The 51,795-nt window shown below is 47.3% G+C and overlaps 2 protein-coding genes across 2 annotated transcripts; both read left to right on the plus strand.

Moving 5' to 3' along the window:
- Positions 1-3,428: 3,428 nt before the first annotated feature.
- Positions 3,429-5,054, plus strand: LOC110549040 (sentrin-specific protease 2-like). Its single transcript, XM_060378627.1, has one exon. It carries the CDS (start codon positions 3,429-3,431, stop codon positions 5,052-5,054), a length of 1,626 nt encoding a protein of 541 aa, XP_060234610.1.
- A 10,353-nt stretch (positions 5,055-15,407) lies between these two features.
- Positions 15,408-51,454, plus strand: Gns (glucosamine (N-acetyl)-6-sulfatase). Its single transcript, XM_021637864.2, has 14 exons — positions 15,408-15,675; positions 21,570-21,629; positions 25,423-25,629; positions 27,250-27,315; positions 27,718-27,816; positions 28,928-29,095; positions 31,346-31,428; positions 32,263-32,381; positions 34,444-34,547; positions 42,241-42,342; positions 44,353-44,460; positions 45,068-45,178; positions 46,678-46,838; positions 49,251-51,454. Exons 1-14 carry the CDS (start codon positions 15,508-15,510, stop codon positions 49,327-49,329), a joined length of 1,635 nt encoding a protein of 544 aa, XP_021493539.1. The 5' UTR covers positions 15,408-15,507; the 3' UTR covers positions 49,330-51,454.
- Positions 51,455-51,795: the final 341 nt, after the last annotated feature.

Genomic DNA, 51,795 nt, shown 5'->3' on the forward strand with positions numbered 1-51,795 from the left:
TGAGAAGCGATGATCCCTAATTACCCCCGGCTGGCTGATTAAAAGGCCTAAACCCCGACAGGGCAGAATTGAGTAGGTGAGGCCAAAGTTCAAGGGCTGAGAGGACAGGATGACCTTGGGAAGAAGAGAGAGGAAGGGGAAAAGAAAGGAGGCAGAGAGCCACCATGGGTCGGGCATGGGTCTCTCTCTTCCCCTCATGATCAATTAAGATAGAGCAAAGCAGCAATACTCTGTTTGCTCAGTTGTTTTATCCATTATGCCTTTCCTACTAGACTGGCTGGCCGTCTAGTAGTAGTAGTAGAGCGATTATCTGAATGGAAGCATCTGGTCCCGGAGGGAGAAGGAAGGATCATGAGATTCAGGAAATGAACCACTCACAGGTCCCTGGAACTTCTTTTAACTAAAAAGATTCATAAAGTGCTCCCCATTAGATTATGGGAACAGTAAATGATTGCTGGAGGAGGAGACACTCTGATCAGCCAGGCTGTCTTGAAGCAACTACCCAACCTGTGGGCTGCTTGACTAGGCTTGCAACTTGCCTGGATCTTGTCCTTCACAGTGTGCTTCTCAGGGATCCTCACCTGTGCTGGAAGCTCTCTCAGCATTTCCAGATGGACTTTGCTAGAATAATTACTTCAGTCTGTTGCTGCTGATTCACATGGCAGGCGTAGATGGAGGAGGCGGCCCAAAGAAGAATAAACAAGTATTTATGGAACTACGAATGGGGGGTCTCCTGGGGTGGGGGCTGGGAGGTAAAAGTAGTTTAGAGGGTTAATATCTGCCTTGTCCCAGGTGATATAAGGCCATTCTAAAATACAACAGCTGTCTGTGCCCTTATTGACTATGATAGCGGGTTAGGTAATACCACTGTGATAACTATAGGGCAGATAATAAACAGTGTTAGACCATACCTTTAAACTAACAGCAACAATACAATATATATTTTTTGTTTTGTTTTTGTAGTTTTCAGACAGGGTTTTTTCTATGTAGCACAGCTGTCCTGGACCTCTCTATGTAGACCAGGCTAGCCTTGAACTCCTAGAGATCTATCTCTCTCTGCCTCCCCCATGCTAGGATCAAAGACATGCCCACTGTGACCAACCTTACTTCTTAAATTTTTATTGACTCTGCATCTCTCTGTCTCTGGTGTATGTGTGTGCGTTTACATGAATGTCTGTGTATGTGTATACCATGGGCCCTTGGAGATGTCAGAAAACAACTTTTGGGAATTAGTTTCCTTCTTCTTCCATTGGATTCCAGTTTAAACTCGGGAATTACCCATCATGCTCTGTAGCAAACTCCTTTATCTGCTGAGCAATCTAGTCAGGCAATACGTCTCACTCTGTGTTTTAGCTAGTGGTGACACTTGACAGATTGTCATTAATGTAGCTGAGGCTGGTCTCATGCCTCTGCCTGTGAGTGCTGTGCTACAGGCCTGCACCACCACACTAGCTTTATATTTTTGATAACGTCCTTCAGTTTAATTATTTCTCTGGCTGTCTAAGGATTAGCTACAGGGCTTCTGTTGTTACCAGGGTAGTCACAGAAATGATGTGTCTTTTTCAAGGGCACCCAATCCATGGTGATATTTATTTATTCTCTTACTGACTGATCTTTGGTAAACTGTTACCAACCAGGTTTTGCAACTGTCAACTTCTATTTTTAGTTCATAATTAGTAAGGATGGAGTGAGGAGCTACTGTGAAATCATACAAATCTCCTCCTTCTTATCAGTTCCATCTATCAATTTCAGAAGTAGTGGGTTCCCCTCCAGGAAAGGATGATCGTAGTTTGTTTCCTTTAATTGACCATGTCCAACAATAAGACACACCCCAAAAGCAAATGTCATAGTCAAGGTGGGCTAGGTGAGTATACAGAGACAACAAACAACCCTCAGACCTCAGGAGCTCAGCACAGCAGAAGCCCATCTCATTAGTGGTCATTGACAGTTGTCAGGGGCTGTTGCTCACACAGGGAATGCACTGTCTGAGGCTCATACCTGAGGGATTGAGGCACTGAGATTCTGCCTGCGTTAGGGTCTGAGAATCACTGAAGAAAGACCTCAGACTCAAGCAGTATGCTAATGCAAGGAGTGTTTATTCTGCTGGGGCCACCATTCCTTAGAATGAAACCATGAAGTGAGCATTTGGGCTCAATTTAAAGGCAATTAGGGTGATTTCCAGAAGAAGTGAAGTAACCTTTCATTTGATTGGTTAGTGGGGACTCAGGAGGTAGGGGATAATTTAGGATCGACTAAACATTTAGGAACAGGGCCCAGAGAAATGGCTCAGTGGTTAAGAGCACCGAGTCTTCCTTAAAGGAACCCAGGTTCGATTCCCAGCACCAACATGGCAGCTCACAACTATCTATAACTTCAGTTCCAGGAATTCTAATACCTTTGTACCAATGCACAGAAAATAAAATTAAATAAATTGTTCTTTAAAAAAAATTAGGAACTTTCCAGAGTTGCTAAGGTCTTTTCCTCAGGTTTGCTGAATCATTATCTCAGCTCAAGCCCCCATGTGTTAACCTTTAAGCTGATTGGCTGCCTTCGAGTTGCAGTTTTATGTTCGGAAAAACAGAAACTCAGGCCTAGTTAGGCAAAGTTGAAAATTAAGTCTGTCATGCAGTCACATTAGACAGACAGACTGGGGCCTTCTAGGGGTCTTTCAAGGGCTTTGGAGTTATTAGACGGCTCACTCGGAAGAAGACCTGGAGTCGAGGAAGATATCACAGCCTGCACTCAACAGAGAGGAACAGGAATAGGTATAAATAGTCCAAGACTCCAACTGTCTCAGACTTCAGATCTCACCCAAACGAAATGTACTAGAGTGGACTGTTCTTCCCTGTATTTTTTTCTCTCTTGTGAAGGCAGAGGTAACTATCTCTGCACCTCTGAGTTCCAATTTGGTCTTGAGATTGCTTTGGCCATCGGAACCTGGGCAGACCACGAGAAGGATGCCACTTTGTAGAAAATGCTTTAAGACCCTGACCATGGACAGTGGTGGGCGGAGCCTCTGCCTACAACCAAAGGAACGTTGAAATCTTGATCTGTCAAATCGCATCACACCAGAAAAAGAACCTCAAAGACCGTAACTAGGGCAACTCTCCAGAAAGGCATCCGTTCTGGGGCTTGCCTCCCAAGGCCTGGTGTCCTTAAAGGACTGGCTAGCTGATTGAGTGCAACTTCTGAAGTTTCCGGGTTGTGCCCCCGAGGGACCCTCTCCAGGAGACAGCCTGAACCATGGTACTGGTTGGTACCATTAAAGACAACATTACATTGATTCATTCACCACGTGAAAAATACTCTTTGATACTGTCACGTCCATCTGACCTCATATTCCATCTAAGTCCAATGTCAAAGGCGACCTCCTCTGATAAAGAGGAAATCTGCGCTCTTTGTCCTGTGGTTTCTGACCTTGAACCAACATGTCCGGTGTGGATAAGCCACCTCCGAGGAAGCTAAGTAACCCTCCAGCAATCAAGAGGACAACAACCCAAGAGCTCCCACCGAGCGTCCGGCCCACCCGCACTTTGATGTGGAGATCGGAAAGCTGTGGCACAGCGGACAGCCGACACCGGAGCAAAGGCAGTCCTACACGGCCACCTCGCCGGCAGCGTGGAACGATAGGCCATGAGCATCCAGGGAAAGGCCGGAACAGGAAATGCCAGGAAGAGCGAGGGAATGATGTACGCTCTGAGGAGCCAGCCCAGCCTCGGAAGAGGCTCACACAGGAACAGCGTGAAATAGCGCTTGGGTGTGAAGAGCCGGGTGAGGGTCAGATATGGAAACCCCAGGAAGAGGCTCAGTTACAGCTAAAGGCCGCAGAGTGTGCCGAAGGCCCTGAGCAAGAGCCCGTGACCGAGGGGACGTCTGTGGATGGAGGCCAGCGCCGCCAGCGGGCTGACTGCAGCGTAGACGAAGGTGTCCAGAAACAACACAACGAAAAGCACCCAGGGTTGTTGGGACGCCTTCAGCCTGCCGTCTATGTGAGCCCTGGCCCTCACAGCGCCCACGCGAGCACCATGGACACCTTGAAGAATGTCAAAGGCTGTGTGGAACCGCAGAGTTACAGAGCTGAACCAGCTCAGTTTGAGCCAGAACAACCTGCCGGTGCTGTCACAAGAGATAAGTCACCAGGCAAAAGTGAGAGGAGGAGTCCAGAGGAGAAAATGTGTGACACAGAGAAGGTGGTCGGAATAAACCTCGACGCTGACAGAAGGGGGCAGCACCTCCAGCCCGACTCTCTGCGAGGGGCCCAGACCCAGAGCTGCACAGACAGTGTCAGCAATGGCATTCTCAACAACAAAATGTCAACGCCTGAGGCCGCGGAAAAGGCTCTTGAAGACCAAGAGAAGGGCAGAGGGCTGGACCATGGCCCTGATGTCACAGAGGACATGGAAAAGGAAATCAGGAGCGCGCTAGGCCCTGGGCCACAGGATGAGATCTTGAGCTGTGCCTTCAAACTGCAAATTACTCGAGAAGACTTGTGGACCCTAAAGAACACCCAGTGGCTCAACGACAAAATCATCAATTTTTACATGAATCTTCTCATGGAAAGAAATCAAAATCAAGGATACCCTGCACTTCACGCATTTAATACCTTCTTTTACACCAAGTTAAAGTTTGGGGGCTATAGGTCAGTCAAAAGATGGACCCGGGCAGTAAACCTCTTTGCAAAGGAACTTATTCTGGTCCCAGTTCACCTGGATGTGCACTGGAGCCTGGTGGTCACGGACCTAAGAAAGAAGAGTATTGTCTACCTGGACTCCATGGGACAGAAAAGGCCTGACATCCTTGAACTGATTTTCTGCTATCTGCAGGATGAGAGCAAAGCGAGAAGGAATAGGGATCTGAGCCCTTCGGAGTGGAAGCAATACAGCATGCCGGCAGAGGAGATTCCTCAGCAGCTGAACGGGGGTGACTGTGGAGTGTTCACCTGTAAATATGCAGATTACATTTCCAGGGGCCAGCCCATCACCTTCTCCCAGCAGCACATGCCTCTGTTCAGGAAGAAGATGGTGTGGGAGATCCTGCACAAGCGCTTACTGTAGCAGCGCCCCCTGGCTGCGAGGCTGTTCCACGGTCTTTCATGATCCGTGGTGTTAATTATAGTACCATGCATGTTATTACACAGTTATGGGACTCTGGTAGCACACAAGTGCTGGAGAAAGGTGTTGAGGTCGTTCATTTAAAGCCACTTTTCTTTTGTGGAGTGAATGAGATGTGTCTTCTTCATGAAGTTGGCTGCAAAAACTATAAGGTTAAATGTCCATTTTTGACCTCAGGCCTCCTTGAGTATAAGCTTCATCCTTGTAAGGGCTGGACTGACCTGATTATTTGAAAATCCTGTTTGATTTAAAGCTATTTTCTTAACTGTTTTGTGTATATTCAGTTGAAATAATATTTTACTCATTAAGATTAGTATTTCTCTCTTCCCATTGTGAAAGCAAGCATTTTGCATTTAATATTGACATTAATAATTATTTTACACACAGTTTTATATTTAACTTTTCTGTTTATTTTAAATCTTATAGTTGTGTTTTTATAATTTTTATTTAAGATTTTGTGCCTAGAGTTGCAGTGAGGGTTTGCTTTTGTCTTTTATTCTTCATTTTTATTGTTTTTTGGTATCTCTATGCAGCCCTGGCTATCCTGGAACTCTCTGTGTAGACCCAACTGGCCTTGAACTCACAGAGAACCCCCTGTCTCTGCCTCTAGAGTGCTGCAATTAAAATTGTGTGTCAGCATGCTCAGATCCTTGTCTTGCTTTCGTGGAGTAATAAGAGATGAGAGAACCTGGGAACAGATACCCAGCGTGAGCTCACCAGTGTGAGTCACTCACGTACCTACATGTCAGTGACTGTTCTGTCCTGAGCCCCACAGGGAAGATAGAACACCTCAGCGAGGACCTGCTCCTCTGTCCTGCACTGTAGAAGGACAAGGTACTTCGAGTTTAGTTGAGCAGGGCCCAGCTGAGCCCTGCACAGTCTCAGCAATGTGCACAGCTTTAATGTGATGTGAATAGGAACATTTGTCACTGAAAGCCACTACCCATGATTATAAACAGGGTCTCAGGTAGCTCACTGCTCTACAAAAAAAACAAAAAGCAGGAGATTGAAACTGATAAAAGGAAATGTGGGGGTTTTGTTGTTGTTTTTTTTTATATATTCTCCCCCAGGACTAGAGAGAGAAAATGTCTCTATTTCCTGCTTATAGCAGTTTTACCATGTATAGGAAAAAATGAGAAAGTTGAGTAATAGCCCAGTTGCCGAAGTACTTGCTGTACAAGTCTGAGGCATCCAGGACCCCATTAGGATAAGCAATGGTAGAGTAGTCTGCGTTTGTAAGCTCATGGAGAGATGGAGACAGGCAGATCCCTCATCAACTCAATCCAATCTCCCAAGTTCAAAGCCAGCGTGAAACTCCCATCTCAAAAATAAATAAATAAAGGTCTATTGTGCCTGAGGATGGACATTTTAGGCTGGTCTCTGGACTTCAACATGAATTGGCAAGCCTACTATACACACATGCACCACCAGACACAGATATACACACACTGACCAAAACAAAGAAAGCTCGAACTATGTAAATGAGAAACAAACCCCATGTTCATGCTGGGAGACATAAAAGACCTGGTCCTTTTGGGCAGAATGGTCAGTTGACCTACTAAATGCTGTCTTCTAACCTGCTTCCTCTCTTCAAAGTATATCTTTTCCTAATAAAAATATATAATATATTATATAATAATATTATATAGAATATAATGTTATATATTATAATATTCTATATCATATATAAATAATATATTCATATATATATATATGTATATATTCCTGTCCTGGTCTCTTCTGGGGCTGTCTCTCATCAGTTCCCCGTTTCAGAAGAGAGGAACTTGGAACCCCTTCAGAGTGTCCTCTGTACCCTAGTGTTATCCAATATCAGCAGTGTCTGAGTATCAAGTGCTAACTGTGTGCTTCTCTAGAAAGCACTACAGACTCCGAAATTCCAAGTGAGGTTAGCTAGTAGGTGAAATCAGCTGCCTAAAGCAACATGATAAGTCCTTCATAGGAATGTGTTGAATGAGTGTTTTAGTGAAACTTCAGAAGTTGTCACATGAGGTTGTGGGAAATAGCCTGTATTTGTTTACACCGTTTGCCTAAGAAATTCTTTTTTTTTTTTTTTGGAGGGGGGGTGTCAGGAGGAGGTTTCAAGACATGGTTTCTCTGTGTAGCCCTGGCTGTCCTGGACTCACTTTGCAGACCAGGCTGGCCTTGAACTCACAGAGATCCAACTGCCTCTGCCTCCCTGAGTGCTGGGATCACAGGCATGCACCACCATACCTGGGTGCCTAAGAAATTCTTTTAGCAATAATTTGAGACACAACAGGAGCCTGGCAGGTCTTCTAATGGTTCCTTCTGTTGAAAACCTATGGGATAGAAGTTGGTGGAGGTGGCAGGTTGTTTAAGTTTAGACTTACAGAGAATGGACAACCACTTTTGAGGGAGCCCAGATTCTGAGGACTTTCTAATGGGGGAATCGGGAAATATGTGCTCATTTCTGCACTGAGTGGAATTCTTATACTTGAGCTTCACTGACATCTTTTCTTTACAGTTTTCAGGGGTGAACCTCTCTCTTTCTAAGGACTACTTTTGGGAGTCAGTTCAGGTTTGTTGAAATGAAGGAAGAAAGAACGTCACAAATGTCTCTCCTTAAAATTTGGAGGGGCGGGAGAGATGGTTCAGCAGTTAAGCGCACCAGTTGCTCTTCCAGAGGACCCGGGTTCAATTCCCAGCACCCACAAAGCAGCCCACAACTGTCTGTGACTCCAGTTTCAGGGGACCCGGCACTGTCACACAGGCACACATGCACATAAAACAACAGGGTACATAAAATAAATAAAATAAAATAATTTAAAAAATTAATTTAGAACACTGCCCCTGTGGTTTGAATGTGTAATGCCTCCAGCAGGGTTGTGATTGAATGCTTAGTACCCAAAGGTTGCCCTGGACACTGTGTCTGGAAACTTTGGGAACAGAGGCTAGCTGGGTATGAGTTCTTGGGAGTCTAATGGGTCACATCCTTTCTGGGTCTCTGCTTCCTAATCTGCCTTGCTTTGAACAGCCTGTGTCACATGCTTCTACAGTCACAAATTGAACTTCATTCTCTCCCAGTGGATATTCAGAAATTCCAAAACCTTTGAAGTTGTGGAGAAAAATGAATACATAAGCAGACAAGTTGGCTCAGCAGCCAAAGCTGTTGCACAAGCTTGATAACTTGGGCCCAATTCTCAGAAGCCACATAAAGGTAAAAGGAGAGAAACAGCTCTAAAAAGTTCTCCTCTATCATACCACACACACACCCACCATGGTACCTGTGTGTGCACACACACAAACAACAACAACAGCAATAATAATAAAAACACAAGTAACTCAATTTTTTTAACTATAAGCATTAGTACTTCAGCTTTGTTATATATTAAGATTGTTTTGACTACTTTCAAATTAGCATATAAATTTTAGGATTGCCTTCTTTGTTTCTGATAAAAAGCCATTTTAGAAAAAAAAAAGCCATTTTAGATTTTTATAAAGAATGCTTCAAATCCTTAAATCAATCCAAAGTAATGAAGTCAGATGATCATGGACTAAAGATGTTGAAGTTGTGAGCTAAAATAAATACTTGCTTTCCTTAAATTGTTCTCCAAACTATACAGGCCATAGCTACAAAAAGCTAATATACAAAATTCCTTAGGCTTTTATGTGAGTGTTGGTTTTGTTTGTTTATTGTTGTTGAGACAGGATTTCTCAGTGTAGCACTGGCTGCTTTGGACTTGCTTTGTAGACCAGGCTGGCCTCGAACAAGAGATCCATTTGCTTCTGCCTTGCCTGGTACCTGCACTTTTCTTCTCTTGCTTTCGGAGCTGACAGCCTTTGTGGCACTCAACACAATGCTGCAGTGTATTCTTAGGTGAAGAATGTTTTGAGGCTATCATTTGTTTGTATTTCCTTTTTTTTTTTTTTTTTTTTGAGACAGGGTTTCTCTGTAGCCCTGCCTGTCCTAGAACTTGCTCTGTAGATCTGCCTGCCTCTGCCTCTGGAGTGCAGGGATTAAAGGCTCAAGGCTATGATTTAATGAGTTCTATCAGGAGCATGAGTTTCTACTATAAGAAATACAAGATGCAGCCATTTGTGGTTGTTGTTTAAGGACTTATTTATTTATTATTTAAACATGCATGCCAGAAGAGAACAACAGAAATTTTTATAGATGGTTGTGAGCCACCACACGGTTGCTGGGAATTGAACTCAGGACCTCTGGAAGAGCAGCTAGTGCTCTTAACCTCTTGAGCCATCTCTCCAGCCCCCAGCCATTTGTTTTTAATCTAAAGTTATATCCTGGAAGATTTTGGGGCCTCTAGCAACTTCAGTGATCTGTTGATCCCTGTATTTCATAGAGTCCATTTCCTGCCCCCTGGAGCATATAATATTACCAAGGTTTTCAGCATGCCAGTCATTTCTTGTTTAGTACAAAGTCATCAAGGTAATCCATAGAGAAATGTTCTGTACAAAAGTCTACATCTGTTTAGACTGTATTGTGACACATTGTGGCCTGCTGTTACATATAGGATCATTTACATCTTGAAACCAAAATGTAAATAACTTTTGCTGTGAATTCCTCACAAACAGGAACTGTTTTAGAATCCTTTTCCTAATTGAGTTAGAGAAGAATTTACTTGCCATTACCTGAGGCCATCTTTAGTTTCCCCTAGCAGAGATACTACATGCAACAATTGTCTAGTTGTTGGCTAAGATCATGAGACCATAATCACCTCCCATGATCCTTTCCACTGGGGCCAGCCTGCCTCCTTGAGTAGATGTGCTGGGAGATACAATGGCTGTCTGTTTTGTTAATCTTCTCACACACCTTTTGAGCCTTTTTTTTTCTGCTTTTTTTTCCTATTCCTTTTTTTTTTTTTTTTAAGTGTGCATTGGTGTTTTGCCTGAATGTTCATCTGTGTGAGGGTGTCAGATCCCATGGAACTGGAGTTACAGTTTTGGACTGCCATGTGAGTGTTGGGAATTGAACCTGGGTCCTCTGGAAGAGCAGACAGTGCTCTTAAATGCTGAGCCATCTCTCCACTCCCCCTGCCCCCCAGACAGGGTTTCTTTGTGCAGCCTTGGCTGTCCTGGAACTCGCTCTGTAGACCAGGCTGGTATGGTTTTCCTCCTGCCTGGGAGGGCTGTTTCCCATCAGCCCAGAGGGCAAGAGGGGCAGAAGACGAGGTGCCGCGCTTAGAAGGCCTTCGAACAAGACAGAGATCACACACTCTGGGAACCACTTCAGGGAGCTGGTTCAAGTTTAATTCCAGAGAACAAAGGCAGTATGCCCATTGGGGAGTGGGTGGGAGGCTCCAAGGATAGGTATACATAACTGGTTAAAACTAGACACTTCAGGGATGCTTGATTTGTATTAAACGGCATGTTCCTATCCTGTGAACCGGAATATAGTACCTAATTATCCTATAGGTGCAGGGAGGGGAGAGCTAGCAGGGAGCTGTGTCAAAGGCCGTATATCAAATGTGGTTAGGGGCCTTTACATCTAGAGACACTCTAGGTGGAGTCAGGCAGAGAGCAGGAGGCCCTGCTGGGGAGGAGTCGTGCACCTTAAGCTGAGCTCAGAATGGCTATCAGACAGGGGAGGACTGCAACCTCAAACAGCAGGGCCCTTCCAACAGGCTGGCCTCGAGTTCACAGAGATCCACCTGTCTCTGTCTCCTGAGCACTGGGATTAAAGGCACATCACCACCACCCGGCCCAATTCCTTATTCTCTTAGATTCTGTGAGTATTAACCTTTTAATATTATTTAATTATTTGTTTCATGTGTATACATCTATGTGGGGGTACCTGAAGAAGCCAGGAAGTGATGTCAGAATCCCTGGAGCTGGAGTTATAGGCAGTTTGTGAGCCCAACTTGGGTGCTAGGAACCGAGCCCAGACCCTCTGCAAGAGCAGTAAGTGTTCTTAACCACTGAGCCATCATCTCTCCAGCCCAACATCTAGCTTTTGAGCAAACTGTGTCAAAAAAAAGATTTTTGAATCTGCATCACTGAAAATATACCTGGATAGCCTGAGTGAACCTCACAGGGAGACCGTGTGGTGTGGAGGTTGCTGAAAAAGAATAAAACTTCCCCAGGGATCAGATCGGAGCAGCGCTGGAACCAGAGAGCAGTCTCAGCGTGGCTGAGCCCATTAATGCTGAAAACTCGGACATGAGTTACCATCAGATCTGCATGCTCAAAGCCATATTGCCAAGGCAGGGGACTACACATTGCAGGGACCAAGGGGAGCTCGCACTGGTGGCATCTGCTGGTGTTCTTGGAGTCCTTGGCGATCGCAAAGTGTGCGTCTCTTGCTGTGTTTTCAAGATTTTTTTTTTACTATATTTTTTAAACTTCGGGTTTTTTTTTTGGGGGGGGGTTATGGGTCCTTAAATAATTTATAAATTAGTTAACTAACCTAACTAACCAACCAGTCTGGCTTCAAACTACCTTAGTATCTGAAAATGACCTTAAACTTCAGGCCCTCTTTCCTCTACCTCTTAAGTGCTGGGATTACAGTTGGATTGAGTGCGTGCATGCGTGCATGCGTGCGTGCGTCACCAGACCCAGTTTAACAGACCTTGGAACTGAACGTAGAGCAGGCCAGGTAAGCACCCTGCCCACTGGACGACATCCCCACCCCCATCTGAGGAGCTGCTGGAACGTTTCGTTTTTCTTCTGTCCGCTGCAGACAGCACCATAATGCTGATTTCATGTTGAGAGTGAGCATTCTTGTAACCATCCTAGAAAGTCAACATTTAGCCTTTCACAGCGAAGTAGGTGGTTAGCTATAAGTTTGTTTGTCTTTTCTGAGACTCTTTTTCTTTAGACAGGCTCTTACTCCTTAGCCCAGGTTAGCCTCAAATGTATGACCCTCTTTCCCCAGCTTCCCAAAAGCTGAAATTACAGGTATTTGGCCTCACAACTGGGAAAAGCTGTCTCCTGATTTTTCTGCATGGAGTTGAGTTTCTTGGATCTCGTTTTCTCCAAATTTAGACATTTTGAAACTATTAGTTCTTTTCTTTTAAAAAACAAATTCTTTCTCCTTTCCCTAACTCCAGTCATATGAATGATGTACTATACTGTTATGTCTCACAGGCCACAGAGATCCTATACATTTTTATCTCTGATTTATTTTAGATATTTTCCCCTCTAAAGATTTATTCATTTAGTATGTATACAGTGTTCTGCCTGCATGCCAGAAGAAGGCACCAGATCTCATTATAGATGGTTGTGAGCCACCATGTGGTTGCTGGGAGTTGAACTCAGGACCTTTGTAAGAGCAGCCAGTGCTCCTACCCAGCCCTATTTTGGATATTTTCCATTGTTTTGTTTTCAAGTCAGCTTATTTTTGATCATCTCCCATTGTCTAATCTGTTAATTCAGTCAATGAATTATTTTGGATTTTGTGCTAGTAAGTTACTTTTTTGTTTTTCTAAAAGTCTCCCTGTTTTCATTAGAGGTTCATATTTTCCTGTTTAAAAAGAAACCTTGAACGATTAGGTGCTTCAGGATCCTGGTCTGTTATCTTTTTCATCCCTGTCACTTGCTTCTAAGACAACAGTTTCCTCCTGGTTGTGAATCAGTCCTCTGCTTTGGGACCTCTGTATTAAGTTTTACTGAATGCTAAGCACCACAAATTCACATTACTGTCTAGTTTTAGTAGTCTTAAGAGTGTTGGGCTTTGTTCTGGAAGGCAGGTGAGGTCTCCCGCAGCTAGCTTGGTGGACTGAAAGGTGCACTTAGGCTTTGTCATTTGAGTGTGGCATCCCTTCTGGTCTGCTACCTGACCTGCGATGACCCTCTGCCTGCTCCTGGAGGTCTCAGCCTTTCACCTCTGGGAGAACAGCTCCAACCCTCCTTACGCTGGTCCCTATTCTATCTTTTCCATGGCGTCCTTTGCCTTGCCTTCCAATGCATCATCCTGATCAGTATCTTACACAGAAGTAAAAAAAAAAATCTCAAAATTCAAGAGAAGGCCGGCAAGATGGCTCCTCAGGTAAGGCGACTTCCACCAACTGCACACCCTGAGTTCAATCCCTGGCACTTCCAAGTTGTCCTCTGATTGCCACATGTACATGCATGTGGGAACAATCTCTCTCTAACGTTTAAATTTTTAAATTCAAGCTGGGTGGTGGTGGTACAAACCTTTAATCCCTGCACTAGGGAAGCAGAGGCAGCCGAATCTGTGATTTCAAGGCCTACATAATGAGTCTCTGTGATTTCAAGGCCAGTTTGGTCTACATAGTGAATTCCAGGACAGTCAAGGCTACACAGAGAGACCGTGTTTGGAAAAACAAACAAACAAACAAACAAAACATTTAAAAAAATTATTTCAAGAGAAAAACAACTTCAGAGTTTCGTCATGACTGTGGGCTCTTACCCAGACCCAACAACAGGAAGGCAGCCCCTTTCCCTGACTGGAGATGATGTCTCTATTAGTGCCCCTTGCATGCTTTTCTTGAGAAAAGCCTCACTAAGCCTTTGTCCATATTCTTCATCCCCACCCTTCACTAACACGGGTCAGAGGATCCCACATCACTTAACACTCCTTCCTGCTCTCAGGGTTCCCTGACCAGAAGCCTGAAGAACTGTTTTCTTTCACTCAGGCCTGCACTGTCTGTGTGAGAGTATGCATTTCTTCCTCAGTGCCTAGTTGTTCCCAGCAGGAAGTTTAGCCTGCCACAGCCATTCCATCATGGTTGGGGGTTTGCCTAGAGGTTATTAACTGCTCAAGTGAAGGCTGGGTGTGGTGGTTCACCCCGAAAGTCCCAGCACCCCAGGAGGCTGAGGCAGGACATGTTGAGACCGAAGCCAGCCTAAGTTACAGCTCCAGATCAACCTAGTGAACCTGGGCGACAGAACAAGACCCTGTCCCTCGGGAGTGGTGGGAGTAGGGTATAAATGAAAGAGATTTGCCTTCCAGAAGTTATAGGAAAAGTCGTGTCTATCTTATAATGAAAATTTCATGGGAATTTTTCATCTAAAAGTTGGACTTTATTCACTTTTTCCTAAAGTCTTATATAAAAGAAAAAAAGTCAGGAGCTAAACACCTTGAACAATCAAAATAAGAAAAATTCATTTAAAAGGTATTGTGTCCAGCCGCCTGGACAGATGCCCCCAGGGGTTAAGAGCACATGTTACTCTTGCAGAGGGCCCATGTCAACTCCCAGCAATCCACATGGTCCCTCCAACCATCTGTAACTCCAGCCCCAGGGATCAGATGCCCTCTTCGACTTCCCCAGGAACTGGGCAGGCATAGTACACATACGTGCATGCAAACACTCATACACATAAAACTTTAAAAAGTCATAAAGGTATTAAGTCCAATACATAACCAAGTGGAAAATGACAGGCCTTCTGCCATGCATAGAACGGCCCTCACTTGCAATATTGTGGCTGATCTCACAGGGATCCCTAATAGAGATTTAACTTTTTAGCCAACTTAAAATCGTTATTTGAGGCTTTTTTTCAACAAAACATATGTTACTATTGCTCTTGCATGTTCTAACAGCTTCCAAGAAGGCTTGCAAAAACTCACTGAAAGGGACTGGCCAGGTTGGGAGCAGTGGTGCCTTTAATCCCAGCACTCAGGTAGGCAGAGGCAGGCGGATCTCTGGGTTTGAGGTCAGCCTGGTGTACAAAGTGAGTTCAGGGAAGCCAAGGCTACACAGAGAAACCCTGTCGAGGGAGAGAGAGAACAGGCCAGGATGGCTCAGTATGCCAAGGCACCAGCAGTCACGCCTAAGGATCTGAGTTCAAGGCCCTGGCCTCACAGTAGAAGGAAAGTACTGATTCCAGCAAGTTGTTCTCTGACCTCCACATACAGGCCGCACAGAACACACAAAATAAATGTATATCAAAATGTAATCAATTTTTGTAACATTCACCAAGAATTACTAGAGGAGTTAAGATATTCCTAACTTGTTTGAAATCGCTTGCCAGCCGAGGAAAGTAGAACAACAGCTGAGCCAAGTGAGAGCTCTCCTCTCAACAGGTGAAAGGTCAAAGGACGCGCGGGCAGAGCTGTCTGTCCATTAACCCCAGCGTTAGCCCGGACTTTAGCCTATCTTCTGCACACAGCGGATGCCTCGCTTCTCTCTGGAGAGGCCAGGGTGAGCCGCCTGCCTCCTGGTTTCGTCCCCAAGTCGCTGTGGTCCTTCCTGCAGCACCAGCAGCAGGCCTGATGACAGGCGCGGCCAGGCTCCGCGCGGTCCTAGCTCTGTCCAGCTGCCCAGGGCCCGCGGCTGCTGCCCAGACCCCGCCCCCTGGCCGCCCGTCACGTGACGGCGCGTCCCGCCCCCTGCCCCGGCTCACGTGATCCCGCTTAGGGAGAGAAAGCCTGACCCGGCCGGCCTGCGCACCCCGGATATCTGTCCTCGGCTGTCGGTCCCCGCGGAGCGCGGCGGCCATGCGGCTCTTGTCCGCAGCCGGTCCCCGGCCGGGCCGTCCCCGCCGCCTGCCCTCGCTGCTGCCGCTGCTGCTGCTGGGCGGCTGCGTGGGGCTCGTGGGGGCGGCTCGCAGGCCCAACGTGCTGCTGCTGCTCACCGACGACCAGGACGCGGAGCTCGGCGGCATGGTAACTCCTCTCCGCGCCCTCCCCGCTGCCCCTCGGCTGGCCGCCTTGGCGATGGGTGGGCGTGCGCGGCCACCCCGGGTCCCCCTGTGAGCTTGGACGGGCCGTAGGACTCGTGTTCCTCTCCTGAGCTCACCCACAGGCTCGCACCTGCACCTCACCGCTGCAGTGTGCGGTCAGCCGCTCAGGGCAAACCTGTGGAGGCCAGTGATCGGCCAGGGAGACCCGAGGCCGCGGAGGACCTGGGACGTGGGGCTTTGTGGTTCTGTGATGGCTTAAAGTGGTTTGTAGGCTGTCGAGCTGTTACCGAGAGAGTGTGTTTTGCTTGAGCATCAAGGAAAACGAGTGAATTAGCCTAGCTGATGCTTTATATCTAATGGGTGTTGTCATGAAGACTACATTTCCTTACCAGAGTCACTTCTGCTCTTTCGAGGTTCCGGAATTTGACCTCTGGGAGCATGCATCCCAGCCCCCTTCCAGTGGTGCTTAAGGGACTTGCCCAAAATACTGAAACTGGATTAGGACGAACTCTCCTCTGGTCTTAGGTCCTGGGTCAGCATTGTACTCACTTTTTTTTAAGTCTCTACTCTTTCGGTTCTCCTTTTGCTTTCAGCTGATTGCTGTAGCTGTGAAACCTCTCTTAAGCAGGAGGGTCCGACCTTTTCCTGTGTGGTAATTAAATTAACCCTAGCTAAAGGTCCTTCAAGTTGCTGGTCCCAGCCGGCTAGTGAGTTGTGAAATCGGCTTGGTGAGTGGCTGCCAACATTTTGGCTTTCCGTGTGTCACTGGTGATAATGATAATTTCTGCGCTGTGAAGTCACGTGTGCCTTGTTTTCAGTGGACTCTCTGTTCTTCATGGTGTTTAAAGTGTTTGCATTACCAATCCCACGGCCCCTCTTTTTCCACATAGACCCCATTGCCTTATAGTTTCTACTGAGCCATAATGATGCTGAACCTCTTTTCCTGCCGTGCTGGCGACCATACCCCCAAAGCCTCACGCTCTCCCTCCGAGCTAGCCCCCACCCCCTGTGTCAAAAGTCTTGACGTAATTTCCCTCTAACTTCTTACTATCACTCCAACTGTTCCATGTCCTGCTTCCAGAGCTTTCTTCCCTTTTTTCTTTCTTTTTGTTTTTTTTTTTTTCAGTTTGTTTTTTAATTTTTTGAGACAAGGTCTCACTATGTAGCCCTGGCTAGCTTTGAACCCACAGAAATCCATCTTCTGTCTCGCCCTCACCAGTGCCAGAGTGTCCTTAAAGAGTGTTTTGTCCAGAAAAGAAAACCCGTTGCTTCTACCAGGAGCTAAAGTGCTCAACAGGTCAAGCCTGAAAACCGCTGTTGAAAACAGAATCCACTGCTCTCCAGGTGTTCCCGGTTCAGTGACGCTATCCTCACGCACATTCGGTGTTAATGTTCTTTGCCTCTAGAACTTTTTCTGTTTGTTTCTTCATACCAGAAAGTTCAGTGTGTAGGGGGAAGTGGATGCACCACAGTGGCCTGAATATGAGGTTAGAGGAAAACTTGCAGGGGTCACTTCTCTCATTCTCAATGTGGGTCCTGGGAATTGAACTCAAGTCCTCCGGCTTGCCAGACATTTTATTTCCTTGTACTCCATGAGTCATCTCCATGGCCCTAGGTTCTTCCTCAAAAGAAGTGTTTGTACTGGGCAGAGAAACTGGAACAAATGGAGGGAACGAGTCACCGTTAAAGCTTCTCGTACTTGTTCTGTCAACAACTTGAGTTCAGTTCCCTGGATCCCACAAGCGACATGCACCTGGCACACTAAATAAATAAGTGGTGTTTGCCTGCTTCAAAGCTGCAGGCCCCGGCGCTTCAGGGAATTCTGACGTTTCTTGTAGCCCTGTTCAGAGTCGGGACACTAACCGTCAAATAGGACAGCAGAGTGAAGAGCTGAGGCAGTGATGGCGGCTGAGACCCTCCTCGGCACCAGGCAGAGTGTGAGGTGTGCTATGTTGGTGTTTCTGACATCACAGGCGCCTGCTGCTGCAGCAGATAGTGTCGTTATCTTAGGAGAGAGAGAAAGGAGGCTCGGAGGGAGTTCCATGGTTCATGTAGCTCTGAGGAGCAACAGGCGTAGTTGCTTTTCGAGAACTGGAACACTCATGGCCGCATAGGCACCTTGTACTGAGTCTCAGTGGCATTCTGGAATGCCGCCAGTGGCGGTCACCCACGTTCTTTGATGTATAAAAACCTTACAGTTTTTTTGTTTTGTTTTGCTTTTTTAACCATAGAGAGGAATTGTGTTTCAGATGGCCGCAGTAGTTGGCAAAGTAAGCCATGGGGGACACTTCCCCCCACCCCCAACAGACACAGACACATACCTACACTGGCTCAGATCAAAGGTTGATAGCACGTGGATTTTACTTCCTGTGCTTTTTCTCTTTTCAAGACAGTCCATGTCCTGCTTAAGGATACTATTGCTGTGACGAAACACGGCCACCAAAAGCAACTTGAGGAGGGAAGGGCTTACATGTCCATCGTCACAATCCCTCAAGAGGAGCTGAGGCAGGAACCTGCAGGCAGGAGCTGACACGAAAGCCACGGAAGGATGCTGCCTACTGGCTTGCTTTCCATGGCTTGCTCCGCCTGCTTTCTTATAGAACCCTGGCCACCAGCCCGGGAATGGCCCCACCCACAATGGGCTGGGCCTTCTCCCATCAGTCACTAATTAAGAAAATGTTCTACGGACAGGCTTGCTTATAGCTCAATCTTCTGGAGGCTTTTTGGTTTTTCAAGACAGGGTTTCTCTGTGTAGCCTTGGGTGTGCTGGACTGGATTTGTAGACCAGGCTGCTCTCTAACTCGTAGCCTCCCGCCTGCCTCTGCCTCTCAGAGTGCTGGGATTACAGGCATGCACCACCACCCCCAGCTCTGGATGCATTTCTCAGTTGAAGTTCCCTCCTGCCAGATGACTTTAGCTGTGTCATGTTGACAAAAACCTATCCAGCACAGTCCAGGGTGATTCAGGGTAGGCATGTAGCTGAGGATGCTCTTGAACTCCTGATCTTCCTGCTTCTACTTCCTAAGAGCTGAGATTACAGGCATATGCACCACATTAAAAAAAAAAAATTATGTGGGTGCTTTGCCTACATTTGTGTACGTATGGCCATGTGTGAGTGCCTCCTTCCTGCAGGGTCCAGAAGAGGGCACCAGATGCACTGGAACAGGAGTTAGAAATGGTCGTGAGCTGCCACATGGGTGCTGGGAATCAAACCTGGGTCCTCTGGAAAAGCAGCCAGCACTCTTTTCTGCTGAGCCATCTCTCCAGCCCCTGTCAGGCATCATTAATTCCATCCTATTTGTAATCACATTGTCTTTCACATTTACTATTTCACTGTTTTTGTCCCCTGTATCATTTGAGAGACTCTACTTTTATTAATTTTTGCAGGGGTATGGCTCTTTTTTTTTTCCCTTTAATTATGGTGTGATTGGCACACAAAAGTATAGGTTGTTTTGTTGTTGTTTGTTTATTTTAAATCAGTTACTTTAGGAAAATGGGGCATTTGGTCAGGAGCCATGCAGGAATGTACACAATATGACATTGCTTTGACCAAAGGAAGACGACTTCCATTGTTTAGGGGAAGGTCAACCATCAAATTATGAGAATCATCTAAACCTTTGGAGTGCTAACACTTGGGATCAGGAAAGCCTTGACTCCTTTGGTTTTTCTAAGAGAGAATTTGCTTAGGATAAGTAAAATTACACATTTGCTCGTGAGAGTAAAAGCAGCCGTTTCTTAATACCGTCACATGGTTTCCACCTGACCAGCCACTGTCACTTCAGATTAGCACATATATTTTCAGTATAGTGCGGCCTCTTGCTTGGGACTTGTTCAGCCATGCATAGAATATTAATGTAAACGTCTACATTCCCACTCTTCCCCATCTGCGTCTTGAGCCGTTTCTTCCACACTGGCTCCTTCCTCTTTTCTGTTTTGGGCTATTTGCCTGACTCATCCAGTAAACTCTCCTGGGTCCTCATGTGACCTTAACCCTTGCTCTGGGGGCTCTCAGCAAGGTTCCCTGCTTTACGGGCCTTCCTGGCTGCTCATCTGAAGTAGGCGCCTGCCTTCTTCCCGCCAGGTGCATCACATTTCTCCGCTTTAGCCTCTCTGTACACCTGCCACTACCTGAGGTCATCAATTACGGTTTGTGGTTCGGGTCCCCAATCGGTATGGTGAGGGCAAGACCTTGTTTTCTACCTCCCCGCCTTTGCTATGTCAGCACATAATGACGCTAACGAATGTGTTATCACACAGTGTAGACTTCCTGTAAACCTGACACTGTCTGGTGGTCTTGCATGTTTATCAGACAATCTGATGACTAAATCCCTCTCGGTTCGCATTCTTCCTCCAGGTCAGTGGTTCTCAACCTTTCTAATGCTGTTCCTCGTGTTGTCCTCCTGTTGTGGTGACCCCCTGACCATAGTTATTTTTGTTGCTACTTCATTACTGTGATTTTGCTACTGTTATGAATTGTAATGTAAATATCTGATAGGCAAGATGTCTGCTATGAGAACCCCCAGAGGGTGTCTCGAGCCACAGGTTGAGAACCACCGCCCTGGGTACATTTCACATTCTTGTTCTCTCTTCTGTTGCCTTCATAGTAACTTGGAGTTTTAGTTAAGCCAGGGCTACTTTCCATCCACTGTTATTTCCTGAGGTTGCCCCCAGTAATAGTTTGCGGACAGCTGGTGCCATTGTTTCAGAAGCTCAGCACTGTCTGTCTGTGGCATCTCTTGAGGGTCTACTACTGGCTTCCTCAAAGCTTGGTTTGTCCTTTGTAATCTACAAGCAGCTTGCGCTTATAAATCAATGGGAAAAGTTGCGTACATATTGTTGAAAGTGAGTCTTTTGTTAACCTCTGCATATTTGGAGGCTCCGTTTTTAAGGAATTACTGTGCTGGATGGACTTCTGGTCTGTTCTTGGGTGTCAGAGGTATTTCAGAATCATCACGGACCCCCTCACGAGCCTCAGCTGTGGTTGGTTTTACTGTCTAGGAAGTGAACAAAGATCAGTGTACCTCTTATTAATAGTTAAGGAAATGCCTGCACACTTCTGCCTTCTATGGGTAGAGATAACTTTTCCCTGTACTTGCTAAAATCTTAGGTTTTGCACAGAAGATGAAGAGCAAGGCCATAGACAGAGTGATAGGAGCTGAAGCTCAGTGGAAAAGTGCCTGCCTGTGGAACAAAGGCCGGTTCAGTCCCCAGCCCTGCCATAATAATGTTTGTTTGGCAGGGTCTGTGTGTTGGGGTTCCGTCATTGAATGTGTGATATTGGAAGTGGTCTTTGAGCCTTGGGATCTTGTCTGGCTTTGTCTTACTTGCCCATTAATGATTGGAAGGTTCCTTTCAGATCATTTCACACTTTGGAGTTATTGGCAGGTAGTTAGAGAGCTCTGTGATTTCATTACCTGCAGTCAGCATGGATGGGACTGTGAACTTTTCGCTTCCTGCTCGCACGGGGTTGACCTGACTCTAACCAAACTTGTTTGCTTCATTGCCAGAGTTATTCATCTTGACAATTGCTCTGTGTTGGAGCTGACCATTTGGAAATAAATGATTGAGATAAAGCCGAAGGGGCTGGAGAGATTTGTGAAAGGTTAAGAGCACTCATTCTTGCAGAGAATACAGATTCGGTTCCCAGCACCCACACAGCCGCTAACAGCTGTGTATGTCTCTGTCCATTTCCAGAGGATCCAGTGCCCTCTCCTGGCCTCTGCAAGCACTTCCTGCACACACACGGGTACACAGTCATCTGCGTGCAGGCAAGACGTCCATACACATAAAATAAGTTTCAGGTGTAACAGAACACAAACTCTGGCTTGTGTGTTAAGTTACTAGACATTGTTTAACAAGGACTTGTTTACCTTGTAGACACCGCTGAAGAAAACCAAGGCCCTCATTGGAGAGAAGGGGATGACTTTCTCAAGCGCTGTAAGTTTCAAGTCGTTAGACAATATATCACGTTCTGGGAAGAAATGGTCATGCCGGGGCTCTTAGTGTGTATATGTACATGGATTGTTGCTTCTGGTTTTGTTTTTGTTTTTGTTTTTTTTTAATGTGTGGTCTGAAGAATTTTATTTATTCTTTTAGTTAAAATGATAAAATAATTGCTGGCCTGTTTTTTTTTTTGGGGGGGGTTGTTTATTGGCTTGTTTGTTTTGAGACAGGGTCTCACTATGTAGCTCTGGCTGTACTCACTATGTTCACAGGCTGGTCTTGAACTCACAGAGACTTGCCTGCCTCTGCCTCTGCCCTCCCAAGGGCTAGGATTAAAAGTGTGTGCCAGTACACCTGACTAATTACTGGTATTTTCTAAGCTAGACTACTACATAACTAGAGAATTTCATTGAAATATTTACTGTTTGAGGGTTGAAACTAGTTTGTACAAACCAAGAATATATGTTATGTAAACTGTTACAGAGTAAAAGTTCCATGAGTTCTCCTAGCTGACCCTGACAAATGTAATGATACTGAGAACACACGTACAGCGTTTATGGAACCAGAGACCACAATAAACCTAACTAGTCATACTTAAGAACCTTACACAAGACTGTAAGTGTCGGTGTGGTAGCTTCATACCAAGAAATCCAGTGAACAGAAGCACAGCATTGTACTTGGTTTTAGCATAGACCCTGCAAGCAGACTTCCTAATTTTGAGTACATTTCTATTTATATTTATTTGCCTGTTTCCTAGCTCTGCTTTGGTTTTTGGTTTCCCCACTTTGAAGGAAGTCAGTAATGTCCACCTCGGGGTTGTTATGGTCACATGAATCAGCACATGTGATTCATGTGTGTGAGCTCACAGTAAATTCTACATAGATCGGGTGTTGTCCCTAGAGGGAATAATTGAAGGGAGGAAAAGTAGATGTTTATATCAGGTGCGTGACAGCGATCTTATTAAAAATGGGTGTTTTGACATATATTATGCTTAGATGAAGGCCTCAGCATAATTATGGATGCCACAAGGGCTTTGATATTGGTCACTTAGGGTTCTGAAGTATCATAAGTTTTTGGAACCAGGCAAATCTATGGGGAAAATGACAAAATTTTTTCCCTTCTTTTTTTTTAACCTGGAAAACTTAGTCCATGTAACAACAAAGACACACAAAGCAGTGTGGTGGTGCACACCTTTGATGCTAGCACTCTGGGAGCAGAGACTAGCAGATCTCTGTGGGTTCGAGTTCCAGGCGAGCCCCAGTTACACAGAGACTTAAAAATTAATAAGTGAATGAATGAAGCAACCAATCAATCAATAAAAGAACACTAAAAAATTCCACCCCTAGTAATATCAGTAGAAAATTCACTCTGGGAATAGGTAGTGACCAGAAATGATTAATATTTCTTTAAGTAAACCAGACAGATTGATACTTTCCCTTACTCCTAGCACTCAAAAAGCAGGTGCAAGTCGATCTTTCTGAGTTTGAGGCCTGGTCTACATAGTTCCAGGACAGCCAGAGCTACCTAGTGAAACCCTATGTCTGTACAAATAAAGTTTCAGAATTTTTTGAAAAAAAAAAAAAAAAAAAAAAAATTTTTTTTTGATATATTGCTAGACACATCGTTTTCTATGTAAAGACATTGTTATAAAATATGTTTTCAATTAAAATATTAAGGCTTTTTTTCAAGAGCCAACGAAATGATTTTAAATACTATCTAGACCGATGATTGGGTCAGAACAGTCAGGACAGTATTTTTGTTTGGTGTTGAGGATTAGTGCCAGGGCTTCAGACACACTCACTGTCTGTATGTTCAGTCACTGAATTAGACACCCAGGCCCCAGTTTGGTTAGTTTTCATCAGTACCAGAGTTCAAACCCATAAGGCAATGTTTCTAAAGGAGGAAATTGTCTAACCAGTTACTAAAATGAAAATTCAGTAATAATATGATGCTGACCATAAAAGGGTAAAAAACAAAAAGGGAAATATTCTACTTTTTTTTCTGGGGTAAATGCTCTGACCAGAAGCAGCTTGGAGGCAGAAAGGTTTTATTTGGCATACATTTCTGGTCGTAGTTCATAATTGAGGGACGTAAAGGCAAGAATTCAAGCTTAAGGAAGCCTGCTTGCTGGTCTTGCTGGCTCATAAGCCTGTGCTAACTACTGTTCCTTTGTTTTGTTTTGTTTTGTTTTTTGTTTTTCATTTTATTTATTTATTTACTTATTTACTTATTTTTATTATTAGTTACATTTTATTAACTCTGTATCCCAGCTGTATCTGGCTCCCTCCTTCCCTCATCTCCACCGTGCCCCTTTCCAAGTCCACTGATGGGGGGGGCCTCCTCCCCTTTCATCTGACTCTGGTTTATCAGGTATCTTCAGGACTGGCTGCAAAGTCCTCCTCTGTGGCCTAGCAGGGCTGCTCCTCCCTTGGGTGGGGAGGTCAAAGAGCCTGCCATTGGGTTCCTGTCAAAGATAGTCCCTGTTCCCCTTGCTAGGGCAACCCGCTTGGATACTGAGCTACCACAGGCTACATCCCAGCAGAGGCTCTAGGTTATATCCATACATGGTCCTTGGTTGGAGAAACAGGTTCCTTTGGGTTTTTTTGTTTGTTTGTTTGTTTGTCTGTTTTGATTTTTTTTTTTCTTTTGAGACTGGGTTTCTCTGTGTAGCCCTGGCTGTCCTAGAACTTTCTCTATAGACCAGGCTGGCCTCATCCACCTGCCTCTGCCTCCCAAGTGCTGGGATTAAAGGTGTGTGTCACCAGAACAGCTTATCTAGCTTTCTTACACAGCCCAGCATCAACTGCTCGGGGAATGTGTTACCCACAGTGGATTGGGCCTTCTTATATCAATTAACAGTCAAGACAGCCCCGCAAACATGTCCACAGTTCAGTCTGATCTGGACAGTCCCTCAGTTGAAACACCTTTTTGGGTGATTCTAGGCTGCATCGAGTCGACAGTTACAATGTGACTAGGTCAGGAAAGAAGAATGGTTGGTGTAAAAGTCACAGAAGGCAGTGCTGGAGAGGGGGTCTGTTCACTGCATAGTCCTGAGGACTATGTAGGTCCATCACCTATGTAGCAGGTCGGAGGCCCCACTGTGAGGGTGCCACCCTCTCCTGGCTTCCGAAGTGAACCCACACACAAATGACAGACGCTCACGAAGACACATACACACACATACACATAAATAGCTAAAATCTCTTTAAAACAAAAACTTAGAAATAATCACAGGTGACAGCACATCTGATTAAGAAGGAGGGGGCGGGTGAGTACTGTTCGTGTGCAGACAGCCACCCTCGTGAGCATTTTCCAATGCCAGTTGGAACGGGAGCCTCAGCTCCGTGCTGCGGCCTGAGTTTAAAGTCCTAGCACCAAAAGGGAAACCAGTTAACTCCAACATGAAGGGCCAGAAGAGCAACAGCCAAAACAAACGAAGTGCTGAAAGGAGACATTAATGCCAGCATGAATTTCAGTTTTTATGCTAGCAGACAAAAGTAATAGGTTTAATTCTGGCATTTTCACCAGCCTCCATCTTGTCTCTTCCACTATCTCATGGTCCCTTTTTATCAAGGAGCAATTTGTTCACTGATTTTTTTTTTCTTTAATCTTCTCTGTTGAATTCATTCTGATGAATGAAGCAGCTTAAGAGCTGCTCTGGAGTATACCACGTGTAAGGAAAGACCTCTGCGCCATGAGAAATGAAGGCATCAGGCGCCTTCCCTCTCCCTTTTGCTGACCCTCCCTCTAGGATAACCTCAGCTTTCTGCTTCTATCCCCTTTGTAGTATGTGCCAAGTGCTCTTTGCTGCCCCAGCAGAGCCAGCATCCTGACTGGAAAGTACCCACACAACCATCACGTGGTGAACAACACCCTCGAGGGGAACTGCAGTAGCAAGTCCTGGCAGAAGATCCAAGAGCCGAGCACCTTCCCAGCGATCCTCAGATCAGTGTGCGGCTATCAGACCTTTTTTGCTGGGAAGTATTTAAATGAGGTATGCTGAATGATCTCTCCCTTTGTTACCACCACATTTAAAATATGAATTCATAGATTACCTGGTAATTTTCTTTCTCGTTGGAATCAACTGAAGTCATGCTATTAAAGGTTATATCAGTTTTTTTGCTACTCTGGCTGTTGGTTAGACAGACACATTACGTGCCTGGGCTCTGTAGTTACTTTGGCCCTGCACAGCCCCACAGCATTTATTTACATTTATTTAAGCTCTCCCATCTGCCCTCGTCCCCATTTTCACCAGAGCCAACACTCCTCTCTTCTAGTCCCATGGCTGCCATAGTCTCTTTGTTTCCATTTCCTCTTCTTTGGTATCAAGTGGGGAGTTTTTGCTTCTAGACCCCTTGCTCAGGATTCTTAGAATCCCTTCTGAATTAGAACAGTTCAACATACAACTCACTTTTTGACCTGCACCATGAGAACAGACTAAAAGTGAGACTAAACTGTGGAGAAACTGTGGTAAAAGGACCACGCCCATGGGCAGCGAGGCTGTGGAAACCTGCAGCTGGGTGGCTGGGCCTGGGCATGGGCCTGGGCCTGGGCCTGGGCCTGGAGAGGGCGTGCTGCCGCGCTGTGGCCTGTCACTCAAGGTCTCAGAGACCCAGGTTCACCGCCTTGGTCTAGATTTTCTTAGCATCCCTGCTTAAAGGAAATGATGTGTTGAGGGTGTGAGGGATCCTTTCTCAGTGACGGCTCAGCTGCCGTGTGAAGAGGTGTGCCTCTGCTTACATCCTTTTCCCCTGGCAGCTAGAGGTCTTCATGGCTGGTCTTCCTCCCAGTCACTGAGGGGATCTGCAGCCTGTGGGACCTAGGAAGATGCTCCGTTGTGGGTTGGGGCAATTCAGTGGTCTCGAGGAAACTTGGGCTGCTTTGCACATTGAAGGTCATGTGATCTGTACATAGTGAGGGGAACCAGAGAGTCCATTCTGCTTTAAATGGGCAGTACTAAATTACAGTTAGATAGGGGAGAGTGGACTGTGGTCCCTTCTGGTCATTTTACCAGATACATTGAGCCTCAAAAGTAGATTTCACCAGGACAACTGAAGTAATAGGCAGCTAGGCCACCGTCAGATTCTCTTGGCTGTTACCACGTGTCGTTTAGACTGTTCAGTCGCAGCTTGGCGCTCGCCCTTTGAATAAGTCTCATGTAGTAGCCAGATGGTGAGTGTTGGGCTTTAAAGGCCACACATGTCCTAGAGCTACTGCACAATGCCATCATAGCAGAGACACAGCTGTGCACACTCCATGAATGAACACACCCGGCTGTGCCCAAGTAAAACCATCTGCATCGGAGTCTGAAGTTTGTGTCACTCACAATTCACAAGATCGTTTTCTTTTGACTGGCTTTGTACAGTGAAATGATTGAATGGCACCCTGGACATTCAAAACATCTGGCAGGCCAGATTTAGCCCAGGGACCGTAGTTACTGACCCCTGCAGCAGAAATGGCTTGGGTTACAGAGCTCTTTATTCCTTAACTAGTTTACGTGTTTGGGGAAATTGTGGACCTGTTGTTTCAGATGCTGGTCGAGAGGCATTCTGCATTTCTTTCTGGTCTGGTCATGTCCGCGTAGCTCTTACACCCTGCTCTGCTGTCTTTTCAGTACGGAGCCGCAGATGCAGGAGGGCTGGAGCATGTTCCTCTGGGCTGGAGTTACTGGTATGCCTTGGTAAGTGGTGTTGGAGCCGGTGACAACTGGACACAGCCCCGAGATACAAAATGTGTGTACTCCAACTTAGCCCTGATACTGACACAAGTTTGCTCTACGGCAAATATTTTGTCTCCGCAATAAGAGTCTGTTGACTGGTGACTCACTCCGTTCCAGGTGTGTTTCCTGCCATTAGTGGCCTGTAATTTATTGGTCTTCCTGAGCCAAGTCTGGCTCTTCAGACAGCACAGATTAATGAAACCCTGCTAGTCTGTGATGCTCAAACCTGCTTCCGTGTCGACGTGGGCAGTTGTCCCTCTTCTGTGCTATCACCCTTAAATCAGCGGTGTTTAGCCCAGCGGGAGGTCCCACACGGGCTTTGTGTGGTGACCTCATCACAAGTTTTACTTCCTCCTTATATAGGAAAAGAATTCTAAATACTATAACTACACCCTCTCTATCAACGGGAAGGCACGAAAGCATGGTGAGAACTACAGTGTCGACTACCTGACAGATGTTCTGGTAAGCCCGAGGCGTGGCATCTCATCCCTCACACTTGACTAGTTTGTCTAGACAGCCTTTGAGTCTAATGTGTAATGACTTGGTCTGTCTGCCAAAGAACATTTCCAGCTGGTTAAAAGCCTACAGAGGTTAGTTTTCTTCATCTAGACTTGAGAGTCATGTTCTCATAATCTAGAGGGAAATGCCTCTATCGGCGGCCGTGGTGGCCTTGGAGAGGCTCTCCTCAGAGGTCCTTTACAGGCCTCTGTGGATGAAGCTGAGCATATGGAAATTACTGGAGTCAGGAGGAATCCCCCTGTCCTGACATGCTTTTAATGAGGGCCCTCCGCAGAGCATTTCTTCACCAAACAGTCTAGCGCACAGTGTTCCAGCTATCCCCTGGTAAGTTAGAAAGGCTAGTTCTTTGGAAGGCGACCTCTTCACGGTGGGAGATCTCACGCACACTGTGGGGGTGTGGCTGTGTGCATGCGGCCCTTTGCTGCTGACCATTTATGACTTTGTTAGGTGCTGGCAGGTTAGCTAAGGAAGGTAAGGGGCGACCTAGGTAACCCTGAGCAGATACCTGAAGGAGGTGAGGTGATCAGCACAGATGGGGGAAGAGCTGTGTGAGTGCCTTGACTGAGCAGGAGGGAGCCTGGGAGAAGCCACAGCAAACTGCAGAGCCTGTGGGCGGGAAAGGATTAATGCCAAAAGAATGTGGACTGGGTTCTCTCCTTTCGCCATGTTGGTCTGGGGAGGAGACACAACTTCATCAGGCGGGGTGGCAAGCACCTTTACCTGCTGAGCCATCTCACTGTCTCTCAGCATTCTTTAAAATATCGTTACTATAAATTAATACTAAAATGGACCGTTGAGTATTTCTTAGTGTTTTGGGAACATAATCGCTAGGTCTTTAAAGTTAAGGTCTCGGTTGCTTTCCTTGGTAGAGTTCTCAAGGTGTTAAGCCTGGTCCAAATCAAATGTATTTGGCCAGCAGTGCACTTGCTGCACATGGCCATGAAATGAAATATGTCCCGACCCCATGCACTCTCTGTCTACCAAGAGAAACTTTCCTATTGGATATGCAGTTGCTAGGCAGGGGTAGGAGATGACAACTCTCTGTGTGTGTCAGGCCAATCTCTCCCTGGACTTCCTGGACTACAAGTCCAACTCTGAGCCATTCTTCATGATGATCTCCACTCCAGCGCCCCATTCACCCTGGACAGCTGCTCCTCAGTACCAGAAGGCTTTCCAGAATGTCATGGCACCAAGAAGCAAGAACTTCAACATTCATGGAGCGGTAGGTTCATCTAATCCTTGAAATAAGCCGTACTCGCTAACCTGATGGTCACGGAAACTGTGAGCCTTTGAGGGGTTTCCCTGACAGCTCTCCTGGAAAGACTATTGCGCCTGTTCTGGTAAACAGATTATAGCAATGCTTTCAAAGATACAGGTAAAGTTGCTGCCACACATCCAGTGGGCAGCTAGAAGAGATCCCAAGGAATGGGAAAGGCCCTCCCACCCCTAATTGATGATAGGCCTGTCCCCTGCCTCCTCTGGCCTGCTAGTCGCAGAGACGTGTCTCTAGGGATATCTACACTTGCAACAGCCTTGGGTGATCCCCACTGGCCCAAGGCATACAAAGAGAGAAGGCAACGTAGAGGTGGAATGGAGACGTGAGGTGACAGGTGCCACACCCAAGCACTAGCCTCCTCAGTTAACATTGCCTGTCTCTCTTTGTTTACCTAATAAACCGTTCCCCTCTCTATCTTCCTACCCAAGGTACTGAGTGCCCCAATTCCAGTGAGAAATTCTATCCAGCTGTTTCCTGAAACCTGTCACATTTTTAGCAACAGAAATGTTCCCACACACCATTCTCTCCTTCCATTCACTGTCTCCCGAACTGCGTTGCTCAGGGTTTTTTTGTGTTTTTCAGTTTTTGAGACACCATCTCCGTGTAGACCAGACTGGCCTCAAACTCACAGTGACCCTCATGCCTTTTTCCTCCTAATTAAAGGATTAAAGGTGTGTGCCACAGGCCTGTCTCTTCAAAGTATTCTTTAGTCGATAGGCTACATCTCCCTGGCAGAGGGTGTAAGCAGGAAGTCACAGTGCTTGTGGTGGTACACCATGAGTCGTGAAGTCAGATCCAGTGGCATCAGTTTCTGTTGTGAAGTGAGCAAGGTGCTAACCCCTCCTTTTGTTCTCCCAAAAGGGGCGGGTCTTAAGCCTTTGGTTAAAATAATGATTAAAAGACAGAGACGCACCTGGCATTCTCCCTGCCATACCACAGGCATGTGCTGGTTAAATTAGGTTGAGAAGCTGGTTTTAAATTCGTGGACTAGGAGCTGTAGAGATGGCTCAGCAGTTAAGAGCGCTGGCTGCTCTCTCAGGGGTGCTGAGTTCAATTCGCAACAACCACATAGTGGCCCACACCCATCTATAATGTGAGCTGATGCCCTCTGCTGGAATGCAGGTGTACATACAGATAGAGCATGTGTGTGCACCAAATAAATAAATCTTTAAAACAAACAAAAAAACCAGTGGGCTAATCTCAGTTTTATATCCCGAAAGGAGTTACTAGAAGTTACAGGAAGAAGTAATATTGAAACCTTAGGTTAGATACGTGCCCACAACAGGACTTGCCAGTCACACATGATCGGATGTGAACAGGATTTAAGATTGAGTTTCTAAAAACTACTAACCGAGGAACAGCTGTAGAAATGTAGTTTGGGAAGTAGTCACTTAGAGCCTTGTGAGTGCGTGAAGAATTGATGGCATGTGAGGATATTTTCGTTGCTTAAAAGGCCTTTTATGAAAATAAAACAGCCCCTTCAGAATTGAACCTGAAGGGGGTTTTGTTATTTTTTAAGATTTTGTTTTTATGTTTAAATGTTTGTGTGTGTGTGTGTGTGTGTGTGTCTGTGTGTGTGTGTGTCTGTGTCTCTCTGTCTCTCTGTCTCTCTGTCTCTGGTGCAGTTTGTATACGTGAGTGCAGTACCCACGGAGGCCAGAAGGGGACTCAGATCCCCTAGCACTGGAGATCCAGGCAGCTGTAGCTGTTCAGTGCAGGTGCTGGGAACCAAGCTAGCACGCTCTGCCAGCACAGTATGTATGGAACTTGAAGTGTTAACTTTGTGTGGTAAGATTTTCCCCAGAATATCAGTCCCATGAGTTGACGGGTCAGTAGGAAGCAGGGGCTCACGGCAGAATGTAGAGACGCACGTCAGCACTTGCCCAATATTGGCCATAGTTGACATAGGACCATTTACCAACTGAGTCTCACTTTAGCTTGTGGCATCCCAGGGCACAGCCTCTAATCACTGCTGTCAACAAAAGAGTGTCAAGGTGTTTACTGCTGGGAAGCTGGTGGACCAATGGAATCATGCTTGTAGGAGCAGGAAGAGCCAATCTGACATGTTCTGGCTGGGCTTCACCAGCTTTGAGATGGTTTGCAGAAGTGTGACCATCCTTTGTCTTACCGACTCTAAGAATCTTGTCATCTGGCGGTGGTGACTTGGTGTTAACATTCATTTCTTCTGAATTTTAGAACAAGCACTGGCTAATTAGGCAAGCCAAGACCCCGATGACGAACTCTTCAATACAGTTCTTAGATGATGCGTTCAGAAGGAGGTAAACACTGCGGCTCTCATCTCAGTGTCTGTGGCTTTGAGGACGGGGGTGGGGCCGACTGTTACCCTTGAGCAGGGAGGCAGGTCAGTGGGAGATATGCAGGGAGGCACTGCCACCTCACAGGCAGGCAGGCATCCCTTTCTGCTCAAGTGCACGAGGCAGCCTCGGGGCCTCAAGACTGATTACACCATCCATTTTAAGACTGGGTAAGCAATGTGACAAACTGATGCTTAAAGAAAAGGTTATGTGGAAATCAGCCCAAATATTGAGCAAAGTATTAATTTACCTTTGATGTTTAGAATTTGCAGAACATATATTTTGAAAATTCACTACTTTCTCTTAGAGGGCATTGCATTTGGACCAGAGGTCAGTAAACACTTTTTGTAGGATCAGATAATAACAATAGTAAATGTTTTAAGATTGCAGGCCATGTGTCCCAACACAGAGGCAGCTTGAGCAATGTGAAATATTGCTGTGTGCCAATAAAACTTTATCAAAAACAGACAGTAGACAAGACAAGCTTTGGCCTCTTGCCTATAGGTCAGTGTCTAATATTTAGACTGTTAAACAATATTGCAGCACAGACTTACTTGACCCCTCTATAGTAATCTATATCAGAGAACCAGCATTCTCATACAGCAGGTGTAAAACAATAAGGCTGTCTCATTACTAAAAGGCTGACTTACTTCTTTGGAAACAGATTTGAAATGAAGTAATTTTTGTGTTCTGGAACTTGCAGTGACAGAGTTGAGCATTTGCTGTTTGCTCTAGTGGGATGAGTGTGTCTGTGTGGCCATTGTCCCTGAAGCCCTGTTTCCACCCTGTGTCTTCCAGGTGGCAAACTCTGCTCTCAGTTGATGACCTTGTGGAGAAACTGGTGAAGAGATTGGACCTCACTGGTGAGCTGGACAACACGTACATCTTCTATACCTCAGACAACGGCTACCATACAGGTGAGCGGCAGGCAGCGCTGGCACACATCTCTCTCACCCGGGCACTTCACGGCCGTGCACTTGCCAAGCGGAGGCTCTTGTCCTCGGGACTCATCAGTTCCAAGGCATTTCCACTGAAGAAGCCAGGTTTCGTTAGTCACTGTTTCCGACGCAGAGTTACCTGTGCTCAGACCAGAAGCAGAGACTCATTTAATGTGTTGGAGACAGCCATGGGAAAAGTGAGACCATGGCTCATCCATAGGATAAGTGCAGCTTAGGGACTGCATTGTTGTAGATGGAAACAGAAAGTTGTCTTGCAGGCACAACTTTATTACCAAATCTTATATTTGGTATTTCTGGTTTTTTGGAAAGTACAGTATGAATGAACTCTGTGCCCTTGAGTTCCACCCTTCCTGGTCCCCCAACAGACAAGTGTTTTCTCCTTTCTGTGTGTATTCATTTCCTCTTGAGTTAACACGAGGCTTGCTTTCACTTGAGCAGACTGGCACAGCATTTAATATATTATTGTGGGTATTTTTTTTCACAGGCAAAGTAGAAACTGGTGTGGCTGGGTGTGGTGCTGTGTGCTGTTGCATTACTTACTGAGAAAGCTAAGGCCTGAGCCTAGGAGTTTGAGTTGTGGCTCGTCTGGTCAGCAGAGACCCTGCCTCTTTGTGGTAGGGGCACTAATAAAAAACACCTTCCCATCTCCCTGCTCAGATTTTCAGCTGCAGTAACTGCAGTCTTCTTGCCTTCCTCATGTTTTGCTGTGTGTGAGGGGTGCTGTTTGCAGTGCTGACATTCAGACGAGGCCCCTCACTCACTAGGCGAGAGCTGTACCTCTAAACTACACCACCAGCCCTAAGGGTTTTGCTCAGGGTCACACCTCATCTCTCAAAGTTGGCCTTAACCTCACGAGCCTCCTGTCGTGGCCTCTAGAGTGTTGAGTTCCGGTGTACCGTGGTGTCTAGCTATTTCTCTAAAGGCTTTTCCAGCTCGTCTAGTTTCTCAGAAGGTAAAGTCTTGAGTTTTGAGTTCCTCTGAGTCTGAGTTGCCACTGATGTACTGAGGAAGTGCATCGTTGTGCTGCAGCACACTTCCTATTCGGGACTTCACTAGTTATTGTCCTGCGGGGCCTTGCTTGTTCATTTCCGCCCAGTGTTTGCTGTAGGTTGGTAATGAGAGCTGGAGCTCTGCCGAAGGTGTATCTTTACGCCGGAAGGCTGCCTCTGTGTGCCATATTTCCCATCTCAGCAAGTAGGGAGGCCCTGGTGTCTGGCTGTCCACTCTGGGGGTGCCAGGGTTGCTTGATGGTCCCATGATCCAACCTGGTCCCTTCCTGTGAACCTGTCATTCCTGAGAGTCCCTCTGAAAGTCGTTGCTCAAACTTCCTCAAACCGAACTTTGCCAGCTGTTGGCGTCCTTGTTCTGTCCTTGTGTGTTGTTGGAATTCCTCAAAGGGCTCTTTCCTCACTTCGTGCCCTTGCACTGCAGGGCATCCAGAACACAGCACTTTGTTTCTGCCTTTATCTGGCAGTGTTTGCAGTGACGTTATTCACCTGGGGTCAGGTCACATATGCATAAGTATTTATGCGTTTCTCTTCCATTCCTTCCCAGGCATTTTTTTTTTCTGTGTACTGTTTAGAACACGTGCTTCTTAGTTGTTTATCTAAAGAAAGTAAACTCATTATTTTCCCTGTGGTGAAAAGAAACCTAGGAAAGCTTAGGCTTTGTATTATAGAGCTAGAATTAAGGGGCTGGAGAGTGGCTCACTGGTTAACTAAAGGGCTGCCCGAGACCCGGGTTCCGTTCCCAGCACCCATGTCAGGTGGCCCATGACTGCCTATGACTCCAGCTCTGGAGAGCTAACACTATCTACTAGCCTCCAAGGGCATGCATACATGTGGCATACATTCACGCAGACACGTATGTGCACACACACACTCGCACACACAGAGCGCATAAATAAAAAATAAAGCTGTAAAAAGAAACAAGACACCGTCGTTTTAGTTCCAGTGTCTCCAGTGGTGTGTGTACTGCGCACCGTGCTGGCCCTGCATTGACTCTGTGTGTTTTGTTTCAGGGCAGTTCTCTTTGCCAATAGACAAAAGACAACTGTATGAGTTTGATATCAAAGTTCCACTGTTGGTTCGAGGGCCCGGGATCAAACCAAACCAGACAAGCAAGGTAGGTGCCCCTGCGGCTGACCCTGTGTGTAATAGCACTGGCCCTGAGGAAAGCAGCTGTCGCTCCCGGAGAGGAAGGTGGGCACGTGCTCTTCTGCCTCTGGGAGTCTAGTGTGGCCATTTTCTCTCCCCCTGTCTCCTGCTGCTGTGGATGTATTTCCTCTGCCACTTGGGTATGTCGCACAAGCGTGCATAGCTTTGCTCCATTTCAAAATTTACTTCTACCCCTAGTGACTCTCATCAGAATCACCATCTGAAATTGTGTGGGCTTTTCTTTCCAATTTGTGTGTGTGTGTGTGTTCGTGTTCCTCTTTGTGTATATGTGGGCAGCCCATGAATACATGTGGAAGCTCTCGGTTGGTGTCAGTGGTCATCCTTGGTCAATATTCCACCATGCTCTTGACTGCCCCTACACCATACTCACTGAGGAGTGTGTCAGTCATGCAGACCCCACTGCTAAAGCTAGCTTTGCTCCCCAGCTTGCTCTGGAGGTCCCCGCCTCCACCTTCCGAGGCTGCCATTACCGTCAGGCTGCCTGGAGACCCGAATTCCAGCCCTCACACTAGTCCACATTTAGATAAACAACTAAGAAGCACATGTTCTAAACAGTACATATTTAGTGTGACAGGCACTGAGTGCTGTCCATGAAATTATGAAGGAAGACAATGCCGTGTGCTTGGGCAGCATCCAGAAAGATTTGGGCTGATCTGTGATGTGGAACAGAGAGCCAGCACCTGCTTTTCATTCCCCTTTCAGCTTATGTGGCTGAGACCTGGTGTAGGCCCACAGTGCCACAGAAGTCCTCAAGCTTTGCTGTGTGGGAATCCCAGGCATCTTGTTAAGATGCAGGTTGCAGCCACCTGCCGGCTGGGATCTGCTGCTGGCCTGACCTCATCTGAGTATCATGGGGCTGTGGGAATGTTTGACTTTTCCTAGGGAGTGTGAACAAATGTCCATTCATCCCAGATAGGGCACTGACGGCACACCAAAGAAATGCCTCCACTGAGGCGAAGCTGGATGAATCAGTGAGCTATTGGGGTTCCTTAGGGAGCATGGGTGGTCAGGAGCTCCGTCGCCGGACTGGGTGCTGTCATGAGAGGCCTTTGCCCTCTCCAGCCAGCAGGCAGCTCAGCCAGACAGGCCCCTCCTGCACCTGTTGTTGCTTATTTATAGAAACCTAGGTGGAGTAGCTTGTGAATCTCATCACCTCCCGAACTTCCAGACTCTTTTTTTTTTTTAATTTATTTTTATTAATTACAGTTTCTTCTTTTTGTATCCCCCCCTGTAGCTCCCTCCTACTTCCCCTCCCAATCTCACTCTCCCTCCCTCTTCCCCACATGGGCCCCTCCCCCAGTCCACTGATAGGGGAGGTCCTCCTCCACTTCCCTCTGATCCTAGTCTATCAGGTCTCATCAGGAGTGGCTGCATTGTCTTCCTCTGTGGCCTGGTAAGGCTGCTCCCCACTCGGGGAGGTGATCAAAGAGCAGACCAATCAGTTCCTGTCAGAGACAATCTCTGTCCCCATTACTATGGAACCCACTTGGAGACTGAACTGCCATGGACTACCTCTGTGCAGGGGTTCCAGGCCATCTCCATGAGTGGTCCTTGGCTGGAGTATCAGTCTCATAAAAGACCCTTGTATCCAGATTTTTTTCGTTCTGTTGCTCCCCTTGTGGAGCTCCTGTCCTCTCTAGGTCTTGCTATCTCCCCCTTCTTTCGTAAGATTCCCTGTACTCTGTCCAAAGTTTGGCTATGAGTCTTAGCATCTGCCTCGATACCCTGCGGGGTAGAGCCTTTCAGAGACCCTCTGTGGTAGGCTCCTGTCTGTTCCCTGTTTTCTCCCTCCTCTGATGTCCATCCTCTTTGCCGTTCTTCCAGGTTTTTCTTGAGTCTACTCAACAGGAGTGCAGACTCTCTGGGAATTTCCTCTTCCTTCCTAAAGCTTTTCTGCTCTGTTCCCGCCTCCGGTTTGTAATATGCAGACTGTTCTATCGCTCCCGTTGGTTTCAGTGTCTCATTGACACACTTTGTTCAGAGAAGTGTGTCCACTTGACCCTAAACACTTCTCCCTAGTGTTGAGGAGGTGACGGGAGGCAGTCCCAGCTGTGTCTTCTCTCTTCCTGATTCTACATCACCTAAGCTCTGAGACCAGAGAAAAGGAACATCATTGAATGTAAACCTGCAAGATGAGTTTCCAGATAGCCCCGGCTTTTGGGTAGTGGGTGCAGATACTCATCTCACGTTCTGCCTTTCACCTGCTTCCTGTTCCGGTGCTCTTGGCCCGTCACTGTTAAACTGTTCCCAGAAAGGTCAAACAGCTATGGTAGCTGTCATTTGTGTTGCATTTGCTCTTAAGACCCATGTTTCCCAACAAGTTTCGGCACTCTCTAAACAGGCCACTCCTTTGGAAGGAGGCAAGCCGGGTTGCTCAGCAGATCTTAGAGGTGCTTTCCTGAGGTAGGGGGACTGTGAATTCTGTGGAAGCAGAGTGAAGTGTGTCCATCAGCTGCTGGAGGGACAAACTACTTTCTTCTCACCAACTTACTCATGCCATGTAAATGTTAAAATCAGAAGCCTCACTTTTCTAGGCAACTGACTTGGCACCTCATTCCTCAGAGCTATTCCATAGCCACAGGTGGTGCTGTGGGAATGAACTCACTCAAAACCCATGAGATCACACCCTGTATCCCCAACCCATCAAGGAAGAGACTACAGAATCAAGTGAATTGGTTTGTCTAAACTCTCCTAATTAAAAAGTAGCAAAGATACTCTGTGGGACTCAGACAGTCTGGCTCCGCGTCCACATGCTCTGTTGGCAGCTTTATTCAGTGCCTTATGTTGGCATTGCACACCTGGAGCCCTGGGCACAGCAAGAGCAGCCTGGGAAGATGAATTCATAAATCCTTGTGTCAGAGAAGCCAGGTAAGCTTGGCTTCGTCCAGAAAGGCCTCTGGGCATTAGAGCACAGACAGCAGTGTTGAGAAGGATGGGGTTACAAGGTCTGTGGGTCCAACCCTCTCAGAGCATTGAGAAGGCGGGGATGGTAGAACAAGCAGACAGGGTGGGAGGCGCTCCCACTCTGCCCTCCCCAGTGACCCTTACCTCTCCTGGCTCTGCTGTGACTGGCTACTCTGGCTTGACAGTCCTCTAGGAAGTATCTTCACTCTCTCCCCTACCTGGGTCCATTTCGCTCGAGCCCTTCTGCTCTCTCTTCACATCCTACTGAGTCTACTTCTTGTTACTCTGCAGTTCACCCACATTGGTAAAATGGAATTTGTAGCAGGTAGTTGGCCCTGAGCTTTGTCTGTTCTCAGTGAGTATTCTGCCACACTTCCGGGGCTGACAGGTGTAGGAGAAGTGTGAAGTGCCTGGGGAGTGGAGGCTAGAGAGAAGGCCTGTAGTTAAGAGTGCTGGCTGCTCCTCAGAGGGCTCAAGTTCTGTTCCCAGAACTCACACGAAGGCTTGGAACCCTGGAGCTCGGTGCCAGGGGATTTGATGGCACCAGGCACACACGGTACACATAACATATATATAGGCATGTATGATGGCACTCATACACGAGGTTTTTTTTTTTTTTTTAAATATTCTAAAAATATCAGAAAACACATTGTGTTGGTGGTTCCATGGTTCAGTTGGCCCACGGTCGCTGCTCAGAAGGGATGGACTGTATGTGATGCCGCAGGCTGACTGGCTTCTCCAGCTGCACACTAGTCGAGGTCCAGATTTTGCAGTAGTGGTTTTTATAAAAGGTTTAGAAAGGAGAAGATTCAGAGCTCATCTGGTCAAGGAGATCTGGTTGGAAGTCAGGAAGGCAGCCATTAGCTTTAAGACTCTGGACAAAGAAAGCCTTGCTCTTCCTAGACCTCAGATCGGGAAGATGTTATGTTTCCATTCTGTGTGTACATGCAGGTACCCACAGAGGCCAGAATGGGGTGTCGGCTCTCCTACGGTGGTTCTCAACCCTGGGTCATATATCAGATATCCTGCAGATCAGACATTTACACTATGATTCATAACAGTATCAAAATTACAGTTACGAAGTAGCAACAAAATAACTTTACAACTGAAGGTCACCACAACATGAGGAACTGTATTTAAGGGTGGCAGCCTTAGGAAGGGTGTGAACAACTGCTCTAGAACTGGGGTTAGAGGCAGTCATGAGCCACCCAGTATGGATGCTGAGTTGCCGAGAACTCGGGTCCTCTGGAAGAGTGGCCACTGCTCTTAGCCATTGAGCCATCTCCAGCCACCTCCTCTCTACTCAAGTATAGCTGCGTGGCACCCAGGCGTCTTCCTAGATACGGAAGCTAAGGGCAGATCCACCGGCAGCCACTCACCTTTGCTGGCGGTAGGCTCTCAGATGCTCACATCTCTTTTGCCAAATAGACCCTCTGGTACCTTCTGAGGTTCTGTGTGCCTTGCCTTAGGTAGTCCTCCATGGTTGTTTAACATCAGAGTTTAGGTGTCAGGAAACCTGATGTGTTCTGGGAGCACAGCACCGTGTTTCCAGTAAGTTTGCAGGATCGGATTTCTTTCACAGATAATTATGGGCTTGTGTGAGACCTAAGGTAAATAGTTCGCTCTCGAATTTCCGCTTGCGGTCTGTATGCACACAGGGTCTCTGATCTCCTGACATAGTATGTGCAGATTTTGAAGCCATCTGCTTTGTAGGCAAAAATCCTGTCCTACTTAGAGAAGACACAGTAATTGTACGTTTTTGGCTCGAAAGTACCCTGGGAACCTGTGTGGTGGGTCTGTGCTTCGTAAGCCAAATCTCAGTGAGTTGGTTTGTCCTGGGATCGACAGGCCTTGCCATGGAGCGAAAGGCTGTCAGAAGGAGTCTCTCATCCGTCCTGCGGCTCTGGTGTGTGGAGTGAGTTTTGGTGAGGCTAATAATAACTTTTCGTCCTGGGTTTGTTTTGCTTCAGTATTTACAGTGTATCTGGCGCCCTGCTTTGACTGCTCAAGACCCATGAGACAGGCTCCCGTTCTCACCTCCTGGACTCTCAGGGGCTCATGTTTCTCCTGCTGTGGTGATTCCTTCGCCATATGCTCACTTACCAACTTGTGAGCCAAGCTGCTCAGTTCAGCTGGAGCTTTTGAGAGAAGGAAACTGACCCATGTCTGTGGGTCCTGTTGATCTCTGGAGACTGCTCTGGTCAGTGCCATATGGCTCGCTGCTCCCTGTATCATCTCTGTGGAGCGGTAACCGTGACAGCTGCGGGGACACCCTAATGGAAGAAGAGCCAGGTAGTGTGGCACTGGCTCTCCCAACAACCGGGAAACCTGAGCCCTGGTGGACAATGCCTTGAAGGTGCATTCTTGGTTTTCACACAGGCCCATCTAGTTTGGTTTTAAATTAAAGATGACAGTTAATTGATTTTTGTTAAATCTCCCTGTTTGGCTGCCTGCAATGTTTTCACCATAGTTTCAAAGACTGTGTGTAATATACAGGCCAGAGCACAGCCTCAGGTAGTGTCCCTCTGCCTTGTTCTTTTGTTTGTTTTGAGACAGGGTCTCACAGTAGCCCGGGCTGTCCTGCCCTGGCTGTCCAGGAACTCTATGTAGACCAGGCTGGCATCAGTCTCCCAGAGAGCCTTCTGCCTCTGTCTCCCAAGTGCTGGGATTAAAGGCATGCACCACCATGGCTTGCTTCTCAGTTTGTTTTTTGACACAAGGTCTCTCTGACCTGAAGCTCACCCTGTAGGCTAAACTGCCATGTGAGCATGAGGACAGGTTACTCCTCAGCATCCACCTGAAAAAAAACTCTAGATACGGAAGCTAAGGGCAGATCCACCTGCAGCCATAGGGGAGGCAGGAGGCCAGAGCCGGAGGCTCTCTGAGGCTTGCTGGCCAGGCTGTCTAGGCATCAGTACCCCAGGCTAGTGGGAAATTGTCTTAAAATAGTGACATCTGAGGTTCTCTGGCTTACACACACGTGCATATACACACAAGTCATGCTCGCACATATACACACACGCAAAATTAATACAGTAAAACTGACACAAGCTGAGCACAGTGGTGCACGCCTCTAATCCCAGCACTCAGGGAGGCAGAGGCAGGCAGATCACTGTGAGTTTGAAGCTAGCCTGATCTACAGTGCAAATCTGGGACAGCCAAGGCTACACAGAAAAACATTGTCTCAAAAAATCAAACAAAAAATCCCAACCCCAAAACAAACAACAACACTAAAAACCCCCAAAACCCTGACACAGCTCCACTGCATTTAAATGTAACCATGCAGGGCTGGAAAGATGGCTCAGATGTTAAGAGCAGTCGCTCCTCTTCCAGAGGTCTTGAGTTCAATTCCCAGCACCCACATGGTGGCTCCTAAACCATCTATAGTAGATCTGGTGCCCTCTTCTGGCCAGCAGGCACACATGCAGGTGGAACATTGTATACATAATAAATCAGGAAATCTTACCCCCCCCCCCGAAAAAAAAAAGTGAAATAAATAAATAAATGGAACCATGTTGGCTTAGGTCTTTAGAGGTATTGTATATAGAAGGGAAATCATCTTCTAAACCAAGAAAATAAGTTGAGGTGAAAATGTAAGACTTTCTGATTTCTAGAATGCTTGTTTTATCTTTAATGTTTTTTGTACATGTGTGTTTATTTTGTATGTGTGTGTTTGTGCATGTTTTATGGTGGGCATGTCAGGGGTGACTTGGAGGGAGGGGTTGATATTCTCTCCTTCCACCGTGTGACTGAGTTTAGGTCATCAAGCTTGGTGACCTTCACCCTCTGGGCCATCACATGGGCCCTAGAATGTTTTTGTTATGCTCTTTAAGGAAATTTGTTAATCAATTACAGTAAAGTTTTCTGCAGCCTTTACAGGCTGTTGCAAGACTAGGCATTACTGTACCCTAATTACTGTACCCTAATACAAGCATTGAGGAGGCTGAAGAAGGAGGATCACAAGTTTGAAACTAGCCTGGGCTACATGACATACCCTGTTTTTATTGGTGTTGACAAACGTTCAGACTTTGAGATTTAAAAAAAATGTTTGTGGATCAGGGAAAGCCTGGTCTACATAGGGAGTTTCAAAACAGCCAGAGATACATAGAGAAATCCTGACAGAGAGAGAGAGAGAGAGAGAGAGAATGTTAATGGGGCTAGAGCAGTGGCTCCGCAGTTAAGACACTTGTTGCGCTCACAGAAGACCAGGGTTCAGTTCCCAGCACCCACACGGCAGCTCACAACCATCTGTAATTCCAGTTCCAGGGGCTCTGACTCTCTCTTCTGGCTCTGTGGGCACTGCATGCATGTGGGACATTTGTATGTATGCAGGCAGTTTTACAGATAAAGTAGAAATACATGAGTCTTTAAAAATGTTGGTAATGCATGTGAGGTTCAATTTAGTGCTCAAATGTGAATGTCAAGTTGGAAAACAACTGAGATGCAGCAGTAGTCAACAGGGCTCCCATGATTCATGATGAGGAAATTACAGACGATTTTTCAGATGGTCTGATAGCAGCAGAGTGAGTAGGCTGAATACACAACTTCCCACAGGCATGTGAACACACCTGATAAGCCTTGCGTCTTAAGTTGTGGTTGAGTGTCTGGAACTGACTGGGAGAACAGGTCCCGAAAAGTGATGGTGCTGTGGTTTCCTGTGGGTTGCTCAGAGTTTATAGGATGGGAAAGCAGAATGAGACCAGCCATGTCCCACTCTGTTTTCTTCACTCGTGTAGATGCTGGTCTCCAATATTGACTTGGGCCCCACGATCCTGGACCTAGCTGGCTATGACCTGAATAAGACCCAGATGGATGGGATGTCCCTGCTGCCCATTCTGGTGAGTATAAAGCCACAGCCAATCCAGAGCTGGAGCTCTGAAGTTAATTCCAGGGCCCTAAGTACCTCTCTTCCATATAACCTTAGACTCATCTTCTGTGTTACCTGTAAGGTGCTGAGTTTGGGGCTGGAAGTACAGACCTATAGGTCAGTTAGGGAAATTGGCATCTTCTAACTTCACACGAGTTCCAGGGGAAAGTCATTGGGATGCACACAAGGAATCTCTGCATGTTTCTGAAAGAGCCACCTGCTGCTGTTTGCTTTTTGTGCTTTGTGTTTGAGGTTGTTGATATGAGGCACTTAACTATTGGGCCAGTTGGGTGCTCATGTGGCCTTTTAAGTGTGCTAATATGCAATGAAGAGTTACTTAGTTCCTTGATTGCATTAGCCTCGTCCTGTGGGCCAGACAGCGGCTCACAGACTGTAGCCTCAGGACCAGATAGATCTGAGGCAGCCCTGACTTCCAGGGTGACGTTTACTGGAGTGGAGTCCACTTGCCCATTTATCCAGGGGCTCCTGAGCTGAGTAGATGTCACAGATGTAGGTGCAAACATCTATACATAAGGACTTTTCCAGAAAAAAAAAAAAAAAATGTGTTGTTTATTTCATTCCCTTTTCTTGGCCTTCACGGCCTTGTCCGTACATGTCCCCAGCCCCTGGATGTCTCCCAGCTACAGTGCCCCGTAGAGGCCTGGTTTGCTGATACCAGCGGTGCCTGGGGGCTAACATCTGAGCTGCTCTCCATCTGAGTTACAGCCAATGCTGATCCGAGAACCACACTTGGAGTCCCAGCCTTAGAGCAGAGCTGCTCAGTTTCCGTCCATATATGGCCCCTTTGGTGCTTGCCTGGCGTGTGTGAGATCCCGAGTTTAGTCACTAGCACCAGGAAACCATCCCTAGGGTTTGGATGGCAGGTGTCCAGCATGCTGCCTGCCACGCAGCTGTTGAAAATGTTAGGCTGATGCAAGGGTCCCTTCCCATTGGAAAGGCCTGCCTTCGGCCTTTCTAGATCCTGTCTGTGGCAGATGTCTGAAGCAGCCTTGCTTTTCCTTACCCCAAACCACCCCTCTCCTCCCATCACCTGCCTCTGTTGCTCTTCGGAGATGGGGTCTCGGTGTGGTGCTCAGTGAGTCCTTCTACCTCAGCCTCCCAAGCAGACATGTCCCCTGGCCCAGCTCGCCAGCTGCTCAGGGCCTCCTGGCAGTTAGGCCCAGGCTCCCTGCCCCACCCTGTTTCAGCTTCCTCCTCTTTCAAGCTGGGGTTCATGGCCCACCCCGACACCTGTTCTGTGCTGTCCTGAAGCATCTGCTTTTAATCTAATCTTGCTCCTGTGCTAGCCTTCCTTTTGCCAGCATTTGTATGCCCGTCTCAAATGTTTGTGTTTCAAATGCTGCCCCCTTTGTCCACACAGTTAAAGTGCAGCACAGAGTAAACGTGCCGTGTGGGTTGTGTGGTCCTCCCAGGACCCACACCCCAGCACCCCAGCACTGTCTGGTGCTGGCCAGGGCCGACAGCCTCCGCTAAGCAGTATACTGTTTGCATTCTGTATGAATTGGGAGCCACCTAAAACACCTTCGATTCTTGTTTCCTGGCTTCCATCCCTTCCTGCTTTACATACTGCCCTTGTAGGAACCATAAAACATTTCAAGCAGGGGCTGGGAGGTGGCTCAGTGGTTAGGAACACTGACTGCTCATTCAGAGGGCCTGCTTCAATTCCCAGCACCCATATGGCGCCTCACAACTGTCTGTAAGTCTAAGACCTGATACCCTCACTCAGATATACATATAGGCAAAACACCAAAGCACATAAATATTCCAAGCATTTGACCATCACTTGAAAGACTATAGATCCCAGAAACGACAGTAGTGGCTTTCATATACACCCACTCTTACCATTCCCTTTAGTTAAAGAGTTACAGAGCTGCCCAAAGGCCTCAGGCAGCATGGTGAGAACTAACGTTCTTTTATCCGTCTGTGCCTCACAGAGACCACCTTTGCTCTTTTTTTCTAGAAAGGGGCCAGTAACTTGACCTGGAGGTCAGATGTCCTGGTGGAATATCAAGGAGAAGGCCGTAATGTCACCGACCCGACCTGTCCTTCCTTGAGTCCTGGCGTGTCTGTGAGTAGAGCTTGTCTGCGACCACAGCTCCGTTGGTACACGGCAGGTGCTGTTTAGACACCCCAGTCACCTGAGCGATGCAGCTGGCATCCAGCTCTCCCGTTTATGCATACCCCTGCCTACCCTTACCCACTTTCCGCCTTTCCCAGCAGCGGTACCATTTTGCTAGGCATCTGTCGGAATGGAGAGGTGGGGGTCTGACCCTAGGCTGTGCTGTCCCAGGTGCCTTGCACTGGTGGCAGCCAGGCAGGTCATGTAGGTTGACTGTGTTGACCTGGCATTGGGTTCTAAGGGCCCAGTCCAGTGTGGTACATACACCTCTAATTCTAGCTCTTAGAAAGCAGAGGTGTGTCTCTGTGTGGTGTGTATAAAATAAAGCAAAATAAACTGTGGAGCAACAGGACCTGTGGAAAACATGGGCCTCTGGTCCTTGGTAGGGCTGAGATCATGGGTCTGTCTCTGCATTTTTCTTGTCACCTCAGGATGACAGTCCTCCCCAGTGACTCATTTGATATCTAGTTCTTCTCCTTGCTGGTGTCAACCAGCCCGTACCTGGTTGTTACTGTGTCAGAGCAGTCCTCATCTAACCTGTGAACTGTTTCTCCAGCAATGTTTCCCAGACTGTGTGTGTGAGGACGCTTACAACAACACCTATGCCTGCGTGAGGACGCTGTCGTCTCAGTGGAACCTACAGTACTGCGAGTTCGATGACCAGGAGGTGAGGGCCTTGTGCCTGGACGTACCCCACCCCCACGCCTTGTCTACCACCTGTGTCCCGTTGCTTGGGTTTGGCGCCATACAGTGATCCTGGGCACTTCCCCAGGTCTGCTGCAGCCCATCCTGAGTTTTCTCAGTGGAGTCCTCTCTGCTCACCCCCTCCACACTGTTTACAGGAAGAGTTGACTTTTTCAGAACGACGCTTGCCCAGTCTCTGGGCTTCCCTGGTGATTAAAAGGGAGCATTGCAGCATCTACAAAGAAAGAGGAGTTGGGGCGTTGCCCCCACAGCACCAACTGCTGCTGTTGTTAGTGTCAGGGACAAAGGCCTGAGCCGCACTGATGAGTGTAGGTCATCTGAAGGACCCCGTGGGCCCCAGGGTGCAGGCCCACGCTCACCCACCCTGTCTGGCCACCTTTCTCCTGTGTGAAGCATATCTGTGCTCCTCAGAATGGACTGGTCCCTCCTTATAGCTCAGAAGTGAGTGTCACTGGAGCTGGGCTGCCCTCCCCAGGTCTATTTGATAATGTGAGCAGTAGCCTGAGGGCAGCAGTTTAAGCCGTTGGAGGCAAGGTTCACTTCTCCTGGCCTTTTGTTTTCGTCCCTGGTAGAGAACAGTGTGTGCTGAGTGGAGAGAGTGCTGATGCCAGGCAGTGCACGTTAGAAAGAAGACTGCAGTCTCCCCATTGGCGCAAACTATCCCAAACTACCTTTTAAAATAGGAAATGATTCGTATACCAGATATCAGAGCACTTCTTACCTCCAGCCTTGCTTGAATCCTAGGAGTCTAAGGCAAAAATAGAGCTTCCACACTCCCCTCACTGAGCGACTGCAGCGCTGTCTTGTTTCTGAGCCCAGGCCTTCGAGGACTTGCCTTGTGGTCACCATCTACTATAGTGGTTCAACCTTCCTAACGCTGTGACCCTTTAATACAGTTCCTCATGTTGTGCTCACCCCAACCATAGAACTATTTTCATTTTCATTGCTTCTTCATAACTGTAATTTTGCTACTGTTAGGAATCCTAATGTAAGTATCTGTGTTTTTCCATGGTCTTAGGTGACCCTCCATGGGGGTCAGTGACCCACCAGTTGAGAACCTCTGCCCTCCAGGGTCTTAAGTTACTTTCCTGAAGATGTGGGGTAAACAGGTAGCCACAGTTCAGCAGAAGGCTTTATGACTTAACACCAGTGAACCCCGACACAGACAGTATGCGACTGTGTGTGGGGTCTTGGAGCCATGATGGATGGGCCTTGGTTTTCCATGTACTTCTTCCCATTTGATTTAGAAATAATTGCCAGCTGGGGGCAGTGGCACACACCTTTGATCCCAGCACTTGGGAGGCAGAGGCAAGTGGATCTCTGAGTTTGAGGCCAGCCTAATCTGCAAGGCTACACAGAGAAACTCTTGGAAAAAAACCAAACAAATAGAAAAAATTGCCTTAGGATTATTTTCTCAGTATCACCTTTGCTTTCTTCTTTCCTCCTTCCTTTTGCCTCTAGGTATTCGTAGAAGTCTACAATATAACTGCAGATCCAGACCAAATCACCAACATTGCTAAAAGTATAGACCCAGAACTCCTGGGGAAGATGAACTATCGGTTGATGATGCTCCAGTCCTGTTCGGGACCAACCTGTAGAACTCCAGGGGTTTTTGACCCTGGGTAAGTGTTCTCTGTGCTCAGTTATTCTGCTCTTTTCTCCGGGGTCATGCTCTTCTGGAAGACAAAGGGAGGCGAATGGCTCTTCCTTGCCTTGAGTTGAGTTTATTCTTCTGCATTCCGAGGAAATGCTGTGTTCTTGCCATGTCAGCTTGTTGTGCTGGGGACATAAGCTATGTGAGACTTGGCTTTCCTCCTCCAGGGGCCACTTCGGCTGCAAGCTCAGCCCTGCTTTCCTGACCCCGAGATTCCGCTTGGTCGCAATGGCCAGCTCTATCCTGGTCGGAGAGCTTCCGAGAGCATTCTCCTTTATTTTTTAGAACTCCAGGGTATCAAACAGTGATGCGAACAGGTATGAGCTCAGATGCTGAAACAGGAACCCCCTGTAGTTTGTTTAGTGTAACTGACATTCCACACCTGCACTAAGTCACGTATGCCTTGCACTCTGGACCTGCTTACATGGTACTGTTTCTTTTACACAACACTGGCTACTGCTGCTTGAGCACCCAAACTATATTAGCAAGAAGCATGGCAGTATTTTTTGCTTGAAAATTATAAAGATTAGCGGGTGGACACAGTGTCCCACCCATGTAATCCCAGCACGTGGGGAGGCAGAGGCAGATAGATCACTGTGAGTTCGAGGCCAGCCTGGTCTACAAGGTGTGTCCAGGACAGTCAGGGCTACACAGAAAAACCCTGTCTTAAAAACAAAAACAAGCAAAATTATGAAGATCAATCAGCATGTCACTGGGAAAGGATTATTTCTGCTGTTACAGCGACATGGGAGCGAAGGAGGTGAGGTTCTCAATTGATGGTAAGGTGTAACTTACTCAGCCTTCTTCACATTGGATTTCTGCCCTCTAAATGAAAGATGAATGAATGTGGATGAGCCGAGAAAATAGGTTATATAGGCTGTTACGTAGTACATACACAGCCAGAAGCACAGATTCCACACTGTTAAACAGGACTGCCTTGCGCTCAGCTGTATCCTAATGGATTAGCTGTACCCTAATCAAGCCCCTTCTTTTGTTTTGAGCCAGGTCTTAGAAGTTGGTATATAGACCAGGCTGCCTCTTTCACCAGAGTGCTGCTAGGAACCACCATGACTTGCTAAAATGAAAAAAAAAAAAAAAAAAAGTTAATAGCTAGGCAACTGTATAAAAAGACAGTGTTTGTCATTTTATCTAACTTAAACCAAGTCACTTTTGAGTGGAATGAATGTGTTAAGACCAGCCAGACATTTTCACTGTCCAGCCTTCACCTTCCCTGATGTCTGCACAGACATCCGCTCACACGGGTTGACAGTGCTCACAATGTTTTATCAAACCAAATGGACTCAGTGCTTTCAGCCATATGTTCTAGGCTGGCTCTGGGAACTGAGAGCCGGGGCCCGACTAAGCCCTTGAGAGGAGAGTGAGTGAAGGAATCTGGGGGATTACGACATGTGACCAGCAACCCCTGCCGGCTCAGCTGCTGGAGCGCCGACCTGCCATGCCACGTGGCCAGAGCGCAGTCGCTGCCCCACTTCTCCTGGGCATCTGGGTCAGCTGTCAGCTGTCCAGACAGGCACATGCATGTCAGTAGACATAGGATGCGCCCCGGGGCCACCTCTGAAGAACAGGTGGAGCGTGGGCTTGCTCGAGTTTTAAGCTGTAGTAGTCTCTTTACGCCCAGGCTCAATAAGTTATACATTGTCTGTGGCTGGATGGGCCACAGTCCCTGTCACAGCATCTGGTTCTCTACAGAAGGGTCGTTGCAGACAGTGGCCCCCGGGCAGGAGCGAGTGACTGCAGTGCGGTTTCTGCTCAGCCCCTGGAAAGCCCGCTTCTGCCAGGCTGTATTCATCTCCACAGTCACCTCTGTTCCCGCCGAGCATTCGCTCGGAGGGTTCCCTACATTTTACGTGAATGCCTTTCTGTTTGATGGTCAGTGACGATCTGGAGTTGTCTGCCTTCATGAGCCAGGCTCAAGCACACCTCGGAGACCCATGCACATGTGTGCTCTCAAGTGCCAGCAGCTATAAAGGAGGAAGAGACCTAAAAGCTCCAGTGCAGCTTTGAGTAAGGGTCAGGTCAGCCTTCCTTCTACACACTTGATACAGCAGGACTCACCTCCCCAGCCCACCTGCCTTTAATCCCAGCACTCAGCCTGAGGCAGCAGCTCTTTGAGTTTGAGGACATCCTGGTCCGAGGAGCAATTTCCAGGCCAGCCAGGGCAGTGTAGTATTACTTTTTACAGTTAACCTGTTGTTCTCCCAGCTCGAAGCTTGTGTGGAAAGTGTTCTCATCTACCGAAACTACGTGTGTATTACAGCCTCTTCCGACTGGGCTCCCTTTTGGTGTTCAAGTCCCTCCTGCTGCCGACCCCTCCATGACTAGCTGGAGTTCACGTGACACCCTTCTTTTCCTTCCTCAGATACAGGTTTGACCTGCGGCTCATGTTCAGCAATCACGGCAGCATCAGAACAAGAAGGTTTTCAAAGCATCCTCTGTAGTGGTGGCCGTGCCCTGTTTCTGCAGTTGGAGCCTCACACTCTTTTCTGGTGAAGCGGTTGTAGCAGGAGCCCATGCCTGGGAGAGCTCTGGCCTGGCTGTTTCAAGTCCTGTGTGAAAAATAACCCACTCGGCTGACTTCCAGTACTGTGAATCTGCCCCCGTGTTAGAGGCGGCCGAGCCTGCCTCTTCCCTCAGAGAAACTCCTGAGGTCTGTCCTCTCCATGTCCCTTCATCTTGGGTGGGCACAGTGTGTGATGAGCCCCACGTGGTCACGTCCGAATTTGTGGAACTGTCCAGATAAATGGCAATACTCTAGGGCAGAGAGATTAAGCCTTTCGGTAGGTAGCTAGCCCCCAAATCAAACGTCCTGCATAGCATTTCAGACCGAGCCTCTCACTGTCAAAAACACATCCAGCCCTGAGGTGAGCTGTTGGTTGTGGAGATAAATGATGTCGGTGACATCTAGCCTGGTGTGGTAAGCGTGCAGGTTGTCACCGAAGCTCTGCTCTAGTTTTCTGGGCTCCAGGCTGCTGCCCTGCTGATAAGAGCTGTGAGTTCCTATAAGCTCTGGAAGCCCAGCTTTCCAATGGCTCCAACCACGGAGAGCACTCAGAAGCGCTGGGGCAGAGGGACCACCAAGGGGAGGGCTAGGTGCATGTGATCCATGAGCCAGCAGGTTGACGAGCTAGCTACACTTCAAAGGCCTGTCTGCAGGGATCTCGACTGTCACAAGCGAGGTCATCCTGACTGGCTGCAGCTAGCTGCCATTCTCATCCACATATCACAGTGTCTCTCAGCTGCTGGGAAGGCCAGGACTTCATCCCACCTCCCCCGACCCCTCTTTCATGTAAGCTCTTGAGCCCCCAGAGTCTTGAATAACTAGGGTTCCAGTCAGTGTTCCCCTGGCCAAGGTTCCTCGATGCCCACAACTCCATTCTGTTCCTCAGCTGAAAGGCCAGCCCCACTCTGACGTCTCCACAGCGGGCCGAGTGCTGCGGCCAGGACAGCAGAGAAGGGAGATCTGTGGTTTTAACCTGTTGTGCTTAGGAAGTGACCTTAGCTTTACTTGGCCTCTGGCCAGCTTTAAGCGCCTGTGAGACAGCTAGAAGTCACTTTAGAATTCCAGAGGCCATGTTGGGGTGATAGCCGTTGAGTTTATCCTTTACCTCATGTGACCAAGTGGAATGGACACCTCTGCTTTAGAGGGGAAAAAGTTTTAAACTAAAAGTTACAAAATTGAGTATGGGTACTGGCTTCCTTCGCTCCACTTGGATTCTAAACCTCATCAGTCTACGCTAGCGAAGTTGACCGTAGTTGTTCCTAAATAAAAGTGACCAGCTCCTCCCAGGCCTCGGATGTGATGTCATGTTCTTCGGTTCTGGGGCCGGCCCCTGCGAGCAGGCGAGGTCAGTGGCCGCTGCCTTGCTGTTTCTACCTTGCTGCTCTTACGTGCAGGCGCTGGGGGTGAGACCCTCACCTCACCGTAACAGGCGGCAGGCAGCGTGCGCGGCTTCCCACCTACCAGACCTGCACCGAAACAGGCTGGCCTCATTCCTTGTACTCACGTGAATGTTGGCATCTCCTTTGAAGGGTGGGTCCATGTTTGCGGGTGCTCTTCAAGATAGAGAACCACTAAAATGCAGGAATTTTGCCTTATAAGATTTCCAGTTTTAAAACTTCCTCAGACACCATCTCAAAGTAGGGTGTACATTTAGAGTGTCTGAGTTCAGCAAATTGTACTGTTGGAAACACCTTCTGAATTGTCAGCGCTGGGGTGTTGTATAAAGTAATAGTTGCTGTGGAAGTTACACCTTCATCTGTGGGAAATATTCTTAAACTTAATATCCACGGACAATGCTTTTTCTTTTTTAATGAAAGAAGATGGCCCAGTATCCTCAAGAGAGCAGAGGGTGTCAGCTGCTCAGCACTGGGGTGGTGGGTGCCTGGGGTTCTCTGGTTCACCAGCACTTTGTGCTCAATGGACTGTAAGCTTACTAGCATCCCTGTTGCAGACGGTTCGCCGCCCTGGCTCTGTCACCTCTCACTTAGAAAGTGCCCTTCTAAGGCCCCTGTTCACTGCTGCACTTTTCGATGGATTAAAACTTATTTCTGTTCTAGTGAGAATGTGTCCTTTGTTTCAGTCCGCAAGTAGCTCTTCTCAGGAGGTACAAGAAGGCAGCCACTCCATAGGGTTGTGTAGTGGTTCTGTTACCATATTAGGTCACACTGTCCCCCAAGATAGACCTTTCAGCAGCTGTGTAATGCTAGTCACCAACCTAGCTGTGCGGTGGACCATTTCTTCCACCAGTCATTGGGGGCCTGGCCGAGAACACCTGTTCCTGCCCAGGACCCCAGGTTCAATTTCCAACACCTACACGATAGCCGGAAACCATCTGGAACTCCAGCCCCGGGATCAGATGCCTCTTCTTACCTCCACGGGCAAACAGGCATGCATACAAACACAC

Source organism: Meriones unguiculatus, chromosome 2 (genome assembly GCF_030254825.1).
Source record: "Meriones unguiculatus strain TT.TT164.6M chromosome 2, Bangor_MerUng_6.1, whole genome shotgun sequence".
NCBI lineage: Eukaryota > Metazoa > Chordata > Mammalia > Rodentia > Muridae > Meriones > Meriones unguiculatus.

What these genes read in the sequence shown, in the direction of transcription:
- Gns (XM_021637864.2), top strand. Translation starts at nt 15,508, where the DNA reads ATGCGGCTCTTGTCCGCAGCCGGTCCCCGGCCGGGCCGTCCCCGCCGC. An exon ending in GATGATGCGTTCAGAAGGAG is followed by an intron (nt 31,429 to 32,262) that starts GTAAACACTGCG and finishes TGTGTCTTCCAG; the next exon opens with GTGGCAAACTCTGCTCTCAG. An exon ending in CCTTGAGTCCTGGCGTGTCT is followed by an intron (nt 44,461 to 45,067) that starts GTGAGTAGAGCT and finishes CTGTTTCTCCAG; the next exon opens with CAATGTTTCCCAGACTGTGT.
- LOC110549040 (XM_060378627.1), top strand. Translation starts at nt 3,429, where the DNA reads ATGTCCGGTGTGGATAAGCCACCTCCGAGGAAGCTAAGTAACCCTCCA.